The 72,089-nt window shown below is 42.6% G+C and overlaps 1 protein-coding gene across 3 annotated transcripts; it reads left to right on the plus strand.

Annotated features, from left to right (window-relative positions):
• The first annotated feature begins 23,780 nt into the window (after nt 1-23,780).
• Nucleotides 23,781-57,842, plus strand: SLCO4C1 (solute carrier organic anion transporter family member 4C1). 3 transcript variants are annotated; one of them, XM_079995508.1, is made up of 13 exons: nt 23,781-24,895; nt 31,113-31,376; nt 38,782-38,979; nt 39,984-40,080; nt 40,565-40,686; nt 42,884-42,993; nt 43,808-43,952; nt 45,769-45,964; nt 48,354-48,510; nt 50,433-50,614; nt 53,899-53,963; nt 55,695-55,832; nt 57,562-57,842. In XM_079995508.1, exons 1-13 carry the CDS (start codon nt 24,859-24,861, stop codon nt 57,684-57,686), a joined length of 1,836 nt encoding a protein of 611 aa, XP_079851634.1. In that variant the 5' UTR covers nt 23,781-24,858; the 3' UTR covers nt 57,687-57,842. The 3 variants fall into 3 exon arrangements, with proteins under 3 accessions (XP_079851634.1, XP_079851633.1, XP_079851632.1); XM_079995507.1 differs by lacking the exon at nt 23,781-24,895 and adding an exon at nt 24,962-25,088; XM_079995506.1 differs by lacking the exon at nt 23,781-24,895 and adding an exon at nt 25,111-25,680.
• The last annotated feature ends 14,247 nt before the right edge of the window (nt 57,843-72,089 follow it).

A 72,089-nucleotide genomic window follows, 5' to 3' on the forward strand; every position in this document is an offset into this window, starting at 1 on the left:
TCCCAGAGGAACGATGCAGGTGAAAGCTGCAGCATCATTAGTGGTTTTGCTGCCTAATGAGTAGCTGAATCACACGTCTGTATTTTAAATACCAGTGTTTGTCACAAATACAATATCTACTGCTCTGGTATTTTAGTGTGATGGAAAGTATTTTATTTATTATTGACAACCAACGACCCTTGCAGTACATGAGAACCTAGGTTTGCTTTTATTATTAGTCGCAGAGGAACAAACTACTGTAATTGAACTTGGTCATTCAAGAAATAGAAGTTATTGCTAATTTAAATGTAGTTTAGTTCCCCACACAATTTCTATCAGTTCTAAAGGATCATATTAACTACAACCTATTTTCCTAGAAAAAGAGGTGCTGGAACTCACTATGACCACCTCCCTTGTTCTCTTATAATGGCAATGGTGCCCACCTGAAAGAGGTCAGAACTGAGTTCCAGTGAGTTCCGGCTGAAAAAGGCCCTGGATGTGACTTCTATAATCCCATTTTAGAATCATAGAATAGAATCATAGAATCATAGAGTTGGAAGAGACCACAAGGGCCATCAAGTCCAACCCCCAGCAAATTCTTAAGGGTTATCTACTATTTTCCCATTCCACTTCAACTCTTCCACCAATTACTTATTTGTTCAACCCTGCGTCCTGCCTGCCTGCCTGCCTGCATTTAAATTACCAGCTAATAATAAACCTCCATTCACCCATTGGGAACTGTCCTGCTCTCTGAAAAGACCAAGGCCGACTGACTACTATGACCAGACCTGAACCCAGATTGGAATAGAGCTAAAGAATGTGTCATCCCAAAATACTTGCAGCTCCTCCACCGCAACCCTCTGCACCCACTTCCCCAACGATTTGCTAGGCAGAAGGAACAAATGAAACAGTACTGAAAGGATTTGTTGAGGTAAAGGCGAAGTTTTTAGATGTCAAGTTAAAGGTAAAGGTAAAGGTACCCCTGCCCGTACGGGCCAGTCTTGACAGACTCTGGGGTTGTGCGCCCATCTCACTTAAGAGGCCAGGGGCCAGCGCTGTCCGGAGACACTTCCGGGTCACGTGGCCAGCGTGACATCGCTGCTCTGGTGAGCCAGAGCCGCACACGGAAACGCCGTTTACCTTCCCGCTGGTAAGCGGTCCCTATTTATCTATTTGCACCCGGAGGTGCTTTCGAACTGCTAGGTTGGCAGGCGCTGGGACCGAGCAGCGGGAGCGCACCCCGCCGCAGGGATTCGAACCGCCGACCTTTCGATCGGCAAGTCCTAGGCGCTGAGGCTTTAACCCACAGCGCCACCTGCGTCCCGATGTCAAGTTAGAGATGTTCTAATGAACAGAGAACAGCATGCTTTAATAGATAGGGAAATAGACACCTTCATTGGAGAAAAAAGTTGGTATCTGCTAAATTCATTTTCTTTTGTATAAGCCAGTAGTGGACAGTGGTCAGTCACAAACGAGGCAGCAATGAGGTCAGTATGGTGCAAGCACACAGGCAGAGTCAATCTGCTGCTGTTGCTGCTGCATTTGCACCACACCAGCCTTGCAGCTGCCTTGCCTTTCCCCCTCTACCTGTTGGTAAGAAGCAGCAGTATGACTGACTGAAGGTCAGGTGAGTGGTGACCCCACCACACTGCTCCCTGCTAGTATGAAATAGGATTTATTCATTTTTTTATTTTACTGTGGTGATGAAAACTTATTAGCATAGTTACTGGAAATTCCATTGGGGGGAAAAATGAGACTTATTAGTCATCCATTTGCAGCAAACATAAAAATGCACTTCCTAATTTCAGTAATGATTTGAATGAGATACAGTAGATTTGCATAAATGAGAAAGGGTGGATAATTACAGGGGATTGCTTGATATGATTAAATCATTGGGCACTAGGGTGTGAGAGAGAGAGAGAGAGAGAGAGAGAGAGAGAGAGAAAGAGAAAGGTTTGATATACCGATTGTTTGGTATTCTTCATTTTAGACTTAATAAATATTCCCAGATATTGTAACTTCTGATCTTGTCGCCTCTCAATGACATGTTAAAATATTTGAATGACCATTCATGTTCTCTGCGCTTCAAATATAATATAAAATAATAATAAATTTTTAAAAAATCAGGAGAATTTCATGGCTTTATTTCTACATTAAATCCATCTGTGGAATAATGTTCTGTTTTCTCCTCTCCCCCTCTTTCAGCCCAGCAACTTGACAGAATTCTTTGTATTGGCAGATGTAATGATGTTTCAAAACATCCTCTAGTTAACTTTACTTTCAGTTTTCTAAGTTTTTACTCTGCCTGCACTGACTTGATTGGTACTGACTGGAATTTGCAGTTATATTCAGAGCTTTCCCCCCCCCCTCTTTTAAAAAAAATATTTAGGGGTACTCTCATTTTCCTATTCATATTGAAATACTGCTCCTCAACAAGGCCAAACTTAGATTCACAGAATGTTTAGGGGTATGTGTACCCCGCGTCCTCCCAGAAAAAAAGCACTGGTTATATTACATATTTGCCCAGAAAACCAGAAGAGTGATCCCATGGCAATGGGGGTAGGAGATTTTGCTGCAGCTGGTGGAGCAACTGCCATATCTGAAAGCCTGCCAGCTAACTGTGGCCAGGATGAGATGTGGGTGGTGTGTCCTTTTCTCTCCCCTTCATCTTCTTCCCCTCTTTTTTCTCCTATACCCACTAACTCTGAGATGCCCTTAGAAATAAATAAAGACGTACCAGATTTTAACACAGCTGTGATCAGTTTGCCCACCCCTCAAACAAAGACTGCCAAGATAGCTCAGTTGGTAGAGCATAAGACTATTAATCTCAGGGTCGTGGGTTCAAACCACAATATTCCTTCATTACAGGGGGTTGGACTAAATAACCCATGTGTGCTCCCTTCCAGCGTGGTGTAGTGGTTAAGAGCGGTAGACTCGTAATCTGGTGAATCGGGTTCGCTTCCCCGCTCCTCCACATGCAGCTGCTGGGTGACCTTGGGCCAGTCACACTTCTCTGAAATCTCTCAACTTCACTCACCTCACAGAGTGTTTGTTGTGGGGGAGGAAGGGAAAGGAGATTGTTAGCCGCTTTGAGACTCCTTCAGGTAGTGTTGAAGCGGGATATCAAATCCAAACTACTACTACTACTACTACTACTACTCTTCTTCTTCTCCTTCTTCTTCTTCTTCTTCTTCTTCTTCTTCCAACTCTACAGTTCTATGATTCTATGACTGTGGTCCTTGCTCTTTATAACTCCAGTTAACCCCTCCCCTCCCACCTGCCAAATAAATGTCACATATAAAGTAGGGAGGAGGAGGTATTTATTTGTAGAAAAAGTGATGCAGACAGTACTTGCGTGCTTCATATCCCTTGTACAGAGCAAAGCTTATCAGTTATTGATGAAGAGTTATGAGTTGCACTGTACAAACATTAACATAGACCTGTGCTTGGAAGAATGCCTAAAACTGTGGGGGGAATACCTTAAATACAACTTTAACTGCGTCACCTACTAGATCTTCTATACCCTGTGTGATGCGATTCCTATTGCATGTTTTCTCAGAAGTTAGTCCCACTGTATTCACTTGGGAGTTTACTCATCTATTAAGTGTGTGTAGGTTTGCAGCATCAGTGACTGGGGCTGCACTCCTAATATCCACCTCATTCAAACGAGCTTCTTGTATGAAGTGGCCATCAGATCAATGTTTCTGATTTGTTTTTGGCTTTTTGCCAGTAGGTTTACCTGTCAGTGCATGTTCTTTGAGGCGAAATCCCAGATTATTATTATTTTTTAAAAAGGCTATCAGACAACAAAGACACATGGCAATTAAAAAACTTAGTTGAGAACTGGCTATATAGTGTAAATTGGGGTGGGCCTCCCCCATTTGGTCCATGAGGACATTTTGCCAAGCTATCCCACCTGCCCTTATATCAGGTGTGGGTCAGGTAAGCGCAGGGCTTGACTGAAAGAGTAGTTGCAGGCATTGCTGACAAGCTGGTTGAAAGTGTTTGCAAAGGCCCTTTCAAAGTGCAGAGCAAGATAGCACTTTGAGAGGGTCTTCCAATCACCTGATGTCAGCTCACTTTTCAAACTTGGCCCAGGAGAAGTGGGGTGTGTGTGTGTGTGATAACAATCTGGATTGCTGGGCTAGAAAAGTTCTCCATCCCAGTGTAAATGTTAAACTCAGTTCAATCTCAGTTTTCAAACGATGCTCAAAACAGATGCTGCTAAAGGAAAATTGCATTCCCTTTTATATGATTCCTCTTTCTGCTGCTGTTTAAGTAGGCTTTTGCAAAGTAAGCTGGTACTTGCAACAGAGATATATTGCGGTCTGTGCAGCAGAAAGCCAGGAGCTATATTTGAGACTTTGTTTGGCATCTATTAGGAGGTCACTTCCCTGTAGCTAGAAGATCCTGACTGCACAAGATTCAGTTTAACAGGAAGAGAAAGACAAACCTGAGCATTGTGTGCCGTTAGGCAGGAAGACAGGTTAAGAATGAATGTTATCTGTTTTACTCATGTCATTCTAATCACTACTTATGACCTTTCTCTCAAATGGAAATAATTTATTAGAGATAAGAGTAGCTTAACGAAGTACAATCTTTTATATTTGAGTGTTTCAGGGAGCAACCCAAAGCCAAAGATCTTCCAGGGGTTGGCATAAGTGGATCTCTGGCTGGGTTAGGGCCACACCAGTGCCCTCATCCCAACTCAATGATATGCCAGCATAAATCCTCCATCCTAGCTCAGCCGAAGGAACCCTCACTGAGCTGAAGCTAGGGTAGCCAGGGTCCTAAAAGAGCAGGATGGGGCAACGGAAATTGCAGAACGCACAAAAAATATGTATATTTCCATGCTCCTATTCCAAACTATTTTCAGCTTGGTCACATGACCTAGCAACTCAGTGGAAGTTACACTGGCAAAACAGGTGGTGTAAATAAATTTTTAAGAGGAGTAGCTCCATTCCTGAACAGAGTTTGCAACTGAGGTAAAGTTACACATAGTTTAATTCAGTGTTAATTAAGTTGGCTTCCTATACAGTAGTTTGAGTTGTTGTTTGTTTGTTGCCAAAGTTTAGTCACCTGCCAGTGTGAGGGAGCCTTGAAGTATCCAGGAACTTCATTTTTTGACCCTGAAGGTACGTATGCAGAAAAAATAAGAAAGAACTTGTATCTAAGATGACAAAACTTACACAGTCAAAAAAGTATGTTAACTTTGTTAAGAAAATATCAACATGTTAATCTCTTCTTTTACAAATTAGCTTCTCATTATGCTGAACTGCCAGTACTATTTTATAAAGGGGATTACTAGAAGGCAAAGATTGCTTCATGTCTTTGAAAGATTCACTTTTCCTACTGGATACTTAGGTACAAAATTATATTGTACAGTCGAAGAGGGGAATGACTTTTGCCTAAATCTATATGAATGAACAGTTGCAAGAGCCTGGAGAGTGGATTGCACAAACATATTTACAGCAGCGCCATATCTTTCAACTTGTCAAACAGGGCAAGTTTGTCCTGGTATTGCTGCATGCCAGTTTGAAACCTCATTATAAACTTATTGCTAAACATTAGGTGTGTCAAGTTGTGCCAGTGGAGGCAACTCAACCTACTCATAGACTGCTTCACAAAAACAATCTCTTCATCACAGCTCTTGTCTCCCAAATGTCTTACGGCTCTGCATTCTCTATTGCATCATCCAGATGATGAATGCATTTATGCAATTCATTTGTCAATAGAACAGTGCATGTCAATGGGTGCCAGTTTTTCTTGCTTTTGAAGCAGCTACTCACAGTAAGCTTGTAGGTAGTTGAGGCACACATTTCTTCCCTCCTTGTAAATGTCTTTACCTTAACCACATCTGGCATTTAGTGACTCAATCGACAGCACAAATGGCCTGCTCATATATAAGCTGGTTAACTACAGTTGACTTACATTTAAAATCTTTTTACCTGCTTCCACACTGGGCATTTACTGTGGAATAGTCATGCTTTATTCATTCACTTTTACAGGACATCTGAACAACACGGTGAGCAAAACACAGCCCTCTCATTCCCCCCCCCTACTCAGCTTCCAATATTTTTTTCAGTTATCAGAAAATTCAGGTTTTAAGAAACTGAAAGGAATACTGTAGTTATGGAATTTCCTCGTGTGTAGATGGCTTAATGTGCTGCTATTCTGGTGGATTCTAGCCCTTTCTTTCTCTGTGGTCTGTCTCTCTTTTCTAGGAATCAACACCCATCTGGAAACAACTTCTATCAAGAACGGGTAGACTTTTACAAAAGTTATGTATATATATCTCAGTAGTTACAATTGTTGTGGCATGGATCTGCCTCAAGAGAGAATGGAGTGCGCCCTCAGGGATGAAGTCAAACTGCTGTGTTAACTGTCCTGAAGTGACCTCCCCAGGATGCAAGTCTGGGCAGTGTGTATGGAGGTCCTGGGCTGCCCAGACAAGACCCCCCCCTTTCAGTCTCACTGATGTTGTCTAAAGGAAAGCAGAGCAATAGGCTTGGAACCAGCTTGGCTGCAGAAGTTTCCAGAAGGAGGCATACAAGATGCCATCCAACTGCCTGAGGGACTCCACTCTGGATTTGTGTAGGGTTTATTCCTTAGCCTTTTCTTCCCCCAAAGATAACCCACAAGGCAGAGGAGGTTAAGGATCAGAGTTTTCCTTCTCCTAAATAGGCCACTTCCCAGTTTGCAAGCCCCATTTGTCACTCACTTCCCTCTACAGCACATGCAGAAACTACCTTCTTGACCACTGGTCCCACCATAGAGTCAATCCATCAAAGCCTGTCATTGCAAGGCTACCCTCACCTGGTTAAGCTGGTCAGTCAAAGCTGTTGCCAGGATGTGGCCACTGTTGCATGTTGACAATGTCTAGGAGTCACAGGTGAGAGCTGAGTGCAGGGAGGGAACCAAAGATAGACAAATTACCCCAGAAGGAGCACAACATTTCCCCCACCAGAGGTACTACTCCACAGTGCCGAATTTACATATAAGCTAAACAAGCTATAGTTTAGGGCCCCACTCTCTTCGGTGCTCCCAAAAACATTAAAGGGAAAAAAACCCTGGATATACATTTCCAAAATATAAGATAAAAAAACAAATAAAATAAAACCTACATACAGCAACAGTGTTTTGTGTTGTGTAGGCTTCTATGATGATGTAAGTAATGGGACCTGCCTGCTAGCCTGCTTCCTAAAATATCACTGGTTTGCTCATTTCTATTTATAGGGTGCCTACATTCTGCATGGACTGGTTGCATGGTGACATGTGCAAATGGCTTAAGATACCTGTTAGGTCCATAATTTACCATATACAGTGGTACCTCAGGTTACAGACACTTCAGGTTACAGACTCTTCAGGTTACAGACTCTGCTAACCCAGAAATAGTACTTCGGGTTAAGAACTTTGCTTTGATGAGAACAGAAATCGTGCTCCAGCGGCATGGCAGCAGCAGGAGGCCTCATTAGCTAAAGTGGTGCTTCAGGTTAAGAACAGTTTCAGATTAAGAACAGACCTCCAGAACGAATTAAGTTCTTAACCCGAGGTACCACTGTAGCGTATATGCAACACAAAAAACAGTGACAATTTGTTGTTGACAAAGGACAGGTGGACATATAAAGGGCCCCATTACCTTCAGTAGCTTAGGGCCTCATCAAACCTAAATCCAGCCCTGTTACCCCTCCTCTAATAACCCATACATACTATAATGTGTGCTTTATGACACAACTCTACAGGGGTTTTAAAATGAACCAAAGATTGAAAAGCAAAACGAAAAAAGGAGAGGCATGTCATCGAATACTTAAGCAACTTAAGCTACAATATACATAAAGACAGAATTTTCTTATAAGGGCAACAGCTATTTTGTCAGATGCATTCTAAACATGACCTTCTGCGCTTTTACCAGACTGTTCCGGAAAAGTGACATTTTCATGCTTACTGATATAGATCTAATTTATTGGCAGATGGGCAGGATTATAAGAGGTGACCTGCACCGCTTACTGATTTGCCCTTCTTACTATCTAAGTTATATTAGCTGGATGGTTATAACAGTGCCATTGATTTATGCAATGCAGGGTGCCAGCACATTATTCACATAAACGCATTGCTTGTAACTGGACATTCAGACACACTGAACATAAAAGCCACCCAACAAGTTTGCTCAATACCTCTTGTTCTTCCAATGAGAAAGTTGATTTCACCAGCCCTTTCTCTTGTCAATGCCAACGAGCAGGCCCGTCTTACCCATAGGTGCTAGGGGTGCGGGGCAGCCAGGCGCTGGGCTCTCAGGGGTGCCAGGCCGAGAGTCCGGGGCCCGAGAGTTGAGTCTGGGAAAGAGCCCGCCTGTTGGTCAGAGCGCCCAGTGGGCTCTTCTGCTGCAGGTGGCTCTGCGCCACGGGTTCAGGGGCAACCGAGACAGTGAGATGCTGAAGTGGCCGGCTGGCTCTGCCCTCCTGTGTGCCTGGGACTGGGCAACGTGGGGTGGGGGTGCTGGGTGGATCTTTGCACTCTGGTGCCGCATATGCTTAAGACAACCCTGCCAATGAGTACTTTAAATCTGCCAGAAAGGACAACATTGTGGTTTTATTCCTTTGCACCAGTGGATATTGAAGGCTCAGGGTGGGGGTAGCTCTCAGTGTGAATTAGTTGAAACCAAATACAAGTACAGTGGTGCCTTGCAAGACAAAAAGAATCCGTTCCGTGATTCTCTTCGTCTAGCGGTTTTTTCGTCTTGCGAAGCAAGCCCATTGACGGCTTAGCGGATTAGCACTATTAGCGGCTTAGCGGCTTTTAGCGGCTTTTAGTGGCTTAGCGGCTTAGCAGATAAGCGGATAAGCAGCTTAGCGGCTTAGAAAAAGGGGGGGGGAAGGGGGAAAAAACCCACAGGAACTCGCAAGACATTTTCGTCTTGCAAAGCAAGCCCATAGGAAATTCGTTTTGCGAAGCACCTCCAAAACGGAAAACTCTTTCGTCTAGCGAGTTTTCCGTCTTGCGAGGCATTCGTCTTGCGGGGCACCACTGTATTGCTTTTCAAACCCTTTTTGTATCTTCCCAATATTTAGCTATAATTCTTGCATCACAGGGGGTTGGACTAGATGGCGCTTGAATTTTGAAGGATCTGTAGGGTTGGTCAAAGACATTTTGTTGACTTGAGGTGAAGTTTAATCTTACTTCAATACTGGAAGCATCTTCCACATGTATAGGCCCCAATGCTCCTAGGGGCCAAGGCAGTTTCAGCTCCCCAATGTATTTTTCTGTGGGGTCTGAGCCCCCTCAATGATCAGAGGGTGTTCAGCTCCACCCCTTGGCTCCTCATAATGTTGCACATGCAATGTCACAACATCGCTTTAGAGCCCCTCAATCAACCAGATGGATATCAGATTAGTTTTCTGGGCTCAGGAGGGCATGGTACACACACCTCTCCTCTAATTCCTTGCTACTGTTCCTTCCCCTCCCCAAACATCTGGCTAATGGTGGAGTCTGCCTGGTCTCTTTGCCACCTACACTTGCAGTAGCTTTTTTATACGGTCCACAGTCCCCAAGATTATACTGGATGGATTCACTTCTACAAGTCTGACTGAAAATGAATGAATTTGCCCAAGAACAGATCCAAGCATGTGCAATTAGGACCAGTGTGTTTGTTCTGTACTTATAGAAGCAGTTTTGCCATACACAAATTGTTCTACAATTGTACTGATGCTCAGTGGATTACTGCAATCCTAGAAGGCAAAGCAATTTCAGTGCACTGAACTGGCAAAAATATGAGTGTTTTTCCATATTGGGGGGAAAGCAATGTTCAAATTGTTCACTCAACACCTAGATCTTTTTCCTACACTTTTTAAAAAAAATGAAAATGCCCTATTAAAGAAACTCATTTCCTTGAGTTTTAGGGCTCGGCTTAAAAGTTTCTATAAAATGCAGTATTTCAAAACAAGCTAAAACATTTCCCACCTTTCACCACACTGCACTTGTGAGGATGAATCATGTCTGTGTGCTATTTTCATGCATACCCCTCCTCTGTATTGCTTTAGCAATGTTCTCCAGCCTGTGTCTTGGACTGTGTGCAGATGTGACATTTTCCTTGTGATATGAATGTGTCATCATTGCCTGCAGCAGTTCCTATTTACATTTTTTAAAAATCATCTTGCTGTGGTGTTTCTAGCATGTTTCAAGCACTGCCTGCAGTATTCTGGTTCATTCGTCCGGAAGAAAGAGGAAGTTTGCAGGTGTCTCTTGGTTATTTCCTGTAACATCACTGCAGCTGAGAATAAGGAACATTGAAGGAGCAGTTTTACAACATTTTAAAATAATAAAATAAAACCCCGATTCTTTTTTTTTTAAGTTAGATGAATAAAAATTACATATGCATTATAAAAGCACTGGGTCTCCTTAAAAAATGGTACTAGTGCAAATCTACCCATTCCTCAGAATGCCCTGAAATTTTTTCTTTTAATTTCCTAAAAACTACAGTATATTAACTAAGCAGACTATGTTTCTCTTCTCTGAGACTAGAGCAGTTGTGGGGCTTGCTATAAGAAAGGAAGGAAGGAAGGAAGGAAGGAAGGAAGGAAGGAAGAAGTAAACTGGAAAATGAACAAATGAACAAACTTTACAGCAAGAATCTCCTGTATTATGTTTGCCTAATTACCCAGGTAGGGGTTATTAGTAACTAGGTATAAATTATTCTTATAAAGTTTCATCTGTATCACTCTGGTTTCCTTTGGAAAGCAGGCATAGACTGGAACTGTACTGTTTTCTGATAAATCTTTTTAAGTTGCCTGCCAAGGTTGTTCTTACTTATTTATAAGCTACAGCACACAATAGACCCAGAATTTCAGACTCTAGACCCGAGAAGAACCAGTGTGGTTGTTAAACAAGGACCTGGGAATGGGGGGTTAAAATTCGCACTTGGTCATAAAGCTGACTGGATGACGTTGGGCTAGTCACTGCCTCTCAGCCTAACCTACCTCACAGGGTTGCTGTGGGAATTAAACCAGGAGGGAGAGAACCATGTACGCCACCTTGAGCTTCTTGAAGAAAAATATGGGCTATAAATGCAATAAGCAAGAATTAGGATTCCCAGCCATTCAGGCCTTCTTCAAATGGCAATTATGTTTTAATAATAATAAAATTTTATTTATATCCCGCCCTCCCCAGTCAAAGCCAGGCTCAGTGGCTAACAACAGTAAAAATAGCACAATTTACATAAAATCACAGTCAATAAATAATTAAAAAACATTCTAAAATCAATTCAGAATCAAATTAATGGCAACCATTGGGCCATTAAGGATTACCGAAGGAGGGGGTCAGACTGTGCCTTGGCCAAAGGCCTGGTGGAACAGCTCTGTCTTGCAGGCCCTGTGGAAAGATGTCAAGTCCTGCAGGGCCCTAGTCTCTTGTGACAGAGCGTTCCACCAGTTCAAGGCCACGGCCAAAAAAGCCCTGGCTCTGGTCGAGGCCAGCCTAACCTCCCCGTGGCCTGGGATCTCCAAGATGTTTTTATTTGAAGACCATAAGGTCCTCCGTGGGACATGCCAGGAGAGGAGGTCCTGCCGGTAAGAGGGTCCTAGGCCATATAGGGCTTTAAAGGATAGAATTAAAAATTGCTGCCTCAGTTGAGGTGCTGCTTGACCTCTCACTTCCTTGAATGAAGCAAAAGGGAGGAGGCTGATACTGGGTGGTAAATCACATACATTTTCATATGAAACTCTCGGGCTCAGCCCCTGACTTCCTTGGGAAGGGCTGGGCTGCCTGAAACCCTGGAGAGACAGTGCCAAGTCAGTGTAGACAAAACTGAGCAAGATGGACCAGTGGTCTAAGGCAGCTCCCTGTGGTCCATTCCACCCCACTTGAAACCAGTTAGGACTACATGTTACTTCTTGACATGAGAGGACCTCGGGGTGCCTCTTCATTAACCACATTTCATTGTGTGGTTCTTCTTCATCTCATTAGGTGTTTCTGTTTCAGTGCTGCATATTCCTGTCCAGTGGAGTTGAGTGGGGCTGTACCTGGTCCTCTAGTGCAGTCTGTGCCACCCTGCTTTGAGGGACGGACTTATAGTATGCTGCGAGATCAGCGCCGCTTTGGGAAACTTGCAAAAGTGGCACAGGGCTGGCAGGGCACATGCCTGTTGCGTCCTTCTCGAGCTGCCCTCCAAGTGGAGAGAAGGATGCCACAAAGGAATGTGCCCCTCCAAAAAAAACCTGTGCCATGGGTGACATCCCCCTGTCCACACTATGCCTCTGTGTACATGGAAAAACCACATGGAGGCAGTTCTAGCTTGCAACACCTGTGCACCTGTGTGATAATGAAATCCCTAAGCTGACACATATTCTTCCAAGCTGAATTCTCAGCTCTAGCTTAATAGCTAATTAGTCAAGTTGCTGGATCTGCCCAGTTGAGGGAATCTCCCTCTCCATAACAAGTTGAACTAGTGCACGTGCAGTAACACTGACCCACCCCGAATGTGTGTCAGTGAAATGGCCCAGCAGCGCAGAGGCAAATTTCAATAACCTATTGCTACTCCCTTTTGATTATCCCCTTGTGACTCAGTTTTGGGTTTCAGTGTTTTCCTGCATCTTTCCATTTCACCCTTCTCTTCAGTACTGAGAAGGTGGGGATGGAGGAAAGAGAGTTTCTCAACCTCCTTTCCACAGATTATCAACACTGTGACTCAGCTAAAGAGTGTCTGTTCCAAGGCAGTGAGGGTGGAAGACTTGGGCAATTGTGGCACCTGCAACAAAATGCTTCCATTAGCCTTACTCACTAAGAGAATTCCAAGAAAACACTGATGAGCTAGCCAGCTAATCAAGCACTCCATTAATATATGACAAACTTTAAGGGAGTTGAGCCAGTGGTATAATGTGGGTTGCCAGAACCCAGGGCAACGCAAGTATTGTGCCCCCTAACCTGTGGGAGACAAGGCAGGTAGGGATAGAGGAGCGAGACTATCTAGGTGCCCATTGTTACATGGCAACGTTTCTTTGCCCCATCATGTTGAAAAACTGTATAGAATGTTCAAACATTTTCATCATGAATGGGAAGAAATGTGGAAGGGGAAGTGATGTAGTATGGAAAATGAAAACAGACTGCAGGTTTCTTAAGTGGGGAGGTGGGAGGGGCAGAATGACTAGGAACATGAGGTTTTATTTAATAGCAACATACTGTTTTTAGCTTTAGCTTAGGGTGCCATGTAATGATGATGTCTGGATGTAGAAATTAGGGAAGTAGAGAAGGAAAAGCTAGGGGTTTGGGAAACATAAGCCAGAAGTATTTTTTTTTTTATGTAGTTTGGCATGGGGGTGGGGGACTTGAGAGAAGCAAACATGTTAACTGAGGATACAACAGAATGGCACGATGGGATTTACTCATGAGAGCAAGAGGTGGGGAAAATCTAATAGAGATAGAAAGCAACTCGCTGTCCCCAAATGATACTAAGGGAAGTAATGTGAACAAAAGTATGTTCTAAGGTGGGAAATCTACTGGCTGCTTCATTGATATAGGATCTGTTCTTAAGTGACAAACAGAGAACAAACAGAGGCAAGAGGGAATTGGCTAATGTATAGCATACTTTACAGGCTGCCCATTTTCAACTCTTTTCAAGGCTCCACATCCTTGGAGGAAAGGGCAGGGGTCAGAAACTGACTATATCCACTGTTCCCTCCCCGCCATCTCCTATCTGCCACTTCTCTACTTTATTAGCTGTCTTCTTCTTTCTCTAACCACTTTTCTCCCACCTTGTCATAAACAGTGCTTCTGAGAAGTCTTCTCTGTCATATGCACAATATAATGAACGATACTAGCCCAATTCAAGTGTTCTTTGAAAGCATTATTATTTCATTGACTTCATCTATATTTTGGGTTTTTTAAAAAATAAGAACAACAATAATACTTTATTTCTACCCTGCCCATCTTGCTGGGTTTCCCCAGCCACTCTGGGTGGCTTCCAACAAAAGATTAAAAATACATTAAAACATAAGTCATTAAAAACTTCCCTAAACAGGGCTGCCTTCAGATGTCTTCTAAACGTCAGATAGTTGTTAATTTCTTTGACATCTGATGAGAGGGTGTTCCACAGGGCAGGCGCCACTACCAAGAAGGCCCTCTGCCTGGTTCCCTATAAATTTGCTTCTTGCAGGGAGGGAACCGCCAGAAGGCCCTCAGAGCTGAAACTCAGTGTCTGGGTTCTATGATGGGGGTGGAGACGCTCCTTCAGGTTACATAAATGTAACTTCATATATATATATATATTGTTATGAAAATTTTAGGGGGTTAGGCTGAATGCCTGGATCCCTTTCTAATTCTTGGAATAGACAGTCTAGTTTCCTGGGCAAGTGATAGCCTGGGCGATGGGCCATTAAGAGAACAAAGGCAGGGGCTCTGTGCAAGGTAGCAAGTAGTTGTGGGCCCCTCCCTCAACTCACATTGGTTAGAAGGATAAAGGCAGGGTTCAGATCAGAGAGTTTTGGAGTGATGTGAGCAAGATGCAATGCAGCAAGTTGGAAGGGGGCAGGTTGAGAGATAGAGTGCATTGATTAATTTCCATCTGAATCCAAGGCTGCAGCTATGGGGGAAACAATACTCTCTTGTGGTGTTGGTGCTGTGAACTCCTTTACCATAGGTTCAGGTTATATATATATGCGTAAGTAAACCATATGTCATATGGTGCATGGCATGCATCAATATATATTTGTAGACTATATTTGTAGATGTTTTTTATTGGTGCATTCAAAGTGTTAGTATGGTGTACTGTGGAAAATATGTATCTGTTAAAAATAACAGTGTTACCCCAATAACACACGACTAGAAAACATGTATTAATGTTATGTCCTCTCCAATTTGCTGTGAAATTTGTCAGCTTCAATAAAGTCCAAATGCAATTTATCCTTTGGACAGTGCTGGAAATTTCTGTCACTTCAAATATTGAAAAGAAGCTATTTGCTTTTTGTTTTTAAGATGCCCTAACCACCTCACCTGCCCGCTACAATGACAACTGATTCTGTTAGTGTTTGATTGCTGATCATGCCTCTGTTTAGCTGAACAATTTCTGCTTTAGCACATTAAAAGAAAAGAAAATAATTCATGTCCTAGTCACCCAGTCATGTGGTTCAGACATAAAGCCAGATGCTCACTATAGTTTAGAATTAGGTGCCTACAGAACACAAGCATAAATGCAACAGTTTGAAAAGTCTCCTTGCATGAAACACAGTACTGTATGATTATGATCATAGTCTTTCTCTTTTTGGAAGTAGGTTATTCTATTTAAAAATGTTGGGGTGCTTCTTTTTGAGCCTGTTTTTCTGATGACTGATTTTTGTTTCTCAGGTAGTTGAGCATATGACAAAAGAATTATACACAACCTGTTCATAACCAACCTATTTTTTGTTTTTGTTTTCTCAAGGTAGTTATATTTTGGAACCCATCCACAAGTTGGTTTTCAGTAGAAACATATTAACTTTCAATGTCCACATGTGTAGGTTTCCATCTTTCATTGTTTCCTAACCTGTCTTTCTTTCTTGATAAATATGGTATCCCTTCAAAAGCTTTGAGATTGGCAGAAGAGGCAGTGTGGCATGTTTCACAGGTACAGCTTTCCCCCTTTGCAATGCCTGATGAAATTCTATCTGTTATGCATCTGTTACACAGGAATAGCCAACAATGGCTACAGTGGTACCTCGGTTTTCGAACAGCTTAGTTCAAGAACAACTTGGAACCCACTGCAAAACCGGAAGTAGTTCTGGTTTTTGAACTTTTTTTTGGAGGCTGAATGTGCTTTGTTTTGAGTCCTCTGTGTTTCCTGTTCCACTGCTAATTTGCGCCCGCCCCCCTCCTTGCCATTCAAGCCTTCCATTTCCGATTTCAATGTTCTGAGGTGATATTTGGAGCTTATATTTGGTGCTTTTGTTTTTGCTATTTATTTTGCGTTTTTTGTTTTGAGGCTTTTTCAGCAAATTAGTTTTTGTGACTTGTGTGGATCCCATTTCATTGATTGATTGTTCATTGATTGATTGTGTGACTGCGGAAATGGATAAAAGCCCCCCATCCAAACAATGACTATCATCAGTACAGGTAAGAAAATTTTTTGATTTTCATTTTCATCATCTACAATACTGTTTTATTTATTTTATAGTACAGTACATTGATTATTGCTTTCATTTTATGGATCAATGGTCTCATTAGATAGTAAAATTCATGTTAAATTGCTGTTTTAGGGGTTGTTTTTAAAAGTCTGGAATGGATTAATCCATTTTGCATTACTTTCTATGGGAAAGCACGACTTGGTTTTGAAATGCTTTAGTTTTGGAATTCCAGAACAGATTAAGTTTGAGAAGCAAGGTACCACTGTACTTCTGTGTTAGAGGAACACCACTAAACCACTAAACAGATTGCAATTTACAAACCTATATAACCTACCCTTTTCTTCCACACCAATGGGCATGTTAAGTGAACAATCAGCATAAGACAGGGCTCATCCATAGCTCTTTTTGTGCTGTAATTTATTCCAAGTGTCCTGTAATTTCTAGGCATGGGTCCACGAGGTTTTTCTTTAGTCCTGCTGCTTTCCCTGAGAAAACCTGCTGCTTACTTCTTAATTGGAGCAAATGTCAATTGGGTTTTCCGTGGATTGATGCTTGTTCCAATTCAACAGTAAACAGTGAATTTTCCCGTACCTAGAAATCACAAGGCAAACAGAAGTGTGCATGAGCCCATACTGTCCACACAGAAAAGGATGGAATGTGCTATAAATCCACAGGCAACTCTTTAAAACTGAGAAGTTGGGGTCCATTTCGTGAAATGCATATACTGAGTCTGCAGAAGCAGCTATTAGGAAGTTGATTGCACAGAGAAAGAGACTTTTCTGAGCCAGCCACATCTGGATGTCGGCCAGCACCAGATGTTGAAACTGTGGCTACTGACCTTCATCTGAGCTGTTCAGTAACTCACCATTTGCTGGGAAAACACTCCCTGAGCTGTTTTTGGCCAGAAAATGCTGTAAAGTTGAGAGAGTAACACCTTTTAGTCACAAAATAAGCAATATGGGGGAAATCCCTCTAAAACACCCAGATGGTCCCAGCAGCATTGCTGTTAAAAAGTCATTGAACTACATTGACCTTATTAAACTTGTATTAGAGTTGCAGATGAATTTTTTTGATTGCTTGAACATACTAAGCAAAGAACCCTCTCATTTGTGAAAGAATGTTCAAGTAGAGTTGACTGAAGGGGAAACATATTTTCTTCAACTCTTTAAAGATAGCAGCAAATTTGTCGTGCTGTAATCCACCATGAAACTTATGTGTCCTTAAGCCCCACTGTTTTCAGCTGGGATTCATCGCCTTCCTAACTTTTGGCCTCCATTCTGATGCAGCAGATATCAATTGTCAAAACTAAGACATGCTGAATGGAATGGAACTTAAGGCTGCAATTGTAAGCATGCTTACTAGAAGAGGTCCCACTGAAAGCAGACATTTTGAGTAAATGTACCTATGCTTGCACTGCAAATTTGGTATACTATCTAGTTCCATTATATTGTTACACACAAGCCAATGTCTGAGTGGCAAGAGACTTCAGAGGTCCCAGCACTCACCCAGGGTTTGGTTTCCTTGGAATGAAAGTTACTAAAGACAGTGGTGTCTTTAACATATGTGATTTTATTTATGCATATATTTCTTTACACATATGTACAAGCACATATATATTGAACATAGGACTCACATAATTAACACTCCAACAGATTGTGCTTCCCCATTAAGTTTCCATGGGTGCTGCAGCTGTACAATATCTACTAGCCTTTGGACACGTGTGTGTGTGTGTGTGTGTGTGTGTGTGTGTGTGTGTGAAAACCAGACCTTGGAATCATAGAGAATGCTTCATTTCAGACCTAATAAATATTCCTAGATATTGTAACTTCTTGTCACCTCTTAGTGGCATGTTAAAACGTTTGAGTGACCATTAGTGCTGTCCTCTGTCCTTCTAAAATAATATAAATTCCAGGGAAATTCCCTGACTCTATTTCTGTATCAGACTGATCTGTGGAATAATTTTTCAGTTTTCTCCTCTCACCCTCTTTCAACACAGCAGCTTTGCAGAATTATTTGTACTGGCAGATGTAATGCTGTTTTAAAACATCCTCTAGCGAATTTTACTTTCAGTTTGCTAAGTTTTCCCCCTGCCTGCACTGACTTGCTTGGTACTGGTTGGAATTTGCACAGTTATATAACATCTTTGCCCCCCCAAAATGGCAAGAAGGATCTTATGGTAATGGTGGTGGGAGAGCTGATGGAGAAGCAATTTCCACGTCTGAAGCCCTGCCAGCTAGCTGTGGTCAGGATAGATGTGAGTGGTGTGTCCTTTTCTCTCCCCGTTTCGGCTGCTTCCCCTCTTTTTTCTCCCCTCCCCATTGACTCTGAGCTGCCCACCCAGGGTGTGTGTGTGTGTGTGTGTGTGTGTGAGAGAGAGAGAGAGAGATAAAGAAGATTTTTGAAACAGAAATTCAAGATATGTGTGCCTTTACTCTTTTTATCTCTCTTCTTAGATCTGTATGGGAAGTATGGAGATGATAGAAAATGCAGAGATGACGGTAAGAAGAAAGAGAATGCATGCAAGAGTGCTAAAAGGAGGAGAGAAGAAAGCAGGCGGAGAATGAGAAAAAGCAGGGAGGAGGAGGTATTCGTTTGCAGAAAAGCAGGTGCAGTCAGTATTATTGATGAAGAGTTATGAGTTGCACCATGCAAACATTGGCATAAGCCTGTGCTTGGAAAAATGCCTAAAAATGTGGGGAGGAATACCTTAAGGACAACTTTAACTGTTTCATTTACTGGATCTTATATACCCTGTGTAATGCAGTCCCATGGAAGTTGACTTAGAAGTAAGTCTCACTGTGTTCACTTGGGAGTTTACTCACCTAGTAAGTATGCTTAGGTTTTTAGCATCAGTGATTGAATCCGCACTCCTAATATTCACCTCATTCAATGGATCTTATTGTTTAAAGTGGCCATCACATGAACAACGGTGTCTTTAACACATATCGCTTTATTTACACAAATGTATAAGCGCATAGGTACTGAGCACAGGACTCACAGAATTAGCCCTCCAAAAGATCATGCTTCCCCATTAAGCTTCCAGGGTTGGGGCTGCTGTCCCCAAAGCCATAGCCTTGGACTCAGCACAGACAGCAGCTTACACCTCTCTGGGTCTTTCTAGCCTCCAACTCCAGACACCCTGGGAAACGGCCAACTCCTGACAGGACTAAAACAAAAGGCTAGTTCCTGGGCAATTGTTTTCCTACCTGCAAAACTATGTAGCTTCCAGCTGTGTGTGTGTGTGTGTGTGTTTCTGTTTGTGAGAAGCAGGCCTACTCCCTCCTGAAAGAGCCTAACCAGCCAGCTGTTACTATGGCAATGCATATGTACTTGAGCAGCTTTTTAGAAATAGAAATAAGTGCCTAACAGACTTGGCTAGGCCCATTACTGTAACAAAGAAACTGGTTTGACCACTTCAGCAGTTCCTTCCACTTGATGAATTCAGTGGGATTTACCTCTGAGAAAATGTTCTTTGGATTGCCTGAGTATTTTAGCTGGATGAAGGCCAACAGCTGGGGTCAATAGTTCAGTTTCTAACTGAATTTATTTATAATTTCTGGTATCAACTATTACATATGTTGGGTGCACAAAACTATGCAGCTGAGACGTATGAAATCTGCTAGCTTTCTTTTTCTTTTAAGGTATGCAGTACCTGTTTTTTGTAGCGTATTGCTATCAAAATGCTGGATTCTGGTTTCTAAGGGCTTATCCACACTTCCTCTTGCCCTGTTGCTTTCTCCCAGGGAAAACTGCTCTTTGGTGCTCAGTTGGCACAAGTGGCAATTCAGGTTTTCTCCAGATTGATAGTTGCTCTGATTTAGCATTAAAGAGCAGGTTTTCCCTGGGAAAGGAGTGGGTCAAATGGAAAACTGCTTGGACCCATGGTTTCTAGGCATGGGGCAAGCTGAAGTGCGGTTGAGCACTAACTGTTTATATACTTTTTTTGGTGGCACATAACATTATTTAGCAGGCATATTTATCACCATGGGTGTCTCATTGATTCTGAGCACCTGGAGGAGTCATGTACTGATCTGAGGATGAACCATAACAAAGTGCTTTTAAGATTAGGAGCAGAGATAATAAAGCAAAGTTCAAAACATGCATGCACTGAACTGCTCCTTACAACATTCCTGACTGGTAGATTAAAAAAACACAAAAACAGAAATAAGGTTAAATGTTTACTCTCATCCATTAGAGTAGGGCATTCACCTTGTCTTCTGTGCATGTATTGTTGTGGTTGTTATTTATTAAATTTGCATATCAACCTTCCTCTGTAGATCTCAGGGTACTTTACAGCATAAAAATACAAGATAAAAACACAAAATACATAATAAGAACAAAAGCAAACCAGGCAGAAACAATATAGGATGTTAGTCAGCCAGAAGCCTGGCTGAAGGGGTAAGCTTCCCTGGAGAGAGCATTCCTCAAACAGGGAGCCACTGCAGAAAAGGCCCAGCCCTCTCATGGAGGTGGCACATGAAGATGGTGATCACAGGGTCTGGGTAAGTTATGCACATCCAGGGGTTTTTTCCCCCAGCCAGAGCTCACAGAAGCTCAGCTGAGTGCCCTTGCCATTCTAAGAGAACAAGAGAGAAGTTCGTGGTGAGTTCTGGCACCTCTTTTTCTGGAAAATAGCACTGTGCACACCTCAATTCTCTTAACAGTGCTTACCTGGATTTGGTTTCCATTGGAAAAGGTCACAGGAGCCATATTGGCATTTTGCAAAAGTGATGTTTATTTACAGCATTAAACACCCCCCCCCACACGCGCACACAGAGAAAAGCCCTGCTGCTCCAACATCAGACCTTCAGGGAAGCAGCTGGCACCAGGTTCTTGCAGAAATGAACTGAGTTCTCTGTGTCTCTCTTGAGCCTCTCCCCGGATTGCAGGCATTTGAATCACAACATTCCTTAACGGGGAGGGAGGCACCTTACTGGAACATTCAAACCACCAGCCAACATTCGGTTTCATTGGCAGCCCTTGCTTGGCCAAACATTTGGCAAACAATGTGCCTCGAACAAATGATGTACCTGGGCCAGACTTGCATGGCTAATTTCAGGCTCAATAACTCTCAGAATCAAGAATTGGAAGGGATCCTGAGAGATCATCCAAGCAAGCAAAACAAAACAAAACACCAAATACACCCCTCCTGATGCTGCTTTTCCCTGACAGAAATGAAATGTCAGGTGTTCGTCACACATATTTCCATGTGATGCATTCTTCAATCCTGAGATCACTTTTATAAAAGATTGGACAAATCCATAATCATGGAGGACAGGTGTGATATTCCTAAGCAGCAGAGGGAAGCCTTCAACCTGCAGGACAAATTAGGCCCACTAAGCCACACAAATCTGGCTTTTGGGGAAGGGCTAGGCATGGCTACTTTCCCTCCCTTTGTTGCCTCAGGGTGCAGGACAGGTAAAGCCACAGCTGCAGAGGAAAAACTTGGAGCATACAAACCTGGCTTATCACATGACACTTCAGGAGCCATGGAGGCCAAGTGGGGAAGAAGTTAACACTGTCCTAACCAACCCATTCTCTTCCTTCCCAGCCTCCCTCTCTCTTTCTCCAGGCTCTGGAGTGGGACTGGGCAGCAGAGGAACTAATCCTACTTTATGCAGATGGGGATGGATGAGCAAGAGACAGCTGAAGAAGGCTGGACAGAGAAGGGAAAACAACCCTCATCTACCTACTACCTTTCCCAGCCCTTCCTAGATATATGTGTATGTGTTTGCAGGTGCAAAAACCAAACATATATTATACAGTGCAGGATTTACGTATAAGCTAAACAAGCTATAGCTTAGGGCCCCACTCTCTTCCCCCCCCCAATTTCTTCACTATTAATATACTTCTTCTTAATTGTATTTCAGTTCAACAATTACTTTGATAAAATACATATTTTGTTATGTGCAAATGGCTTTAGATACCTATTAGGTCCATAAATTACCCTATAGCATATATTCAACACAAAAAACAGTGACAATTTGTTGTTGACAAAGGATAGCTGGACATATAAAGGGCCCCATTACCTTCTGTAGTTTAGGGCCTCATCAAACCTAAATCTGCCCCTGCATATATATATTCAGTTCCCATGCTTCAAATTAATAAAAGGTTATATGTGTAGTTTGCATGCAAGCCTGCAGTTCTCATATGTAACCGTATGACACCCATCTTAGGATCTTATGACACAGGGCATGTCCAGAAACAGAAAGTTTAAAGATTTATGAAGTCAAAGAATACCACCAATTAATAATTCAAGCAATTTACTGTAATAAAAGTGAATCAGCATATTTATTTAAATGATGTAAGACAGAATCAGTTAACACAGACATTCATAACAAGTAGCTCAGTTGGGAGAGCATGAGACGCTTAATCTCAGGATTGTAAATTCAAGCCCCACATTGGGCAAAAGGACCCTGCATTGCAGGGGGTTGGACTAGATGACCCTTGGCGTCCCTTCCAACTGTACAATTCCATGTTTCTTTGATTCTACGATAAGTGATACATGACCAAACAGGCTACGTTTCAAAGGAGTGAAGCTATCAGCATCCACGGAGAAAGGAGGATGCTGTGAAATTGCCCAGGGAAAGATTGGGGAAGCGACAGAGATGTTGACAGGAAGGAGAAGGGGGCCTGTGGCTGAATGGGTAAAGGTGTTCTCAGAAAGAAAATGGACATTGACTTGAACCACTTGCTTTAGGAAAAGAAAGGGAGATTGAGAACAGGAGAAAGAGAGTAGATCACCCGGAGAAAGGGGCTTGTGATTAGGCTTGAAAGAAGAATATAGGAGAAGAGGAAAGAGAGTGGGGTGTTGACCTGTCAGTGAGAGTGCGTGCAATATTTGTTTATATTTCTGTGAGTTTTGCATTTGATGTGGTAGGTGGGTTCCTCTTCAGCGACAGAGAGTGACAGAGAAGAGGAGAAGGATGAAGGTCCTGAGGAGAGTTCTTGTATTGGAAAGAAAGTCTGTTTTCAGATTGAAAACATTCCTAGATGTTATGGCAGAAAGCAACCAATTTTATGAGTGTTTAATGATTAAAATGAAAGCAAAGACTAAAAAAAAGTTGGTTTCCTGTCTTATCAAACTCAGGGTGTCTATATAACTGGGTTGAGAGGTGATAACCTATCTGAAGAGCTTGTCCCTTCCTGATCTAACAATAGGAAGCTAAACATTAACTGTGATCATACCTGTCTGTCATTTCTAAGTGGAGGACTTAATTTTCCAGTTTAACAAGCAACCCAAGAAGGGTCACAGCGGGCCACAAATTAACAGCTGCCAATCAACAATTATCCCCTGGGAGGCTTACAAGCACAACACCATTAAAAATACAATGTGTATATAATATTTAAAGTCAACAACCAACAGCAAAAGACAGAAAAGAAAAATCCACAGGAAAAAAGCCCTCACAAGAGACTTTGCTAGCGTACACCAGTGATACAAGCAATTATGCCTATTTTCCATGTTTAGAAACATAGAATTATAGAGTTGGAAGGGACCAAGAGGGTAATCTAGTCCAACCCCCTGCACTGGAGGAGTCTTTTGCTCAAAGTGGGGCTCGAACCCACCTGAGATTAAGTCTCATGCTAATAACTGAGCTGAGCTGAGCTAGTAACTTGAAGGATCAGATACAATTTGTTTAAAAATTGAGTCTTGCCAACACTTAGATCAAAGTGGATATCCAACACATCTGATAACAAGGGGGGCGGGGGGGAGAAACACATACCAGTACATTTATTAAAGCATAGCAAGCTTTAGTATTCCTTGCTTCTGTCAGTAATTCCACATGAAATCAGTGGAAGTAGCCATATTTTAAACCTGGACTCCCTTTCTTCCCAAAGGTTAGAGGTGATATAGCATTGATATCTCATGATCATATTCAGAAGGAATGTGGATTGCAGCAGTCAAGAACCTCCAACCCTCCAGATATTTCTGAACTACAGCTCCTGTCAGCCCTAGCAAACATGGCCAATGCCAGGGGATGATGGCACTTGCAGTTCAGCAACACCTGAGCGCCAAAGACTCTCCATATGTCATGCCTTGGGCTGTGTGCACATTACTGTTTACTCTGGCTCCATTGTGCTCCCACCTCTGGTGTCTGCAGCTGTATGCACATGGCGTTAGCCACAATCCATCTATATCCTGTGGCTTCTTGAGAAATACTCAGGTACTTTCCCTCAAAGAAGCTGTTGAGCTGAGGTGCGTACAGGCAGCTGTTGCGCATGTGCAGATGACAACATGTGCACAAATGGCAAGAGAAAACAAATCAAGTATTGGGCAACCAGGTGAAGACACCCCCTCCGTCTCTCTGGTGCGTTGAACATGGTAAGAAAGTGACTTGAAACCAGCAGGGGCAGGGAAACAACCTCACTGTGTTTCAAGCATCAAATGTGCCCTCAGCCTCACTCCTGGTCCAAATCAGCCTGGTTGCCATGGCGTCCCTGACCAACTGCCACTCTTAACTGCCACCAAGCAGGCTGCCTGCAACATTCCAGAAGGGCTCCTCCTCCTGCAATAGTTAATTTCTTCTTTTTTTAACCCATTCTGCTTGCCATTTGTGGCAGCTTTATTTATTCATTTAAAAAGCTGGATTACGTTTTCCCCTGGCCCATTGATCCCATAGACGCTAAATAAATATTTCTTAGGCATGCCTATACTCGCATACCCGTTTGCAACATTTTCACATGCGCTTCACCTGCTTAGGGATGTGGCAACATGGCAAGGGCTGTGAGTTTCATGAGGAAAGAAATATGGGGAGCTGAGTGGCAGTTCTAAACAAAAAAAACACCTTAGGAGATGCAACATTTAGCGTGGACGTTGGTGACACCTACAGGTTCCCTGTTCTTTATTTCTTTTATTCCTTGAAGAATCTGAAACTATTGGAAAGCAGTGTGTGTGTGTGAATGAGAGAGAGAGAGAGAGAGAGAGAGGGATGTCCATCAGGAAGAAAGTGGTTCTGTTGTTGTTCTTATTTGTGGCCTTTTGCCCCTCCGGCTGCGCCCTGCGCGCCTTTTCTTTACGCGTAGGTGAGCCGAACGAGGACAACCGTCGCCTTGGCCATGTGAGCGGGCGAAACGCGCGCACACACAAAACTGGTCATTCCAGCAGAGCCACGCTCGCTCGCCATCTCTCCCCAAGAGGTCCCCACCTCCCGGGGAGTTTCATCCTCGGGTTTCTGCAGCTCCTCCCGGTTCCTTAAACCGGGACGGTCTCCTTGCCACACCGCCTGCCGTTCTCTTTCCATTTCTCTCCGCGCGCGCTCTGATCTTGGAGCCGCCGAGGCTGCTGCTGCTGGGACCCGGCGGCCTCGAGTCTCCGGAGACGGTGGTGGGTGGGCAAGTCGGGGGCAGGTGCTTCAGGTCCTTGCTGGGCTGCGCGCCATGAACGAAGATGGCGTGGACAACCCGGCTTTCGAGCCTTCCAGCCCGGAGGGCGCCGAGCACAAGCGGGCGGCGCTCTCCCCAGGCCGCCTCGGCCATCCGGCGTTGGGCGCGTCCTGCAGTTTGGACCCGGAGGAGCACCTCTGCGGCATCGGCAGGTTCGCGCCCGCCGCGCTGCAGGTCTGCAACAACCCCAAGGGCTACTTGCTCTTCTACAGTCTCCTCTCCATCTTCCAAGGTGAGGAGAAAAGAAGGCAGAGGGGTTTTCTCCCCCCCCCCCCACTCTCAGGAGACGGAGATTTCCCCCCGCAAGGCTTCCAAGGCGTGCGTGGTCAAGTGCGCCCTTGTGGCGCATGGGTTGCGATGGTGTGGAGGAAGGCAGATGGAAAAAAAAGTGAAAGTAGAGGGTTAGTGGGCGCGGGGGGGGGGGAGAGGATTCAGATCAAACGCCTGGGATAGCTCAGCTGGTAGAGAATGAAACTCTATATCTCAGGGTTCGAGCCCCATGGTCTCTTCCAACTGTACAATTCGATGGTTTGATTAAACTATGTTCCTCTTCCACCTGCACCCTGGCCACCTCCCCAAACGTAGGAGCCAACTCCTTGGGGGACCCAGACCCCTCAAATATTTATTGATGGGCATTGCCATTCAAATGGTATGTGTGCACCATGTCTTGTGATCTATGATGTGGGGTGGGGTTTACCTGCCCTCCATATTTAAGTTGGGACCCCTGCCCCCAAATCACGGGTGTCCTTCAAGGTTATTCATTGAAGGGATCTCTCATATTTCACTGTGGGCAAGATTTTGGCAATGCACGTGATTGGACTAAAATTCATTAGATGACTTTTGGGGTCCCTTCCAACTCGATGATTCTATAATTATATGCACATCACTGGTTCAGGGTTTTGGGGCACCACAAGCTGAATCCGGCCACTGGTCCTTCTAGTAGACTTAGTGTGACCTACACCAGGAGTGGCCAACCTAGATTTGTAGAGTTGGAAGAGACGCCAAGGATCATCTAACCCAAACCTCTTCAATGCAGGAATATGCAGCCGTCCCACATTGGAAATGAACCTTCAACTTTGGCTTTATTGCCACCACAATCTAATCAACTGAACAACCCAGATGTTGCTGGGTTCTCAGCTCCTACCAACCCTGACATCACAGACTATTTATTTTATTATTTTTATTTATTTCATTGCATTTATACCTTACCTTTTTTTCTGCAAGGAGCCAGAGGTGGCAAATGGGATTCTCCCTCCCATCACATTTAAGCAGCAAAACAGCACTGTGGGGTGGGTTAGGCGGAGAGGCAGAGAGTGGCTCAAGTGAGGTATGTGGCTGAGTGAAGATTTCATCTCGCAGCCTGTGGTCTGACACTCTAACCAATACTCCACACTGGCTTTTGTCAGGGATGATGAGAGCTGTGGTCCAACCATATCTGGAGGGCAGTGGGTTAGCCCCCTGCCCCAGCCTACACTAACTCTAATGTTTCAGAGTGAGTTCTTTCTTTCCATATGTGGAGATTGAAACTGGGATCTTTTGTGTTCTCCCACTAAGCTAAGTTGGCTCCAATTTGTCCCTGCTGCAGCAGCAATGTGAGTGAGCAAACTCAGCCACATGCTCTCTGCCATGCTATTCAGAGGAAGGGGGCAGGTGAGGGGTGGCTGCAACTGCTCCTTGTGGCTGTGGTCTCTGCTTGCTCACCCCCCAGTGGTGGAGCTCTCTGTTACCCTCATCCTGGATAGCTCGGTTGGTTAGAGCAAGGGGCTGAAAATGCCAAGATGCAAGTTTGATCCCCACATGGGACGGCTACATATTCCTGCACTGCAGAGGGTTGGACTTGGTGAACCTCAGAGGCCCTTCCAAACTCTACAATTCTATGATTGTGTGAAATGTATGGATGGACAACGTGTGCATTATCTTTATGTATTTCTTTCATTTCTGTCCCACCTTTCCTCCAATGAACTCATGGCACTGTACATCGTTCTCTCCCCTCACCATTTGTCCTCACAGAACCCCTGCAAGGTAGTTTACGCCGAGAGATTGTGACTGGTGAAAAATTACCCCGTTCGGTTAATGGCTAAGAGGGGATTTGAACCTGGGTCTCCCAGGTCCTGGTTCAACACTCTAACCAGCAATCCATCCAGGTTATAACATCTGTAAAATAAAATGAGGCTGCAGTCCTATTTAAAACCAACAAAATGGGGGGGGAGGCCTTTATTTGAGAATATACCTCTTTATATGAAATATACTAGAAATCTGTAGGACAAAGCTCTTAGTGAGAAGGCCATAACTTCTCCTTACCGCCACCACCACCTACTTCCCTACCTGCCAGAGAACCAACTATCTCTTAATCCTTTACTGACACCCTGTGGGAGGCTGGGCAGAGGGCCAATACTTTCAACTTCCACTCGCTTGCCTAGTTTAAGTGTGAAGGAGAAAAAACAAGGCAGCTCCCACTGCCTGGGGCAAAGACACAAACACAACACAGTGGAAGAAGCAACCCACACATTCAATGGTGGCACCAAGAAATATTTTTTTTTTGGGGGGGGAAGGGGGCACAGAAATGGCAAAGCATATTTCTAGGTGGGCAAGTTGTGTCCCAGAAGTTAACATAAAGTAAAACAACAGTATATTTTAATGGAGGTCCAGCAATGGGAGGGCAAGTGTGGGGGTGAGCTGCTTGTCCGCTGTCCCCCCTTCTGGCATCACCCATACACCCACTGGAGGGAGATTCTTCCAGAAGCAGTGGGAGTCACTCAGGTGTTGGTGCCACCATGTCTTCCTGAAGCCCATGCCAAGCCTGCTGATGGTGCCAGCCTGTTACCACCCTCCTGTGCTATGTGTTAATTTGGCTAACAGTTCAGGAAGTGCTCTGGTGTCCTTTGACAGTTGTGGAGATGAAGGTACTTTTCGCAGGCACAACTTTACCCTGCCAAGTCCTGGAATGACCTGCTGAAAACAATGGTTCAAGGTGTAGGAGGACAATTGACTCTCTGAGCTCAGGGACACTCAAAGCTATTGGGTTCAGCAGAACCACCTCCCCAGTTTTATAGCCACAACCTTGGATTTGAATCCTCACTATGTTTACAGATATGACTGGCCATTTTTATTAGTCTTCCAAGGTGGTAGTAATGTGATATTGAGTATACACCAGCAACTGACTGTCTCTTGCTAAGAGATCAAATTTCACAAGGACAGTTCTTACGTTACAATGGCAGCTTTGTTGCACTTCCTTGTGGCTCAGTCCCATATTGCTCTGGTAACATATGTACGCAGAAAATCACATGAGGTGGATTGATTGAAGATAAAGTTCCTTCCATCAGTCTGTTACACACATTTCCTATATGCAAGACATGGCAGAAACAGTCTGGGATGGAGCCATAAGGAAGTGTCACCCACACCAGAGATGATGGGACCTTGTGTTACTTGAAGTAGAAGCGAATTGGAGTCTCCCATCCTTCTCTCATATTGAGTTGAGGTTGTGCTGAGGGATGGGTTCGTTTCTTAACCCTGTCGCTCCCACCTTCTTTCCTGCTTTTAAGGGCGCTGAACCCAAGTCTTGCCTCTCTTGGTTGTGGGTGTGGATGAGCTTTGTCCCACACATTAAATTAAATGTTACGAAAGCAAACAACACATAGGCATGTTTTTGTTCCTTCAGGAATCATACATAGCCAAAGACTTTCTACAAGGCATGATGTGTCACATCAGTGGGTAGAGGGCCTGAAAAACAAGTTCTGCCTATTGGCCTAAGCAGTTTTTAGAGATTGCAATTTATTTACAATTCTACATCTGTAACTTCAAAAGAGACAATTTAGAACTGGGCAGCTGCATGACCAGAATGAGTCTGACCTGAAAAGCTGCAATACTAGAGCTGCTTAACTGAGTTGTATTACAGACCAGTCTTTGGGATCTTTTGGGCTCAAAGTTAGATGGTTATATTCATATATCTTAAAAAATCATTTAAAACTAATATAATTAATTAGGAGCTCAATTGGACTTTTGAGAAAACTTCCATGTTATTGGACTGACATTGCAGTACAATGGTACCTCGGGTTACGAACTTAATTCGTTCCCGAGGTCCGTTCTTGACCCGAAACCATTCTTAACCTGAGGCACTCTTTCGCTAATGGGCCCTCCTGCTGCCGCCATGCTGCTGGCACGCGATTTCTGTTCTCATCCTGGGGCAAAGTTCGCAACTACTTCCGGGTTAGCGGAGTTTGTAACCCGAGGTACCACTGTACTGCATTCCAGAACAGATGGCATGAAAGCAAGTTGGTCTTATGGGGCTTTGGAGGGAATAAAACTTGCTAATTTTTAAGGTTATTAATTATTCTTTAGTGGGAACCCTGATTATACAAAATAATAGAGTAGTTGCCCATGAAGAGCTAATTGCACAAGTAGTTTGTTTAACAAATGAAGAATGCAATTTGAGAATTCCTGCTTGCAAGCTTTGAAGTCATAGTCCAAACTTCCTTTTAATCCACCAAGGTGTTGGACAGTTCAGAGCAGCGTTTTTGAAGACAGCTCTGTGTACATACCATACACTTAAATATTAAAGAATCTCGGGAGCTATAGTTTACCCGTCACAGAGTTATAGGTCCCAGGACTCTTTAAGAAATCACAGCTCCAAATATTGTTTTCTTGGTGTGTGTTTGTGATGTGCTTTAAGTATATGGGGTGTACGCAACTCTTAAAGTGACAGGACAACCACAGCAAATGGCAAAATTGACAATAGGCAGCTTTCATAGGAAATTGACTCAGACCATTGGGCTGAATAACTGTCTGCAGTGACCAGCAGCAGCGGCGATAGGCAAAGGTGTAGCGCAGAGGAGGGAAGAGGTGGTGGTACCGGCATGTGCCGCTTCGAAAATGCATTGGTGGCAACTAATATGGGTGAATGTGCCCTATTGTAGTGAATGGCAGTACTTAAAAAAAACAATTTCTCTTGATTCCCCCCCTGGCATTTATATACTGCTTAATCATTTGCATTTCTAAGCAGTGTCTGAAATGGTGAATCGATAAAAAATAAACACGCATACCCCAGCTCCCACTACTTCACTGTGTATATTTTGGCTCAAATCATTGTACCAATTTCACAATAATAAAATACTTTGGGGGAACAGTAAAGGTAAAGGTAAAGGTACCCCTGCCCGTACGGGCCAGTCTTGACAGACTCTGGGGTTGTGCGCCCATCTCACTTAAGAGGCCAGGGGCCAGCGCTGTCCGGAGACACTTCCGGGTCATGTGGCCAGCGTGACATCGCTGCTCTGGCGAGCCAGAGTCGCACACGGAAACGCCGTTTACCTTCCCGTTGGTAAGCGGTCCCTATTTATCTACTTGCACCCGGAGGTGCTTTCGAACTGTTAGGTTGGCAGGCGCTGGGACCGAGCAGCGGGAGCGCACCCCGCCGCAGGGATTCGAACCGCCGACCTTTCGATCGGCAAGCCCTAGGCGCTGAGGCTTTAACCCACAGTGCCACCTGCGTCCCTGGGGGAACAGTACTGATGTATAAAGAGCAGAACGTTTCCCAGCCCATGTTGTTGTTGTTGTTGGCATCTGTCTGTCTTGCGAGACAAGGGAGCCCGTGTAGAAAGGTGCTATCATTATAAAAAAAAATATCGATGTATCCTTCGATTATCTGATTTTATTTCTCTTTTCTTTTAGGCATTGTGGTAAACGGACTGGTAAACGTGAGCATTTCCACCATTGAGAAGCGTTATGATTTGAACAGCTCCCTCACTGGTATAATCTCCTCCGGCTATGACATTTCCTTCTGTTTGCTCTGCCTTTTTATATCCTTCTACGGAGAAAGAGGGCACAAACCAAGATGGCTGGCCTTTGCATCTTTCTTGATAGCACTAGGAGCACTTGTTTTTTGCTTGCCACATTTTACTGCCGGACCATATATATATGGGGATAAAGCAGAAGGTAAGTTCTTATGCTTTAAATGTTTCTTTCATTGTCATTTTGAAGTTATGGTTACTGGATATACAGTGTGTGTGTGTGTGTGTGTGTGTGTGTGTGTGTGTCTATGTCATCTATCATCTAAACCAGGGGTCAGCAACCTTTTCCAGCTGTGGGCCGGTCCACCGTCCCTCAGACCATGTGGTGGGCCAGACTATTTTTTTTCCGGGGGGGGGGAATGAACGAATTCCTATGCCCCACAAATAACTCAGAGATGCATTTTAAATAAAAGCACACATTCTATGCAGGTCCCACAAATAACCCAGTGATGCATTTTAAATAAAAGGACACATTCTACTCATGTAAAAACACGCTGATTCCTGGACCATCCGCTGGCCAGATTGAGGTGGTGATTGGGCCGCATCTAGCCCACGGGCCTTAGGTTGCCTACTCCTGATCTAAACACAAGTTGAATTTATACATTTCGTATATAGACATACCTTGGATCTCAAAAGCATTGGCTTGCGAATAAATCGGCTCCTGAATGATCGAAACTCGGAAGTGAGTGTTCCAGTTTTCGAACAATTTTCAGAAGCTGTCCCTCGGCTTTCGAACGGTTTCCCCCCTCCTCCTTATTATACCTGAGATTGACAACATTTATCTATGGGGTTTTCTTGTTTTGCTTAGTGTGCAATTTACCTTTATGTAAAAGCCAATAGATGGATTCCACCATGCTCATAAAATAAGACCAATTGAATGCTCTGTCAGTAGAGATTCAGCAGGTGCCTTCTGTTTCAACCTTTAAATGCCTGCTGATAATTTTTCTATGCTGCCTAGCTTTATGCAGGCAATTTAGATCAGTATCATAGTCAGGAACTGCTTTGTTGTTGTTGTTGTTTTTAGGATATAGCAGTATTTGAATAGATTGATACATAAATAAATAGCATGGCACTACCATAATCAATAATGTGAACCTAGGGTGGGGCTATGCAAAGGTAGGGGTGAGGTCTGGAGATTTGGACTGCTTTCTACTCTGAGTTATTCATGATGAAGTAAACCGATTATAATTTGGCACGCGGTGGGACTGGTGAGGGCATGACAGCAGGGTTGAGAGCACACATGACACCCACTCCACTGTTTCCTGCTCTCACACAGCAGTATTTATTAACCACAGGCTCTCCTGGCAGGGAGTCTGCATCCCAGGACTTTGTAACCAGAGACAGGCCTGAGAGACTCTGAATGTGCACCTTTGTCTAACTCCAGTGAACTCTATCTGCTCCTATTACTTAGAGTTCCCTTGAATTGTCTACCTGCCTGGTTTTGTCTTAGTGGCTTTCTCCCTTCTTTTCCTTGTTTCTCTTAAATTTCTCTCTCTCTCTCTCTCTCTCTCTCTCTCTCTCTCTCTCTCTCTCTCTATGGCCTGTTGGCTTTTGTAATTCCTTTCATCAAACCCACTTTTAAAACTAAAAGCAGTTTGCAGCCCAGACTAGGGAGAGCTGCTGGGAGGGAAAAATGCCAGAAATGGGTGCAGATTTGTTTTTTAAGTGTGTCGCCTGCAGTGTTTAAACTTGCTGAATTATTTTTTTAATTAGAAGTTTGATAACCTTCTATGTATCTCTGATTCATCAGGGTGTATGTAATGTATGCATTATCACCTAAATATATAGCATGGTGGTCCTTTAAGAGACCACTTTTCTTTTCTTTTTAACCTTTAAGAGAAACAGCTATGACCCAGAAGGCCAGCTCAGAGAGGTAATGCCTGGGTGAAGAAGTTAAATACCTAGTCTGTGAGGGCTTCCAAGCCTCATCAAAAATAGAAATGGTCTTCTGCCATTAGCTGACTTGTAGTGAGTTTCTACATGAAGAGCAGAAGACAACACAAAGCAGGGATGGCCCACCCATTGCCTCAAGTGGCACATCCCTCCACTGGTGGTGGATCCACTCATCCTCTGCCCACCCACCCACCTGAATGCCACCACTGCCACCCACCTCCTTTTACTCGCCAGGCCACCTCAGGTGGTGTGAATGCGTGCGGCAGCATTCTCAATTTTGCCTAAGGCGGCAAAACATCCTGGGCTAGCCCTGACACAAAAGGTGTCTCAGTTAATTCTTAATGTTATGTTTTAAGATGCCCCCAGTGTTATAACATATAAATGGCATAATTGTACTATTGCATTGTATTACACTGATACCTCGGGTTAAGTACTTAATTCGTTCCGGAGGTCCGTTCTTAACCTGAAACTGTTCTTAACCTGAAGCACCACTATAGCTAATGGGGCCTCCCACTGCCACCACGCTGCTGGAGCATGATTTCTGTTCTCATCCTGAAGCAAAGTTCTTAACCCGAGGTAATATTTCTGGGTTAGCGGAGTCTGTAACCAGAAGCGTATGTAACCTGAAGCGTATGTAACCTGAGGTACCACTGTATTAGCACCACCATTTTAACCAAGGTTATGGAGCCTCTCTATCCCATAGCAGAGGGAAGAAAGGGAAGCCAAACGGTTGGAAAAGGCCACTTCAATCTAAGCATCTCACTTCTTGCAGTTTAGAGACCATTTACATCTTCGGCTACCTACCAGCAAACCAAAGCTGTTGATGTAAATGAAAGTTAACCTCCCACAGTTGCAATGAAATATTGTTTGTGAAAGAAGTGGTCTCCATAAGGGTGTTTCCCGCTGCTCCTCTTTATCTCCCCTTTATTTTCTTGTTGGTTCTTTTTACAAGTGGATTGTCGTGAAATTCTGTAATCTTCTTATTCTGTGAGAATCTGGCGGAAGCAAACATAATCCCATTACTCTTTATCATAAGTGGAGTTAATGAGTGCTGGAAAAGGTTGCCTAGTAGGGAAGGCTCCAACGTCTTTGAATAGGTGTCTGACAGAGAGCGTTGCAAACACAGCTCTGCAGTCCACCGGCTGCTTGGAAGGAGGCCACGTTGAGTTTCAGAACAGGTTACCCCACTGAGAGGCTCGTTGGCTGAAGAGTGCGGGGAAAAATACTTGAACTGAACTAAAAGAAATTATAAATACTACATCTAATGGCTGGCATTCAAGATTCTGGTCTGTAGGCTGTGTACACACCATACCTTTAAATCATATTCAAAACACACTCTTTCCCTCAAAGAGTTAGGCTAAGTGCAGTTTACTCCTCGCAGAGTTGCAATTCCCAACAACCCTTAACAAACCACAGTGCCCACAATTCTTCAAGGGAAAGAATGTGCTTCAAATGTGCTTTAAAGGTGTAGTGTGTACACAGTGTAAGTTTGTTATAGCTCCTTAGCTAGTGCTAGGCAGTTGGAATGGTAGATATCAATAGGGTTTCATTCATTTCAGTCACTGAGGAAAACCTGCCGCCCCAAACAAATGAAGTGCAGTAGAACGGGGCTTTAGTAGACTTTCAGATGGGGAAGAGTCAAATTAATATGTCTATTTGAGGCACCATCTTTTAGCCCAGTGGTCAAGCACGTTTCATCTTCGTTCATATGGGATGACACAGACTCGCTTTCTCCCATTATACATTCAAATTGGCAAGGTTTTTAGGAGGATAAATTGCCACATAATTGAGGTTAGCCGAGCCGGGTTAGAGTTCAGGCACTCTTCAAGACAACCTCACTAAGGACCTAAGGAGAGCTCTGCTGGATCAGACTAAGGCTGATCTCATCCAGCATTCTGCTCTCATCATGGCCAAGCAGATGCCAACCAGAAGCCTGCAAGCAGGACCTGAACGCCACAGGTGGGATTCTCAGTCACTCAGAGGCAGATGACTCTGCTCTGTCAACTAAATATCTAGCAGCGGAGGTAGACCACAGCCATTGTGGTCAGCAGCCACTGATAGCCTTATCCTCCATGAATTTGTCTGTTCCTTTTTAAAAGCCTTCCAAGTTGGTGCCCATCACTGCCTCTTGGGGAGACTGCTGTTGCACTCATAACCCCTTTGTGGGCTTCCCCTAGGCATCTTTGTCCAGATTCTGAATTTTCCAGCATCCAACTTCATTGGACGGCCATGACTCCTAGTATCATGAGAGACGGAGAAAAACTTGCTTTACGCTTTCTCCATACCATGCAAAATTATATGCATCGTTATCATTTTCCCACTTATATTTTCTCCAAACTAACCCCCCCCCCCCCAAGAACAGTGTAACCTTTCCTCATAGGGGACTTTCTCTTGCACCTTGTTTCAGCACCATCGTATAATTCTTGAGATGCAGTGGCTGGAACTATGCACAGTATTCCAAGTGTGGTTGCACTCTAGATTTGTGTTATGTCATTACAATTTTGGCAGTTTTATTGTCAGTCTTTACCCTCATGATCCTTAGGATGAAATTCACCCTTTTCACAGCTGCTGCACACTGGGTCAACATCTTCAAGCTGTCCGCTGTGGCCCCAAGGTATTTTCCCAGTTCAGACCTGATAAACATACATGAGAAATTAGGATTTTTTATTATTTTATTTTTACCCCAGTGTGCATCTCTTGCTTACATTGAATTGCGCTTGCCATTTTACTTCCCATTCAGTTTAGAGGGATCCTTTTGGAGTTCCTTACAACCCCATGTGGTTTTAGCCACCCTAATTTATTTATTTTTGTATCATCAACAAACTTGACTGCCAAAGCCGCATCCCTCTAAAGCTGTAAAACAAAATGAATTGGTAATCAAAGCGGACATTATGGATTCAGTACTGAACCAGGTTTGTTTTTCTCATCTCCCTCCCCTTTGCTTAACATATCCATCTTGATGAAGAGTTTTGGTGGACTCAAAAGTTTGCCCAATATTTTGTGACAATTTGATTGATCATAATAAGGCACTTGGGATTTTTTCAAAATAAAAATGATAGTTTAACCTTTAACTATGCAAGTTCACACAGCCCACCCTTTTCTCCACATGGCTTATTTGGTGGGTTTCTTTCCCAGAAAAGTTAGTTACGGTAGTTAGTTAGTTAGTTACCGTAGTTATTTGGTGGCGGGGACATGCAGACGATTGGCAAATACTGTTTCGCATCTTTGACACAGGCTGGTCTGCTTTAGATTTACAATGAGAGCTGTTTCCCCCTGCCTTTCCACTCTGGAACCCTTAAAATATGAGGCCTTTCTTTCTATCTCTTATTTGCTCTGATGATAGGCATCCATTCTTAGCAATGTAAACACTTCAGTGACTCACAAAATCGCCCTTTTTTCCCTTGGCAGCCAAAAAAGATCAGAAAAAAGACCCTGGACAATATAGCAGTGAACTGTAAGGGAGATGCAGAAATCTAAGTAGAGACCATTATTTGTGGTGTGACACCCCTTTTTGCTTGTACTTATTTTTGATTCAGATTTGTCATGGCCAATGGCTAGTACAATAAAGTTATTTGGATTGCAATAAACATAATGAATGATACCAGTAGTTTGTGACTTCATTTGGAAAAAAAATGTCTAAAGCAATTATGTATTCTCCCTCTCTCTTGTTAAAAAGCCTGCATTTCTTCAGGTGAACACTATTTTGATAGAAGATGATTCTCATACGGTACTTCAGATTTATTAAATGGGAGCTCCCTCTAGTGGCATTTATTATTATACCTACTTTTGCTAGGGAACGCGAATGGCAAACACCACCAGGACTGTAGTCAAAATGGGCCATTATGAAACAAGAGGGAAGCAGCAGCAGGCTTGAGGGATTCTGAAAGAATGCAGAGAAAGAATGCAGAGAATAAGTTCCCCTCCCTCAAAAAAACAGCAGCAGCTCAATAAAAACTGAGCAAGATCAATAGCCATAGAATGACATGACAAAATGGGATGCCCTGCTTAGAGGGAATAGCTGGACTGAAAAATACTATTTTAGATAGGAGGATACACAGCAAAATTTTGTTGCAGATTCCACTTGCTATGCTACTAATGTGCACCCATAATAATTCTTAGGAAAACTTAGGAACATTGGAAGCTTCCTTATGCTGAGTGCTGGTCCGGCTAGTTCAGTATTGTCCACAATGACTGGCAATGGCTCTCCGTGATTCTGAGCAGGAAAACTGAAACCTGGGACATTCTGCATGCAAAGCAGATGTCCTACCACTGCACAATGACCCTTCTCCAAGGAATAACTTTGTACCATCTGAAAGCTTGCCTTCCATATTTCCATACACATTGGGTCACTAAAAATGTAGTCTTACCTGCACTGGTTATGTGATATGAATATCCAAGCTATATCAATACAGTACTCTTTCAATTGAGCGAAGTTAAAATATCCCCACAAGAAAAGTCAGTGATCTTCATGGAGCAGTGCTGACATTATGCACGGTGAATATTTTGCAGCTCTGTAAAAGGTATTTCATACATGTATGTCGTGCTATTTATGATGATGGGTAAAAATGCACTATATAATTGTATATAATAATAACAACAGCAACATCTATCCGTATAGCACTTTTGTGTGTGTGAGAAGGTGTTCAAAGTACATAAGATATTATTATTTTAGTAATACTTACCCACCACTCTGCAATGGTGATATTATCTCTAATGGCGATATTATATAAATTGCAGGTGGGCGAAGCACAGAAGTTGGAAGGTAGCTTCATTTTAACTTTTCATTGTTGTGATTCATTCTCACTCGCTTCCAGTGTCACCCTCTGTTCCAGGGCTATCCAACACGATGGTCTCCAGATGTTGCTGGCCTACAACTCCCATCAGCCCCAGCCAGCATAGCCAATCATCAAGGTTGATGGGAGTTGTAGTCCTCACATGAGCTACCCAAGATTATTTTTTTTTGAACAACCATTGAATGTTGTTATCCTGAACAGCCTGCATCTTCTCCCCATGGCAGTTTAAAAGCTGCTTTGTTACTTCTTCTCAGGGGCTGGGCAGAGGAGGAATGGTGGAGACCGGCTCCCACTCCTGACCCTTCCAGGGAGGGGGAAGAGGAAGACAATATAGATTTACAACAGGGATTGGAGGGAGGTAGCAGCTCAGAGGCAGATGAGAGGGTAAGCTGGTAATTCATGGGAGAGCTGGAACAACACTCAGCTGATACGTTGTCATTAGAAAGCATTCCAGAGCCTCCATCTCCCAGAACCCAGCGAGCCTTAACAGAAGGAGAGCAAAGAGCTCAAAGACAGAGGGCACGTAGCAGCACCCATAGAAGAGACAATGAGAATGACAAATGAGGAAGTGGGAGAGAAGGGGGGGGGAGTGTCGAGATTCACTTGGGACAACGCCGTTATCCGAGAGGCCGGGTTCTATAGCCTCTCTCTGTAAAGATTGAAATAAAAAAGGACGGTAAGAAACTTTCCCTTGTCTTTATACTTTCCTGGGCAACCAGCCGGGAGCCACTGACAGCATCCTGACATTTCTTCAGCATTGTGCACCAATTGTTGGGTTCAGTGGGACCGTGGACAACCAAAGAACTATGATAATTCCACTGAAAGCAAATAAATTTTACTGATGTCATAAACGTTCACTTCCAGATACCTGTCCAGTAAACCTGGCTGCAATTAAAAATGCTACATGCAAGCCTGGCTTAAAAAAGACTGAACTCTCCAACTACTTTTATGTTTTCCTGCTGGGACAGCTGATAATGGGAGCAGGTGGGACTCCTCTTTACACGCTGGGAACAGCTTTCATTGACGACAGTGTCCCCAAGCACAAGTCTTCAGTCTACATAGGTAAGCTTAGCTGAAATTTATTTCAAGAAATGTCCATTTACGGTATATTGATTATCCATCCATATTTGGAAGAATGTCCATAGTACCTCTTGTGCCTTCTGTTTGTTTACTTACAATTGTATACATGCCTACAAGAGACGTAAGCCCTGCTGAGTCCAGTGGGAGTCCAGTGTGTGCAGAACTGCAAGAGGTTGAACATACGCTAAAAAAACAAAATGGCATAGTGGTTAGAAAGCTGGACTAGGACCTGGATTCAAATCCCCACTTGGCCATGAAGCTCATTTTACCTATGGGACCGCCTCTCCCGGTATGCCCCACGGAGAGCCTCAAGGTCCATAAATAGCAACACCCTAGTGGTCCTGGGCCCTAAGGAAGTTAGATTAGCTTCAACCAGAGCCAGGGCCTTTTCAACACTGGCTCCTGCCTGGTGGAATGGTCTGCCTCATGAGACCAGGGCCCTGCAGGATCTGATTTCTTTCTGCAGGGCCTGTAAGACAGAGTTGTTCCGCCTGGCCTTTGGCTTGGAGCCAGTTTGATTCCCTCCGCCTCTTTCTTTTTCCTTTTTCCTTTCTCCTCCTGTGATGAGGCTGCATTTTAATATTTTAATGTTTCAATATTTTAATGTTGTATTTTAATCTTGTTTTTAAGTTTTTGTTAGCCGCCCTGAGCCCGGCCTTGGCTGGGGAGGGCGGGGTATTAATAATAATAATAATAATAATAATAATAATAATAATTTAGATGCCTTTTTGTGAGGATAAAATGGGGAGGAGGGAGAACCAGGTATACCACCTTGAGCTCCTTGGAGGAAAGATGGCATGTAAATGTCATAATGGATAAAAATAATTAAGTTGAATATATGTGGGGTTCGTCCCTGGGATCAGCTCCAGCCTCCTGCATATTTACTCTGCATGCTTTCAGTGGGCTTCTGTGGAATCTAAAAGTGATCAACCTGTTTTGGCATCTAGGCTAAATGCATACTATTATCTTACATTTCTACTCTGCAGGAATTGGTTATGCCATGTCATTGATGGGTCCAGCTATCGGTTATGTATTAGGAGGACAGCTGCTTAACATTTATGTTGATTTCCATCGTCACCCAAGGCAAGGAGGTTTCTTCTTCTTCTTCTTTCCTTTTACTTCCATAGTGTTACCCTAGAATTCCATTAACCCCCCCCCCGACAACGTTACTAAACTTTGCATGTTAGCCTTATGCCAAACAGATAAAAAATATACCCACTGGATGTGGAACTGGGCTTGCGTCAGGATGTCAGAACAACCACAGAGTTAAGAGGCATTTTATTTAGTTAACTTACTGTTTATTTGCTTTTGATCAATGAAGTAGAAAAATAAAACTTAGTTAGTGAACCAGAACTGTAAAAGACAGTAATTTCCCCAGCTGGTAAGGCAGCAGTACCATTGTTTATATAATTGTTATTGCGTTGGATCATAAAGGGCTCAGTATGTGATGAATAAGCCAGAGGTGTATAATTTATCTTGCAGAATAGCCTGGCAGAATGTACTGTAAAGTGACTCAGCTAATCATGTCTGTATTAAAACTGTGTTTGCTATATTACTATCTTTCTAGACATGACATCACTCCAGAAGATCCACGTTGGGTTGGAGCTTGGTGGGTAGCGTTTGTTGCATGCAGTTTCTCTACGTGCCTTTTGGTAGCACCGTTTTCATATTTCCCAAAGCAATTGCCAGGTAAACACATTTTCTGAAGCAGGAGAGAAGTGCCATCCCGAGTGGTTAGGGCCTCGAATATCTAGTTGGAAGCTCTAAGGTTCTAGTATGAAAGGGGTTTGGAATATATAATCTGCCTTGGCCTAAACATGGCTCCAGTGTTCCTGTTTTATGGTAACCTAGATTTTGTGAGGTGCTTGAGAATCATTTGTGTTAGTTGTTTTAGCCCTTGTAGCCATCAACGGAGAGATCACAGTTATGTCTGCCCACTTGCACATGAGAAATTCCACTAGTGCAAAGGGTTTTTCTTTCTGCCTTCCAATGCCTTGCCCCCTCAAATCTGCTCCAGAATATTCCCTTATCCTCCAGAGTAGATGTGGCAGCTCTTTGTGGGCTGAAGGTGGAGAGGAGGACCAAGAAGTCCTATTGTGCTAGCTCATGCTATGTTGCTTTCCCCTAGGCTTATCTGACAAGTAATATTACTGAAGTATTGAAAGCAGCATGCACACGCACTCACATATGAAAGCAGGGATTCTAACAGAATCATGAAGCCACCATTTTTCATTTTTTGATAGAGACAGGTATAAATCTGAGATTTCTATGTCGTTTACCTGCACTGCTCTACTTTAATCATCTCTTGGGGATTTGGATTCATTCATATATTTGTATGCGTGTGTAAAACAAACAAGAACGGCCACAATCTAGCATTTTTAGTTACTGGTAGCTAGAATGCCCAATATTTAGAAATCACTTGGATGTCTTATAATTTTAAAAACCCATAATTATGAGAGAAACATAGCTCTTCCTTGCACATTGCCTAAGAAGGTGTCGAGGCCAGGTGCAGATGAACTATAAAACTGAATCTGTTTTAGGGATCAGATTTTACCTTTAGAAAGGTAAAAAGGTATAAAGGAAGAAACTTTTCTCGAAGACCTGGGCTATAATGATTTTGGCCAGGTGGACCCCAAGACCTTGTTTGCAGGAAAACTGTCATCTTACTCTAACTTATCTCAGAAAATGGTCACAAGCTTATGTCTTTCAGACAAAATACCAAGTCCCCTCGTGAATCCCTGCAGTTATGCTGACAGGGTGGGACTTTGGGGCAGAAGTCCAGGGCACCACTTAGCAGAACGAGGCAGTGGTCCCCCAATGCAGCATGGAACTGGCTTTTCCTATTTTGATCCAAGGTTGTAATCCTTTGCCTAGTTTCCTGACTAGGCCACTGTGGAAGTTCCCTCTGACGCATAAAGAGATTTTCTTTTTTCTTTTTTCAAGCATGGGTAGAATCCTTGTCCTCAAACTTGGGTGAAGTGATGCATTACCCAGTTCTGATGCAGTGGCAAATTCAGGGTAGAAGGGCTTGGTGGAAGTCTCTGTCCAGAAGCCAAGTGTGGGGCAGATGGGCCATAGAGCTTCCAGCAGCGGCCTTAGGATGACCACCTCTGTAGATTGGCATCTTGGGGAGGCCATAACCTTCAAACAACCCTGCAGCGGTTTCAGCCCTCCCGCAGGAGGCTGAAATGGATATACAGCCAATGCCTGAGCCAATGATCCACCTACACCTGTAATCAGTAAAGTTGTGGCCATTTTCAACCCAATTAGTTGTCTGCCCGAGCCTGTTCTGCCACAGGTTATCTCGTTGCCGACAGGCGGGGAGTGGGGATGGCTTTGTGACTTGGCCCACAAGAGATTTTCTTCTTTTCTTCTTTTAAAAAGCAGAGCTGTCTTTTAAATGTCCTGGCTGTGCTTTTTAAATAGACAAACCAGACCGAATATAAGCAAATCCCTATCAGCCACAGTTGTCAGGAAGGAAGGCTTGTGTGAGTCAATTAGAGATGTTGAAAAAGAAATTAAATGTGCTGAGTTTTTCACACCGGAGATGGATAAGAGTGTCAGACTCCTTGTAACTGTTTATACTTAACAGCACATGTTCAACAGCATGGGGGACGAGGGAAACAGACTCCAGTTCACAAAGGAATCACATACACACATGCGCCCATCCAAGCAAATTGGCTGACTCCAAATGGCCCCAGATATGGAGCTTTGTGAAGTTAATTTGTCAAACATTAAAAACAGCAGCTTATTTCCTTGTGATTTCTGTTCTCTAGTGCCAGGTACAGCTGTTAATCATGCCTTTCTGTTACCATATATATATATATATATATATATATATATATATATATATATGCTTGATGAATTTTCTCCCCCACCGCCTCAGGTACGCACAAAATACGAGCTGAAAAGATTTCTGAAGCACATCATGGTGGAGCTGACGTTCAGTCTGAATATGGTGGGAGGAGTCTCAGAGACTTTCTGCTGACACTCTGGGTAATTATAAGCAAGGAATCTAGAACAGTTTCCTCAGATTCATGTCATTGCCTATCTGTGTGCTTGAAGTGCTAATAACACTTCCATAGACAACATGACCCTGTTCTCATGTTTCATTTCTGGTTGGGTGCTAGGTAAGATTGGCTGCCTGATCACGTTATTTAATTCATAACTTTTGGTAAATGGGACAAAGTAAAAAACAGAATTATAACCCCAAAGCAAAGGACAAATGCTTCAACTAGGAATAATACAGTTTATCAACACATACTTTTTTTTAAAGCAACAACACCCACAAGTAAATCTGCTTGTCAATGCACAGTCACTGATTATTATCTCTCGGAATTGTTTTGTGTCCACCTCTTCCCCTAAGCCCAGGTTACACACAACATGAATGCAATTAATATGCACAGTTTGAAAAATGTAAATAGTAGCTTCAGGGGGGTTGCAAGCTGAGAGTTTAACCATTCTCTCCCTGCCATGGTCCGAACAGAAATCCCTGCTTGGAAACTGCCATTTGCAACAGAAGGGAAGCCTGCGTTTAGGCCAGTGGCATCCCAGGCTTAGACCATCTCAAAGTGACACTATTTTTAATCCCTCCCCAAATAATGTAAGAAGGAGACAGAACTGACTTTAAAAAATGAACACGTTACAAAAGTGCTGCAAACCAGAATTAGACTTACCCATCCATTCCTAATAATAGTTTTGTGACAAAAATCCATATCAGTTCCAATATTTGCAGCATCAAACTTGTTAATTACAAAAATATAAGAAAATGTCAGAAGTCACAAAATAATTCCTCCCCTTTTTTTCCTAGTTGCTTCTGAGGAACCCAGTGCTGATGTGTCTTGTATTCGCCGCCTCAATGGAAGCCTGTGTTGCCACTGGCTTTGCAACTTTCTTGCCCAAATTTATAGAAAACCAGTTTGGATATACATCTAGCTATTCAGCCACCTTAGGGGGTAATGTATTTCTCTTATCTATTTTACAGAATGTGCTCTTAACCTGTTTACTGCTTGAATTTAATAACAAGAGCAGAGTAAAACTGGATTAGTAATACAAAGTCTGCAGTTCTAAACAGGTTTACTGGGGAATATGGTCCACTGAACCCTGTGAGGCTTATTTCTGTGCAAATATGTTTTCCTAGTGCATGGCTAAGAACATACCCTCCAAGTGTCCCTATTTTCTAGGAACAGTCCTGGAATTACAGAAGCCATCCCAGTTTCTGATTTGACCCCAAAAGGTCCTGCTTTTCCTGCATAGGATGTCCCTATTTTCATTGGAGAAATGTTGGAGGGGGGTGTAAGAATCAGCTAGGAACTGAGCTGATGTCTCTTGGCCTGCACACTGATCCCTTTGAGAGGAATCAGGGAAACTAGCCACAATGACTGTTTATACCTCTATGTCAGATACAGTATTTCTGAATGTTGATTGCTGGGAATCACTATTGGGAAGAATGCTTACAGGATCTCCTGGGCATGGCCACCTGGAAAACAAGATGCTAGACTTTGACAGCCTTTGGCCTGATCAGGGAAGAATGTTCTTATATTCTTAAGCAGTATGAAACTCCTGTTGAGTAGATCTTTATTTAATTGCTTCTGCATTAGCCCTGGGTATGTCAGACACTGGTCTTGACTAGGTGGTTATTTCAGATATTTCTAAACTGAGGAAAAAATGTCCTCCTCAGATTTGCTTCCCCACACAGAAACAGTGAATTGGAAAGGGGGCATACCATCTTTCTGTGCTGGTGTGGGAAAGTTTTTCTGAACATTTTAGGGTGGTAACAAATTGGTAGTAGCAGCAGCTTTTAAGAAGTCATCTTTTTTTCCACTTTCCATGTGTGTGGCCACAATTCTATCCACTGCCCCAAATGTGAAAACACATTTCCAGAATATGTCTGTGTGGCTCTTAGGATGAGGCTGTACCATAAAGAGGCTTTACTGGGAACACAGCTTGAGTTGGCATGTTTTTTAAAAAGGGAGTCTACTTAGCGTAACATGTAGTTTGACACTAAGAGAGCATGCTAGCCAGAAGAGAAAGTGCAGTTGAGATCAAAGATATATAACCTTTGGCTCTTTGTGTGTAGCATTAGATTCATGCATAACAGTGCAGTTAGGTTCACTGGCCCTGTGATGTGCAGCAAAAGTTGACTGGCAAACCACATGGGTACAAAATCAAAACGATTTGAAGCATGTGGTAAGATGGATTTTGGAGTGGCAAGCTAGGGTGGTGCAGTGGTTAGAGTGCTGAACTAGGACCTAGGAGAGACACAGGCTCAAATCCCCACTCAACTGTGAAACTCATTTGGTGACCTTCTGCCTCTCAGTCTAACCCCACAGGGTTGCTGTGACAATATGGGGAGGAGGGAAGATCATGCACCCAACTTGAGTTCCTTGAAGGAAAAGGTGGAATATAAATATTATAATAAATAAACTGATTTAACTGTTGTTTAGATATTATTTAACATTCAAGATATTCTTAAGCCCTTTTTGTGTGTGATAGTCATGTAGGTCTTTCATGGGTAGAAAGGGAAATGGGGCCTAGCCTTGCCTCAACATGATGCACTTCATGAGTCCTGCCTCCTTGATGTTGGTAGCTGTGCGCCATGTTGGGGTAGGATTAGCATTATAACCCACTTTTACTTCTATCTGTGAAAGTTTTATGTGCATGTACAATTTCTATATGTTCACTGTTTTATATTTTCTGAAACTATTGATGACTGCTATTATTAACAATAAATGTTAATTCAATCTCTGTTGTCACCTTGTTTTCCCGCAGGACTTGTGTTGGTCCCAGGAGCAGCAATAGGTCAAATCATAAGTGGTATCTTAGTTTCCAAGCTCAAACTAAATTGCAAAAGCATACTCAAGTTCATCGTCCTTACTTGTTCAGTGGCACTTGGATTCAATATGGTCTTTTTAATTGCTATATGTGGGAATACGCCATTTGCGGGTGTCTCAGAAGATTATAATGGGTAAGTATTTGTTCAAAAGAATAACAATGAGATGGGCCTGACTGTGTGTATACTGCTATGAGTGTATACTACTGATGACAATGCTCAGAGGATGACCTCCAAACCATCTTAAATATATTTACAGAAGCTTACAAAAAGTTTGGCCTATCGCTCAACATCCAAACAACCAAAGTGCTGCACCAACAAGTACAAAATAACCCCTCTGCAGCATCACAAATCCAACTAAATGGTGTAATGTTAGAAAATGTCCATCACTTCTAATTGGGCAGTTATCTTTACACAAGGGCCGACATTGGTGCCGAAATCCAGCATTGCCTGAGCTCTGTGAGTGTGGCTTTCTTCCGATTGAAGTGCAGAGTGTTTGTGGACCAGGACATTTGAAGGGAAACCAAAATGCTTGTTGTACTACCAACCTAACTGTATGCTTGTGAAACATAGACCACTTATAAATGCCTTCTCCAGCTCCTTGAGAGATTCCGTCAATGGTGTCTCTGAAATATTTTACACATCACTTGGGAAGACAGGCGAACTAATACCAGTGTACTGGAAGAAGCAAAGATCGCCAGTGTTGAAGCAATGATTCTTTAACATCAACTTCGTTGGACTGGTCATATTGTGTGGGTGCCTGATTATCGTCTTCCAAAGCAACTACTCTATTCTGAACTTAAAAATGCAAAGCGTAGTGCTGGTGGTCAACAAAAGAGGTTTAAAGACTGTCTCAAGGCAAATCTTAAAAAATGTAGTATGAACACCAACAATTGGGAAACACTTGCCTACAAGCACTCCAGTTGAAGAACAGCCTTTACCAAAGGTGTCATGGGCTTTGAAGACACTTGAACTCAGAACGCATGGGAGAAACATGCTAAGAGGAAGGCACACTTGGCAAATCCACACCGTGATCAACTCCCACCCGGAAGCCAATGTCCCCACTGTGGAAGGACATGTGGGATCCAGAATTGGCCTCCACAGTCACTTACAGACTCATTGTTAAAACCGTGTTTATGGAAGACAATCTTACTTGGCTACGAGTGATCGCCAAAGAAGAAGACGACTGCTATGAGAACAAAAATTCAATGCAGCTAGTTCTTGAGGGTTAGGTGTTCTGAGCCTAATTATGCATGTATCACTTGATAGCTAATCGGGGCTGTCACAACACACAGTGGGATTCATGAGCAGTTCATTAGTCCTGTCACATTTGACGGAGCTTATCATCTATTAGTCAGTACATATTGGGGACTTATCCAATATAGCAACACAAAGGCAGCTTTCTTTTCATGTTCTCTAGACTGGAGCAATGGATTTTGATATGATTCTGGCTTCTAGACTGAAGATTGTGATAACTATTAACTATTGACAAATATCTCCTTTCGGGACAAGGAATACTAGAAAGTGGTGGTAGTCTTACTCCAAGTGTGATCGGATGAAATGGACTTTCTGGACCCATTTCAGTCAATACCATGGTCTAGCGTTGAAACAGCCTTGGTTCTGATGGATGACTTTGTTAGAAGAGAGGCGGAAGGAAGGTGACCCTACTGATTTCCCTTCTCGGTGGCTTTTGAAACTGTCAACCATGGTATCTTACTGGACCAGTGCTGTGCGTTGGGAACCCTCCTACCTGGAGGGTTGGTTCACTGCACTGTTTAGACACCTACTGAAAACCTCTCTCCCCAGGCAGATGATTTAGTTAGCATTTGTTTTAATTATATTAATTATTTTATCTTTGTTCTTAATGATGGTTTTATGTATATTTATTTTTAACTGGTTTGTGTCTTTTAGCCATGTTTTATATATAATTTGACCTGTGCACCATTTGGAGATTTTTTTCTTCTTTTTTTGAGCAAGCAGCTTATAAATTTCCTAGATAACATTGTAAATAAATAAGTATCATGGGGGGGGGGGACTTCATCTCCATAATATGTGCTGTGTAATCCCACAAGGTCCCACCTTGTCCTCTATGCTCTTTAATAATCTATTTGAAGTCCTCAGAGGGTTTGGAGTCAAAGGTCCATCGTGTTGTTTGGAGAACATGCCAGGTTCATTCTCTGGTATATCTAATTTTAAAAGAACTTACACCTTTCCTTTATTTCAGATTTTAAAACTGTTTGCATGGTTTTTGTTGTATGATTTTAGGTTTAACTTTCGGAAACCGCTATGATATTTGTTTGAAACCAGGCATATAAATATTTTGATAAATATCATGTCTGCGTGCAGGATTCCTGACAGCACTTGGCTGGCCACAGTGGGAAACACAAGGCAAGACTAGATTAGATTTTGGTCTGATCCTGTAGAGATCTTATGTTCTTACTCTTTAATTGTTCAGAATATGTTCTTAGGAGATACCAAAAGCTGCATATGCTTAGCTCATTTGACTTTTATCTCTCTGTTTCAGGACAGGCACATTATCAAACTTAACTGCGCCTTGCAACTCCCACTGTAGATGCTTGCGTTCAAACTATTTACCAGTCTGTGGCACAGATGGAGTCCAGTATTTTTCTGCATGTTATGCAGGATGTACCTCTGCTGTTACTATTCAAGACGGTTCAAAGGTATTGCTATTTTATATCGTGGGTTGACAATGCAGAATTTACCTTAGGTCTAAAGGGTGGCAAAATTAATTTGGCTGGCAGGCAGGATCCTAATTTTACCCATCCCCTGCAGGACAGACCTGTCAATCACCTGATGCCACCTGCCAATCACCTGACAAATCTGCCAGTCACCTGATAACACCCGACAGCTTCAAAGGGGCTTGCTCTGATAGGGAACTAAGAATGAGCCCTTTTGAAGGTGCACTGTCAGCTGATTGGCAATGAAGACACATATTCAAAGGGACTCGTAGCTGCTGATCAGCTGATAACATTGGTTAAAGTCTATTTGGAGGCATTGCATTCAAACCACATTTGCAAGTGAAAAACTTCAGTGGGGCTCACTGTCACTGCAGATCAGCTGATTGGATGCTGCACTGAACCACTTTGAATGTGCACTGTCAACACCAGTCAGCTGACTGGTGCTGCTAAGCAAGCCCTGCTTTCTAAGGTACAGTCAGGAGCATACTTTAAGTTTCCAGTTGTTCCACTGCAGCTATGCCTTTGCCTACCCCGCACCTCAAGCCACATATGACATTTGTGTGGTGCAGGTGAGTGTGGTTTGTTGAAAACAGCTTCTCAGGCCAGATTTGGCCCACTGGTCTGCCTCTGAGTTCTGGGTGCTAAAAGTGTTTACAGTGGTACCTCTGGTTACGAACTTAATTCGTTCCGGAGGTCTGTTCTTAACCTGAAACTGTTCTTAACCTGAGGTACCACTTTAGCTAATGGGGCCTCCCACTGCTGCCGCCGTGCGATTTCTGTTCTCATCCTGAGGTAAAGTTCTTAACCCAAGGTACTGCTTCTGTGTTAGCAGAGTCTGTAACCCAAAGTGTTTATAACCTGACGTAGCACTGTATTTAGCAAACGTGTCCTTTTCAAATGTATATTAATTCATGAATTTACTTAATTATTATTAGCATTTGTACAACACTTGTATGAATAGCATACAAGAGAAGTTATTTTCTCAACACAAATTTATTAAAGCATGTTTTGGGGGTTGGTCTGGTAATCTGAACTCTTCAGTTCAGATAGATCTTGATTCTTCCATGCTCATCACTACATAAAATATTTTCATATGATGGCATGGCAGGATGGGATGTGGGGCTAGTCCACTCATGCATGCTTCTCTATGCCTCATGTTTGTCACTATGGTGATAGTTTTCAACTAAAGCAGGGATCTGCTCCTCCACACAGCAAGATAGTTCTCATTACAGTGGTACCTCCGGTTACAAACTTAATTCATTCCAGAAGTCCGTTCTTAACCGAAAGCGTTCTTAACCCGAGGCGTGCATTCCCTACATAGACCTCCCATGGCTCAGGAAGCAGATTGCGTTTGTATCCTGGGGTAAAGTTCGCAACCCGGGAGACCTACTTCTTGGTTTGTGGAGTTCGTAACTCAAAGCGTTCGTAAGCAGGACTGTTCGTAACCCGAGGTACCACTGTATTACTTGTATCATAAGGCAAGTTAACTTAAGGAAGTTCCTAGAAGGAAAGTTTGCCATCCTCCTCATATCTCCTACCTATGTCCCCACCCCCTAAAGAGTGAGAAGCCATCTTGAACAATGTTGGGTTGGGCATGGGGGGATGCTGGGGACCAGGGAACGTTCCTTCCTGTGAGCTTCCTTACATGGACATTCTTAGGTTCTAAGCCTGATTTCCTCCTCCAGCAGCCCTATGTCCAGGGTAGTGCTCCAGGTGCATTGTAGAAGGTGTGGGTCGACTTCATGGTCCTCCCTTTCCTGTTGAAATGAAGGCAGTTCCATAGAAACATCTTCTCTGTTTCTGCTGTAATTGGTTAAGCACTTTGTTATTCAATATTGCTAATATTGGAAATAGTGATTACTTCGTTTGGTGTGCTCATATTTGTATATATGTACTGTTTATAGGTCTTCACCAACTGTGACTGTGTTGTGAATCCCAAATCTTCCATTGAGAATATCATCTATGGGGCTACCCCTGGGAAATGTGCATCAAACTGTTCATCCCTGCCTCTCTTCCTTGGCTTCTTCTTCTTCACTATTGTTTTTACGTTCATGGCAGTGACACCAACAACAGTGGCCATTCTAAGGTAAATTTTGTTTCTATCCTACTTACTGATCACTGCAAAATGCTATAAATTTCCTCCCTATTTTTAAATAAATAAATAAATAAATAAATAAATAAATAAATAAATACCACTCATTCTTTTTACCCCTCTCTGTCCTCCTTCTCTAGCACAATTCAGAAAGGAACAGAGGGTTACATCCAACTAAGTTATACTCAGAGTAGACACATTGGAATCAACACAGCTAAGTTAGACATGCCCATTCATTTCAGTGGGCAGTGTTTAGCTGAATAAATGTGTGAACAGAATGACTTCTGCTTGTCCAATGGGACTTTCCCTGCTCTCCTCCTCATGTGTGCTTCCTATTCTCCACAAACCCATTCTGAAACATTGGGGAAACCCCCCAGAACATTGTGTGTGTGTGGGGGGGGGGTTATCCTGCTGTGTAAGTGGAATTACTTCCATTTGCACAAAGTTCTACTCAGTGCTAATAAGTCTACTCTGAGCATGACTAACTTTGGATACAATCCAGAGATATTCTGGGTAGAGGTGAAGGATATTGACTATGTTGTAACTTTATTTAACTTTCTTTTAAATGATGTTAAGAGGGAGGAAGTGTCATACATTACATGACTAATGTGTGTTTTAGTGGAGTGGTCATCTGTAAAATTGTTTATGAATATAACTAGCAGTATGGTTGATGTCTATAGATGATGAAGTACAGGTAACACACAACTTATGTGGATTTAGATTTATGAATATATATATATATATATATATATATATATATATGGTAAAAGGGACACGGGTGGCGCTGTGGTCTAAGCCTCTTGGGGTTGCTGATCAGAAGGTTAGCGGTTCGAATCCCCACAATGGAGTGAGCTCCCGTTGCTCTTTGCCAGCTCCTGCCAACTTAGCCGTTCGAAAGCGTGCCAAGTGCAAATAGATAAATAGGTACCACTGTGGCGGGAAGGTAAACGGTGTTTCCGTGCGCTCTGTTTTCCGTCACTGTCGGCCTGAAAGTGAGATGAGCACCACAACCCCATAGTCGCCATGGGGTCCTTTACCTTTTATCTTGGTAAATGGGGTGGAAATGGAGTGGGTGTCTGGAAAAAAAAGACTTTTGCTATTCTACCTGCCATTAAACCTGATGGGTTCTGATTATATTTGATTTTGACTTTAGGCGTTATCTCTGGAACATAACCCCTATTCAAGTTGAAAGTTGCCTGTAAGTTAAATAACACAAGCAAGCTGAATATGGGTGGGGGAAATCTTATAGGGCAGAAATCTGATTCAGTTTGCATTTAAAATCAAACTTACCAAACCCATACTTTCTGAAACAAGGTGTGAACTGAAATACAGCCATCCCCTGAAATACACAATTTTCTAAACTTTGCAATGCAGTTCTCTAGTCAAGCTAGCCAAAAATACACATACAGTCGTACCTTGGTTTGTGAATGCCTTGGTAAGTTTTGGCTCCCAAATGCCACAAACCCAGAAGTGAGTGGCTGTGGCTTCCGATTGATGAAGCTCCTGCCACCAATCGGAAGCCGTGCCTTGATTTTCAAACATTTTCAGAAGTTGAATGGACTCCCAGGACAGATTATATCCGAGAACCAAGGTACGGCTGTATTAGGGTGAAGGGCGTATATAAATGCATATATTAGTGGACATAGCATGTGAAATGCATTTACTCAGGAAAATTGCTTGCAAACATGCATATATTTTCAAAACTGTATATTACATATTAAAAGAAACTTGCACTAAAAGGCTGACACATTTTTGTAAGGGTTTTCCAATGCAAATTGCTGTTAAATTTAAGATAGGAAAAATTAGAATCTGAGATAACAGAAAGTTGACTGATTTGTCCATCTGTGCTTGAATGTATAGAGGGATGGAGAGGCTGACTATTCCTAATCATCATCATCATCATCATCATCATCATCATCTATAATAACCTGAATGTAAAATGTACAGTGGTGCCTCGCAAGACGAAATTAATCTGTTCCGTGAGGCTCTTCGTATAGCGGTTTTTTCGTCTTGCGAAGCAAGCCCATTGACAGCTTAGTGGATTAGCGCTATTAGCGGTTTAGCGGCTTTTAGCGGCTCAGTTGATAAGCGGTTTAGCGGCTTAGGAAAAGGGGGAAAAAAGGGGGGGAAATCCGCAGGAACTCGCAAGACATTTCATCTTGCGAAGCAAGCCCATAGGGAAATTCATTTTGCGAAGCGCCTCCAAAACGGAAAACCCTTTCGTCTAGCGGGTTTTCCGTCTTGCGAGGCGTTCGTCTTGCGGGGCACCACTGTATACTTAAGCAGGGCTTTTTTCCAGGTTTGAGGGGCCATTGGCAAATAGGTGGATCCTTGCCTAAACTAGGACTCCCCCACAGTTTATTCATTTATTCATCCATGGGCAGCAACAGGACTCAAGTTTGAAGACATTTGGTCTCTACTGGAAGCTAACATTTTAATTTCCTGCACTATAGCCCAGCACTGGGAAAAGGACATTTATTCAACAGGAACCCAAATTAGGCACCAGTGGTAGGCACTGTGGGTTTTCCAGAGCCCTGGCAGCTGTGCAATGATTCTGGGTGCTGATATCAGGCCGGACACTAATCAGTATTGGTTGGAGCTTATGGTGTCTATTTTTTTTGCCTATTCCACAATTCACACCAGCAGCCTGGATAGCTAAAACAGTTAAGATATTTTGTAGGCAATGTATTGCATAACAACATCTTCTTTGTGGATAACAGTATCCCTTGCTGTATGTGTGTTTTGGAACTCTCATATGATGCAAAAACTGTTCTTTGATGCTGTAGAATCACATAATAATTTTGCCTTTCCTTTCCTTAAAAACTAGACGCCGGCATGGAACAATTTACAGATATATTGTTGAATTTGATTTTCTTGTTTATCATGTTTTTTATTGTGTCTCTTGTTTATTCGTAAAGACTGCATTTTTCTTAAGTAGGCATTGTATCTACAAAATTACAGAATGAAAACAAAAACTGTTTTCATACTTCCAAATGAGAAGTAACAAATGGAAGCATGATTTGAAAATATAGATGAACAGAAGAAGCAGTAGATTTGAAAGTTACATTGCTGCCATTTCCTTAAACTTCAAATCTTAATGTATTTTAAAATTGGATGAGGTTTTCATACCAATTTTGGTGCTCTCCCTCACTGCTGTTTTAACATTTGTATTTTTTTAAGATAGCTATGCATGTTTTATACTGTCAACCATCCTCATAATTTCTGCTGAAGGATTGTATAAATCACTATTAAACAATAAATCAAACTTTGGTTTACAGGTGTGTACCAGAAAGGCACCGATCTTTTGCTATGGGGGTTCACATGCTCTTTCTACGAATTTTGGGTATGTTTTCTAAAACCTCTATACTTAAGTAGGAACTAGGAACAATGGTCACAGTTCTAAGAATCACAAGTGATAGTTACCGTATTTTTCGCTCTATAAGATGCACCAGACCACAAGATGCACCTAGTTTTTGGAGGAGGAAAACAAGAAAAAAAATATTCTGAATCTCAGAAGCCAGAACAGCAAGAGGGATCGCTGCGCAGTGAAAGCAGCAATCCCTCTTGCTGTTCTGGCTTCTGGGATAGCTGCGCAGCCTGCATTCGCTCCATAAGACGCACACACATTTCCCCTTACTTTTTAGGAGGGAAAAAGTGAGTCCTATAGAGCAAAAAATACGGTATCTATGGAAAAGGAAGGATCAGGATGTTACCTGTACAAATGCAGGTAACAGGTGACTGGATCATGGCTGATGTACACTATCATTAGCTCTATTCAGGCTGAAGTTTAAAACATATCTTTCTTAAGTTGATATTGACTCTGGAGGAGATACCACTGATAATTTATTGCTGCTGATTTGTGTTTATTTTTTATTTAAAATACACATGAAAGGCTCGTTTCATTGAATATTTTTAGATTTCATTAAATTCTATGTTGCTAGCCATCGTCTCTTTTGAGCAAAACTTAGTAATAAATAACTTGTAAATGAATAGGCTTCTGGAATATTGTTGATTTCTAAATAAGCAATATTCTTCTACATCCCATAACTCGTTTATATAAACTGCCACATATAGTGCTCCAAGCAGTACAATCTTGCCATATTTCCCTGATTCCTTATAATAACTCATGGAGTTTTGCTCTGCAGCACACTTTGTTACTCTGTTGTAGCTCTGGAGCAGGGTTGGAGACATGGAACAGACTAGTGGGACAGATCCTTATTTCCCATATAGAGATGGGAAGGCCTGGAAAAAACCTGGAAACCTCCCCCCCCCCCCCCGTTTTATTTCCAAAGGCGTTTTTTTCTGGAAAAAAATGAAAAAACAGTTTGCTATAGTTTGAATATTCCACACACTCCCCCCCATTTTTTTCTGCGGGAAAACAGCTTTGCAAAACAACAACAACAACCCGGGGGGGGGGAAAGTGCCCCCCCATTTTTTCTTGTTTTTCCCAGGGCTTTCCATCTGTACTCCACTACTGCTTATCAGCCAAATCTGATCAGTGGATTGGGTCCCTCAGAGTGTCTCCCATCACTGAAAATTGGTGTGTGGGGGGATTTGCCCTCCCTTGCTTCAACAGTTCCGAATTTGTCTGATAGTTCTGTGTTAAGAACTTTGCCAGGCTCTACGTTTCATTTCCATTTTGATGATTTATCAAGTGAAAACTTATTAAAGATGGAGGAAAAGCAACAATATGGTGGCAGTGGCTAGTCTGTACATTCAGAGGGCATGATCTGGAGGCATGAATGCACAGAGAAATGTTCTTGTTTGAGAGAGCACATTGCAGAGGTAACTGAGAACAGGAGGACCTGGATCATAATTTGAGTCTTAAAATATGAAATATTTTAACGTTTTCCATTTTCCATAGTTTTAGACATATAAACTATGTCTTCAAGTCTTGCAATCTTGCATTTTGTTAAAGGCAAAAATATATTTATATTATTCTGGAATGCTTGAAGAGCCTTCTTTACTGGTTATAGAAGTCCACTATTGGTACACCACCTCCATTTTACAGCATGGTTTCGGCATCTGAGTTTGCATTTTCAGTTGTTGTTTTTCACCATTCCATTTTCTACAGGCAGCATACCTGGGCCAATCCTCTTTGGTGTTTCAATAGACAGTACCTGTACGCTATGGGATATAGATAAGTGTGGACGTAAAGGATCATGTTGGACCTATAACAACCACAGAATGGCCTATATGCTAGTGGGCATAAGTAAGTATCTCTCCAAAGCCTTGTGCTCCAAATAGTCTGAGTCTGAACAATTCCAGTGAGGATATAGGATGGGGGAGGCACCTTGTAGTTAGAACTAACTGTTTTGTTTCTCATTTGTCTGGTATGCTAAGCAGACTGAATACAGTGGTACCTCTGGTTATGTACTTAATTCGTTCTGGAGGTCCGTGCTTAACCTGAAACTGTTCTTAACCTGAAGCCCCACTTTAGCTAATGGGGCCTCCCGCTGCCACCACGCTGCTGGAGCACGATTTCTGTTCTCATCCTGAAGCAAAGTTCTTAACCTGAGGTACTATTTCTGGGTTAGTGGAGTCTGTAACCTGAAGCGTATGTAACCCGAGGTACCACTGTACATGGTCTGAGGATCAGCAGTTTCTGATTTTTATCGCTCGCGAGGGGCGACCTAACGTGCCCTGATGCTTGCTGGAAGTTATTGTGACAGACATGGACAGATGTCGGTTTCATACAAATGCATAAATGGCTGACAACAGACATGAAAGAGGAAACTGGAAGTCATCCCTTGTCAGGACGGACTCACCTCGTCGGGTGGAGCTGCAGCAATAGCCTCCCAGCAGAGGTGTCACTGCTGCTTACCAAGATGGGGGCGGGTGGCTACCCAATGGTGAGACTCACACTTCGTGGGCACACTGTTGGAATCAATCAGCTGCCTTGGTTGGTATGGTCACACAGCCTCAGCCTTGCACATTGGCGGAGGAAGGTGGGTGCAGGGAGCCGCTCTGGGTGTCATTCCTAAGCAGGGGTGACATTCGGCGCTCCACCCAACCACGACTTGGACTCCCACCCCTACCGTGAGCTATTGGAGGAAGGGGCAGGGGGAGCTGCTGCGCTGCTTTGCTGGTTCCTTCCTCTCCCCTTCCAGCTCGCCTGCCTCTTTCCCACCCTCTCCTCCAGCCAGGAGTCACGGGCAGGTGGTGAGCAGTTGCCCCATGCTCCCGGCTGGAGGAGACAGGCAGGCAGGGGAGAGGATGGGAAGGAGGCAGGCAAGCAGGAAGGAGAGAGGAAGGAAGCGGAATTGGTGGGTGCGCGTCTGCCTATCCCACGCCTTGGAGGGCACCCTCTATGCCCCTCGGGAACATGCCCCTGTGCCCCTCAGGAATGTGCCCGCCCTGGGCAGCGCGGGCATATGATGTGCCACTGGCCTTGCAGTCTTCCACATGGCAGTCTGGCAGGCCTCCCTCTACACAGAGCGCTATTTCTGCCTCTTTCTTGAGAGCCAATGTGGTGTAGTGGTTAAGAGCGGTAGACTCCTAATCTGGTGAACCGGATTCAAGTCTCCGCTCCTCCACATGCAGCTGCTGGGTGACCTTGGGCTAGTCACACTTCTTTGAAGTCTCTCAGCCTCACTCACCTCACAGGGTGTTTGTTGTGGGGGATGAAGGGAAAGGAGAATGTTAGCTGCTTTGAGACTCCTTCGGGTAGTGATAAAGCGGGATATCAAATCCAAACTCTCTTTCTTTTTATAGCTGGCCCAATGCCAATTGTAGACACCATCTTAATTGGCTGCCTTTTAATTTATCAATAAATCAATGTGTGGAATATCAAAGCTTCAATATAGGTTATGTTGCTGATATCTCCAAAGAGGTGTGAAATAAATCTACAACACAATAAGCCGAAAGCTATCACTAATTGCTAAATTAGCAAAAGGGAAATTGTTAAAATGCTGCAAATCTTCCTTCTTTCCCTTTCACAGGCGTCATTGCCAAAGTCATCTCCATCATTTTTACTGTTACAGCAGTTTTCATATATAACCCTCCACCAGAGCAACTGGAGTCTTCAGAGAAGAAAGAAGAAGCAGTGACTTCTGTACAACTTTAACACGGCAAACCCCTAAATTTTTCATAGAAACTCTCACGCAAAAACTAAGACTGAAGCGATGGCTTTCTAAGAATGTGTCATAGCAGCTGGCTCTGCTAAATATGAATCATGCCAGCACCGGAGCACATCTTGAGCAACTGTTTCAAGTTTTTTTTTTTTTTAAAAAAATAAAAATAAAATAAACACAGCCTGTCAGGTTTATTTCAGTCACCTCAAACAATGTTTCATTCAGGAAAATACCATGAGGTTGGATCCAGACTTTCCAGAAATGCAATTCCATTAAGAGTATTCTTCCACTAGGTGAGAAGATGGGGAGAAGAGGAAATATGTACTGATTTCCCAATTCCTTCCTCAACCTCCTCTGACAACCTCCCAAATTTGCACCAGCCTGGGAGGAAGAGGGGTTGGGGGTTGCAGAGGAAAGAGGAAACCGTCAAAAATTGCCTCCAGAAATAAACCCCAGTGGGAGGTACCATTGGATTGGAATCTCTTCTGCAAACAGAAAAGGCAAATCTGGATCCAATCTCCTAGAATGTTGCAGAATATAAAACAGCACTTTGTTTTAATCTTATGTCAAAGAGATCAGAGGCATATTTAAATTTTATGTTGTTTCTTTCCAGTCATCAGCAGCTATGTGCAATTGGCTTTAGGAGCTTGTGTGGCACCAGCAGATTTATGACACTGCTGAACCCCACAGAAGCACTTTCTGTATGAAATAGCGGATACATGTAACTACTGTTGTTTTGCAAATAATGACAGCCACATGCATAGACCCCACTTATTCATGCAGTTGGTATCTCCACAAGCCCAGCAGCTGCCCCTATACTCCTGAGCGTCTGACATGACCTGTCAGTGAACTGTGATGCACTACAGAAAATTAGCCACCTAAGAGCTAAGTTTACTTGTTTAAAGCTCTTGTAATGTTTTCTACAAACCAGGCACACTATGCAACAATACTGTTGGCTAGTTGACCATAGATGCAAAGTGTTTTAAATTCATTTGCACCTCTGTCTCTCAAAGGATAAATGTGGATTGTTTACATAGCTTGCCAGGTTGACAAAACCGAGTGCCTGTTTTGTAGGCTTTCTTTGACTTGTAGGCTTTGACTTGACAGAAATGGTACAATTGCAAGATGTGAAAATCTTTCTAGCGATTTCCTTGAATTCTTTTGTTGAGCCACATAAAGAAAAAATGCTCTGGCAAATGCCTCTGTTGTTCATATATATATGAAATTATATATATGCTTTTATATATATGAAAGCATATAGAATGTTATACAACAGAGGCATTTTGTCTTTGTGTGGCTCAACAAAATAATTCAAGAAAATTGCTAGAAAGATTTTCACATGCAGGACCCAGTACCATTGTTTAAGAGAGAGAGAGAGAGAGAGAGAGAGAGAGAGAGAGAGAGAGAGAGTGTGTGTGTGTGTGTAACCATAGGAGTACTAACTCAAAAAACCCCTCAATTCAAGAAGGTTATTTTAAGCTCTTTATGTTCAAGAAAAATGGTTGCTGCCATGTCTCCAAACCCATTTGATGTAACTACTTGAACCTTTGGCCTATGCATGTTTATAAACAGACTAATTTTAGTCAGGAGAATCATATATATTTTATCTACTATTTAAACCTGAAAACTAGTTAAACCAATAACCTTACACATTTTTATGTACCTTACAGTGCCATTAGGTGTATGTCACCATTCATATATGAATAGTGGCAATCGCAGATGAATTATTATTTTTTGTATGTCTGAACACTCAGATACACAACTTTCACTGAAGTGTATCTGAGAAGTGCAGAAAGAATATGTCTATATTTAGACATTCATAACATTAATTTGTGATTCTTGTCATTCCAATGTCAAGTTAAACATTCTCATGCGTTCTCAATATTAGTGCCATGAAATGGAGTGCGTTGAATCTTAAACGTCTTTATAAATGCTAGGATACATGGGGATGTTATCATTTCCCACCTTATTTTCTATCACATGTTTTTCCATTAATTCCAAAATAATGGTGAGGAGGGGTAATTTAGGATGCATTTACAGCATCTTATGCCCCCAGCAGCCATAAAAATATTGCCATTTGAAAGTATGGAGCAGAGAGAATGGTGCAGCTTCAGTCATTCACAACATGACATGTCTGTTTTCATAAGGGTATCAGAAAAGTGGTCCTTGGGATCATTGGCAGTAAAAGGGTTCTGTAACAGATCACCAAAAAAAAGAAGCCTGCACAAGTTAGGATCTCTGCAGCACAAGCAAGTAATATGCTTTACTCTTCCTGTTTTTTCAGTTCTACATTTTAAAAAAGTTTTGTCTCAGTATTTTGTTTCACAAGCAATGTGAATCATAGTCTCTTCTTGCAGTGACCTGGACAAAGTTATCAACCGTACTGTTTGTGTCTTTTTTTTATAATGCAAATACATCCATAGGGTTAGAAAACACCTTTGGTTTTATATGTATGTTGGATTATTATGTTAAAGGGCTGATCATTTTAGAAGCGTTAAAATGCATTTCGAAAGAAATAGTTGGGGGGAACCAATTAACTTTCTGCCATTTTAAGCTAGCCTTATTATGACTGCCAGAACTTTTCTTGAACCAAATGCCTTAAAGAGTTCAGCCACAATCCAAAATGTGGGTGATCAAGACAATGGAAAGATTTTATTTTATTTTCCTCCATAGCAATCTGGTTCTGTCAGATTGCTTTTTGCAGCTTCCCCTTGTGAATTGTGGGGAGTACTTTATTGCATTTAGACAAAATGAAGTTGCTTGCACAGAGCTACTTACATAACATTGGCAAACATATTTCTCTAAATTTTGGTGAGTGGGCTATGGTCCTGGACCCATTTATGTGTAATTTTCCTGCAGAAATCACTGTGCTCTCTTTCAGATACCTTTCTATACATACGACTATTTGGGTGCAGGATTGTATATAAATCCTCTTTCAATTACAGTGCGAAGAACTTATCAAGATTTGTTTTTTTTTGGGTTTTAGTGTCAAATAGTATTTTCCAATGGAAACCATCTAACAGAGTTAGGTATGCTCAGGCTCTGTGGACATTATGATTTTGCTCTTTGCAAGCTAACAGAATGCTCTTTTATATTGCCACTGAGTGCCAGATAATTGCACTATTTTGTTGTATCAATAAATGTATTTGTGTGTACATATATGCACATCACACAACTCTATGCAAAGATCCTGAACAGACTGTACTCCTGTTGTGTTGAACAGTTTCACATAATATTTTGAATGATAGAGTATTTATTTTAGAGCATCACACCAAGAGGTAAATGCCTTACAATTTTTATTTTGTTCAAACAGATTATTTTTAAATATTTGACTTGAAATAAAGTTTTATTTCAAATGTATTAATGTTGTGGACTCTGCTTTCTTTCTGAATGATATAATAATGTTGTTGCATTTGCTTATTAGCTTAAAAGTTTTAAACCAAATGTTGCATTCCAAATACAAGGCAAGACTTATGCAAAACCTGTAATCCAGAAGAATTTAAAGCTGCTGTCAGGGCTATTTCCCAGCTTCTAGGTTCACTTACCTGTTTTGAGTCATGTTGCTGGAACAACCACACTAGTGCCACTTCCACAGTTTTATGAGTGCATATAACATCTTTTTGCTTACATCTATGAAAAGCATGTGTTGTGTGAAGAAGTGGCTCATATTGGGCCATGAGAAAAGAGGACGAAACTTTTTAGCGTTATTCCGCCAACAGATGGTGCTGTTGTTTCTTGTAACACCACCTCTCTCGGAAGCTGAATAAGGTTTTTAGGCTTTGCTTGGTTTTTAAAAGATCAGAGTAAAGAAGCTGCAACAGATTCAATCCTTTATCACGTGAAATGCAACCACCATTTAAAAGGGTGGAGCAGTTATTATTATCATTATTATTATTATTATTATTGACTTCTAATGGGGGAAATGACAAGTCAAACTTGGAGGGTGGACTGGAGACATTGACTCTTCCTGTACATCTTCCTGTACATGCAATAGGGAAGAGATAATATGCATTGTCTTTAAAATATTTATATACTGTAATATTTACTGAAAATTTGACAGCACATAATACAAGCAAAGAATCAAACCTAAGGTATTTTGACTTCACAGTTAAAGTAAACTAAACTATGGAGCTATGAGTATTGACAGCTCATGTAGTAACTCATATTGGACAGAAAATGATTTCTCTCTCCATATAAAAGCACATAGAATATTTCTGTCTGAAAAAACTAATGGTTTTACCTTTCTCTTCCAGCAGGCACAATCAAATAATGCTGGATTTGTAAGTTTATGCTGTAGTTAGATCACTGCATTTTCTTAACTCGTTTTTTTAGTCTGACTTTTTTTGGTTAAGGTATCTTTCTAATAATGACTTCCCTCCTAAACAGAAAGAACAGCAGAGAAGTAACAATGCCTTACGATTAGGGTGTCCAAAGGTTTATATATAATGGTATTGGTCACCCTTGTTTCTTATTATTTTTGTGCATGATAAAATTAAACACCCATATTTTGACCTGTTTACTTTGTCCACACCTGTCTGTGCCACCTAGCTGCACAGACTTCCCCTAGTGTTTTACATGGCAGAGCTATTGCTACTTGTGCTGCCACTGAAAAGTGGCTGATCAGTCCTCTGCTCTATGGACCTTCATTGCCCACATCAAACAATGTCCATAATGTTACATCAAACAGTAGCATAACTATGGTTTGCTTTGTAATGGCTTCCACTTCTAACAAGATCACAGTCCAAAAAGTTTCCACCTTTGGAGGACACCACATACGGTGATAAGAACACATATTGGGGCAGCTCCTCTAACAGATTGTTGTGGATTCACTGGAAATGAGTGGCAATCTTCTCGGAATTAAACCCCACTTGTGTATGCGTTTGAACTTTGACCCTCTAATTTGAGTTTAAGTAGTCAGCAGGGACGTCTGTAGCAGATGTGGCGCCGGGGTGCAAATATCTGCCCAGCGCCCCCAAATTACTATGGATGGGGGGGGGGGGGGCGAAGCTGCATACTGCCATCCATGGGGGGGGGGGTGCACAACTCTCCCCTATGCCACTGCAGGAGAGCAATCCCCGCGGAGGCTTGGGAAGGAAGCTGTACGCCTTCCAGCCATATAGTTGGTGGGGTGCAGCTTCCATCCTAAACCTCTGCAGGGATTGCTCTCCTCCCGCAGAAGCTTGGGAGGCAAGCTGCACACCCGCCAGCCATATGGTTGATAGGGTACAGCTGGCAGGTGTGCTGGGAAAGGGGAGGCCGCTGGCAAAGCCACGCAGCTCCCCCACTCACTGGGGCGCCCCTGAGAGGCTCGCGCCCTGGCGCAACGCACCACTAAGCCCGATGCGAAAGATGGCTCTGGCAGTCTGCATTGTACAAATTGGTAATCCCAGTGGGTATGAACACTCCTCTGCAGTATCTTCTGTGTACGATTTGTTTCTCATTATACCTTCAGTGACCATGACTTTACATATTTTATGCTATTCCTCTTGAGATTGTAGTATGCTTTGTCAAAAGCAATGTCCTTTTCTGTAAAGTAAAAAAGTAAAAAAGGCCCACACAAATTCCATTTATAGAACATCTTTTATTTCAAGGGCCTTTAGTTTCATAAAGACACCCACACATATCAACATATCACAAATCGACTCTAGGTAGTCATCTTGAATGGAGGAGCTGGCGGATGGGATTTCCAGCCCTGTGGGTGCTTTTTTCAGCTCAGAAACTACAGAAGGTAAAGAAGGAATAGTGAGGCTGATTCTGTCAGGAGGCAAGGAAGAAGCCAACTAGATAGCAGGCAATGGAAGTTATAAATATGGATGATGGATGGTTGAAGAGTAGATGTGAGACATTGGTGAGTAAGACTATACTGTGTGTCAGGAGATGAAATATGGACCTTAGCATTGGATGGACCTTTGCAAGCAGGAGAAGAAGGCTCCATGGGACTTGAAAAGGAATGGCTACACATGGTTTGCATTCTAGGCTGAAATCCTAGAGGGCCACTGTCAGTTAGCATAGTGATATTGATCTAAATGGACCAGTGGTCTCACTTGGTTTGAGATAGGACCAGGTACAATAAAGGAAGACTGGACGATGTCTGCTCCCATATACACATCCAAACAATTTTCAACCTGTTCTGTGCTACTGAACCCACTGATTCTCCGCACTTAAATATACTAACTAGCCTAGATTAAAATCTCCACTTCGCCTACAGGCAGGGGTGCCAACTTGAATAAAAATATTGGGGACAGGACATAATCTATCATAAGATATGGCACACACAAACCATTTGAATGACAATGCCCATCAACTTTTGGGGGGTCTAGCCCCCTGAAATATTTTATTAGGGGAGCCGAAGGGACCTTGGTCCCTAGGAGTTGGCTCCCATGCCTATAGGCATACAACAAACACAAGAAAAGAAGACATAGTCTTAAGTCTGAACAGGAACTGACAAAAAGATCAGGCCACATAATCCCATTACTCTATCCAGAGTCTCTTTTTGTTTCTAACCAAGGAGGATTTTTTTAAAAAAATTCAGCAAGCTAGAGCAGCCCGCAGTGCAGATGACAGGGGCTCAGGAACTCCGAGCTAATTACCTACAGTAAGTGAATTGGAGCTGTTCAAGTGAGATATTGGCGAATAAGCATATTAAAGCAGCCATAAGAGGAGACATGAAATGAGACAAAAGAAATGAGGGATGAAACTGTAATGCTTGGAAGGAAAGGCTTCAAGAAGATTAAGAAAAGGACATTACTATTGTGTTTCGGTCTAGTCAAAGTGGGTGACCTTCATCTGAAATGTTTTGTAAGTCAGTTCTTTATGCTCTAAGAGCATGGGCACATATCAAAGTTGGTTGCACACAGATTCAACTCCATTGCTGGGGAAGTGTTTAAAAGTTGGGAGGAATTGCAGCAGAAATCAACCACCTCAGCAGATCACAACCTTTCAGAGACATCCCCGAAGAAACAGAACTAATATTCAGATGAGTTCACATTGTAAGTTTGTGTTATGTGAATTTATGTTAATATCATGTATTTTGCCTTATTATTGCTCATGTCTCATTTTCCTGCCATGCCCCTAATTTGTTAGTGATATTTCCTTGCTGTCATTCTGAGACACTGCTTATAGACAACCACAGTACTCCAAATTGTTCTTTGTCACTCTTAATTTTCTCCCACCTTCCAGGCTTTACTGGATCCCAACTGAATGCCTGCTCCATTCAGCTTACACAAAAATTAGCCAATTACGTTCTTAGAGTTGTGTATATTCTCTTAGCATTGCTCACCATTTCGATGCATGCAACATCACTGTGATTCTACGGGTGTTGTGTAGACATGGTAGGTTGTATTCAACGTAGTGTGAATTCAAGGTCTTGTTAGTACAAGGATTACTGCAAATGCAATGGGACTTTACATCCTGTCCTCCTTTCACACACACTCAAATCTGTTTCAGGGGTTCTAGGGGATGTGGTCCTGCTTAAAGCCCTAGAGATCCATGAGGAATTGAATAAAGATTGGACCAGTGGCTAACCAGTGGCTAACCAGATGCCTATGGGAAGCCCAAACGCAGGGCCTGAGCGCATCAGTACTCTGCCCACCTGTGATTCCAAGAAAACTGGAAGAAGGACATATCTCTTGTGGCTATTAGCCATTGGTAGCCTTGTCTTCTATGAGTTTGTATTACCTTCTTTAAAAGCCACCCAAGTTGGTGGCTAGCAGAAAGTCCTCAAGGGAAGACATTTTGCCAAGGGCTGACCCAAACTAGGAGCTGGCCCTTGGTTGGGCTGCTCTACCATATGCTCTACCTTCCCATATTCTTCAGTCCCAAAGTACAAGTAGCCAAGATCCTGTGACACCAAGCATGCAGTTTCCTTTACCATATCTCCAGGATTCCTTTTCATAATTCTGCCTGATCGTGTTTTGTATTCTGTACTTAGGAGTTTTCTCCATGTATAGCATGAGGAGTGCTGAGCTCAACTCACAGTTGCCATCACTTCTGCTGATAATGCACAATGATCGCGTAGCTCATGAGATTGTATTGTTTGACTGACCTTTTGGGACAATTGATCAAAACATTTGCTTCAGATATATTCCAGAGGAAGCAAAAGAAGAGCCTCAGAACAGGTATTGAAAAAGAAATGAGATGTTCCTTTGATAGAAGAACCTTCATCTTGCATCCCTGAGGAAGGTTGTCATCAGCTGAAAAGTGCTGGGAATTTTATGGTTTCACAAGGGCTGTTATTATTTGATAAAGACTTGCTTTTCAGTACCATTTAGCAGCTTTGCCTGTTCTTTTGATTGCATTTGTTTATTTGTTTGGTGCTTTCCCTGCTTTTTCCTTCAGCATTGATTTCAGAGCACAATCAGCTTTGCTTTTTTCTAGCTCACCTCCACCCCACTGATTTTGGCAGGAAACAGGAAAAGGAAACCAATTTCTAAAAGCAGACACACCACAGCAGTGGCGTAGCGTGGGTTGTCAGCACCCGGGGCAAGGCAAGTAATTTGCGCCCCCTAACCCGTGGATTTGCGCCCCCTAACCCTAAGCCCCAGATGTTGCGCTTGGTGCGGCCGGGGCCCCCTGCACCCCCCACCCTACGCCACTGCACCACAGTGTGTTTTGGAGAGGTTTGAACCTTGCCAAGCCCCATGGTCCTACTAGAGATGCCAATCTCTCTACCCCCATGTCATAAAAGCAAACACTGAGCGAATGCTGTTAGTGTGATACACTCTTCCTTAGCTGATCTGCAGAGATGAGAAGCAGCGGGCTGTGTGTCTGTGTGGTGCAACCCTTCTGCTTGAAGTTTGGGTGGCAACACCCACTTCTGGCGACACCTATTTCTGCATGTGGCCCCCAGAGGGTTGGTGAATGGTGAAAGTGGCCCTTAGGCCCAAAAATGTTACCCACCCCGCTTGTACAGGAATTCCAGGGAATTTTGAGTTTGTAAACAGCTTTGTATTTTTGATGGGCAGAGAGGTGTGGATTATTCATCCTATGTGGAACATATTCTTATGTTAATTTATTATTGCCAGTGTGGTGGTTGATTTCAGGATACATACCCAATACCTACCACAAAACCTGCCAACATCTGTAATCAATAAAGCTGTGGCCTGGATAATCCCATTCTGCTGTCATGGCAGGATCTCCAAGGATGTGCTGTATGTGGTTTTAGGCACCAGGCCTGTTGGTGGATCAACTCTGCATTATAAAGATGCCTGCAAATATGTCATGAAGGCTGGCAACATTAATCCCACTGTGTGGGAATCCCTTGCAGACGACCACAGTGCCTAGACAGACAGGTTGTGTATCCACAGCAGTGACCAGAGAAGAAATGATCACTGGGAGGAGCACAGAGAGAAGAAATGCCATGGCGCAAACTAGACATCTTCATTTGCCCCAGCTGTAACGAAACATTGGTCTGTACAGCCACAGCAGGTGCTGTAACTTTTCAGTGGCTTCACTTTATCACTGATGGCACACTCCTCCATCCATTGGATGCCAACGCTGTCATGTGTCTTATAATAATAAATGAATAATAAATGAACAAAACCCACCTGTGTTGTTTTCAGCTTCCTTCTGCCCTTGGCTCTACTGTACCTGGGCCCACAATCAGTGGTGCAGCATGGAGAGAGCCCACAGGGGCAGTTGCCCCGGGCACAACAATTTTAGGGCACAAAATTTCAACACCTGGTGCTGCCTCAATACAGCTGTGGGCTTCCATCGCTGGGCTCCATTGAAAATGGCTTCTCCATGCAAACCAGGAAGCGGCCTTTCCAGACAATGGAAGACTCTTCTTTTCTTAGCTCTGCAGCTGCAATCTCCTGGGTGATACGGATGCCGTTAGGCAGTTGAATGTGCATGTGTACTCTATCCATTTCCCTCCCTTTCACCCCATGCCCTCTGCACAGCCCCGGGCACTGGAAACCCACGCTATGCCACTGCCCACAATAGACAACATCTACATATTTAGTGGGGGATTCCTGTTCTTTAATTATATTGTAACAGACAATGAGAAGACTTTTCTTTCAACTTTCTTTTACACCTCAGAAACATGAGTGTAGAAAACATGAAAGTGCTTTATGAATATGGAATTGTTTATAGCATCAAACCAACTTTATTTAAGTTTTGCAGGGCTCAGTCCATGATCTCTTCCTCTCGCCTCAAGGCAGGGGAAGTGAGTGTTGCTCTTAATTAGTTCTTGGTTCATTCCAGGAAGCTCAACACACCCAGGTTGCATCTTGTGGCTCTTTGATATTGTTGCAACAAGCAACTGCTGCGCTCGCGGTTTGAAACATTTCTGGCAGTGTCACAGTTGGGTTGCAAATAGTGCATCATATAAAAAGATGATCTGATGTGCCCACAGAAACCCCCCAAGCTATTGTGCAACACTTTGTTGATATTAGAGGATGGTAGGAATTACAAATGCCTGGAAGATCAGTTCTGAATTCTGTACCATCTTGGGATCAGAGAAAAATGAGAAGTGGAGCAGGATCTCATATGCAATAGTGTCTCATACAGTTGGGTATCCTAATGAAGATTGTTTTCTAATCATGCTGTGGGTTCACATCAAGTGAAAATGAGTAACGGCCTGTGCAGATCTTCTGCATTCAACATGAGGAAGTTCTGGGACTGTGCACAAAGAGCTTGCATTTGTGCCCCCTGCCCCTGTCCTTGGACACAGTAAGAGCTCACATGTTCAGGCAAATACATGAACAGGCTTAACTTTTGCTGTTTTTTTGGTCTTAGGGCAGACAAATTGGAAGGTCATTTTGCACAGTGAGGATTCAATACAATAGAATACAATAGATACAATAGAAAAGGATATATGGCAACTCTCGTTTGTAGTCTCCATTCAGTCTTGTTGCAATTATAAAATGAGATAACCCTATAACTATCCCACCTTGAACATATTGACGGAAGGGCAGGATACAAATGTATTAATTTGCTTCATATCTCACCAGAAATCTGCTGCATTTCAGCATCTGTGACCTGCTTTTTTTTGCTAGAAAGGATAACCCCTCTTACAGTTTCTTGCAAACCTGGACACGCATCAGGAAAAGAAAACAACCTATATACTCTTTAGGTGTGAGAATTCAACCCGATTATCTGCAGGGTCTTTTTCTGCATTCTGCAAGATATGGTCAAGATGGTGCTTGCGTAAGTTCTTCACTGTCTAATAAGAAATTTGGTAGTTGTATAAAATCTTCCCCTGGAAACTGAGATGTCATTTCAAGATTTATTCCACATGGATGAGAATGTATTCTTCGCAGTATATATTATTTGTCACCACTGTCAAGCTGGCAAGACTAGAAGGTAGTACGGTTTCACCAAAGAACAAGAATATTCTGAGCTTGGGAGAAAAGTGGAGTGATTCTGGATAGGTTACAGAGTACCCAAGAGATGGATATTTATTATACTATTTTAAATATATAAATTTATGTCCCAAGTTTATTTTTCAACGTTGAAAAAAAATCCAGGCTTCATGCATAGAATACAAATTGCTAAAAGTTGGCCAATGGAAGGGTCCTTTGATGTTTCTCTTCCTTTCTCCTGCAAGGTAACTTACGAGAGGTGGAGACCCCCCATTGCAATTTATATCATCTCTTCCCAATACAAAAGAAACAGAAGATAGAAGCCTTCAGATCAAGAAGAAAGAGCTTAGCTGTTTTTGCATTCAGCAGGACTGAAGGTTTCATATTGTGGTTCCAAATAAAGATATCCAGTTGGAAATCCATGACTAGCTTTTCTGCTTTCATTCACTTAGGGGGAAGAAACCTTAGGCCTGGGGGTCAAAAGTGGCTTCCAAACCTTTCTATCTGGTCCTCAGTACACTCCCCAGACTTGGGGGTATTGTTACTATTTGTTACTGTTATGCATTTTTGGGTTTTTTAAAATTGCAAACTGCCCTGTGATCCTCAGATGAAAAGAGGCATAGAAATTTAATAAATAAAATAATAAATGAACAAACCCTATTCCAGACCTCCAAGTGTCCCTATTTTCTAGGGACAGACAGAAGCTGTCCCAGTTTCTGATTTGATCCCAGAATGTCCTGCTTTTCTTTAGGATGTCTCTATTTTCATTGGAGAAATGGTATCTTTCTCAAGGACTAAAGTTACTCAAGGATATTGTGGATAATCACTCAAGGCTAATGTGAACAAACGTAATCTGTTCTGACTAAATGTGCGTGGATAGCTAGCACAAGATAAATTGTATGTAGTGTAGAATATGTATAGAATAGAAGCATACAAATGTTAATGTCCTAAGCCTTTAAGATAGCAGATAAAGTGCAATCCATGCACTAATCAAATTAAGATGAGATTTTGCTCTTTCAAAACAAAGAAACATTACACTGCAGAGAGGTACAAACTGTATGCATAATTTATGTAAATTGTGGATTCAAATTAATTCAATTGTTTTGTTCTTTTTGAGAAAGCCTTATTCTATCTTTTTTTTTTTTTAAAAAAAGTGGATTTCTTTTATTCTGTAGCACAAAAACAGGGGTGGAGAACCTGTGTCTCGCCAGATGTTGATGAGTGACAACTTCCATCAACCCCCGCCCATTGGCCATGCTGACAGGGATGGATGGGAGGTGGAATCGAACAACATCTGCTAACTCCAGTGAGAGAACAAAAGTGAAATCTCATTACTAATTCATTCTAGGAAAATGAGATAGAACTGTTTTAGGAAGCAATCTGTGGAATCTAGGAGTACAGTGGTTTGAATTGTTGATATACTGTGCAATACATTTCAGTTTATATGCATAACGGGTGCAATTATGAAACTCACACTTTATTTTTTTTCTGCAGTGTTTCAGGGAATATTGAGTTTTATTCATTGCCTTATGGCATGGTTGCACTCAGTAATGAAATTGCTACTAGTCACTATGAAATGTCCTTTTTATACAAGGATTGCAACATTACATTTGGTATACGCAAGTCCCCACCCCTCATTCCTCACACTGTTTAAAGACTAAAGAACCCAAAAACTAGATGGACAAGGCCAACTTAATGAACTTTTTCTTCCATTTAATGAGTTGTATACATATATATTTTCCCAGGTGTGAGTCCTGATTGCAATACCAATGCATTTGAAACCTTCAGTGGTGTATACAGACTCCTGAAATTCGGCTTTGGCATTAGCTATAAAGGAAGAGGCATTTAACACAAAAGAAAGTCTTTGGTAGATAATTTTCTAAGTCACTTATTCCTTGTGTTATTTTAGTTGGTCCCTGATGATATGTTAACGACATTTATTGGAGTATAAGCAAAAGCTGCTGTACTCAGCACCAGACTAACCATCTGACTGGTTCAATATTGCCCACCCCAGGGGTATGGGACTTCCAGCCAAGGGGTCCAATTTGGCCAATTAGGCAATTTCCCCAAGGCCACACCCACCTGTCAATCAGCTGACACCATTGGGGTCCTGCTAGGAACTGGTACAATGACAAAGGAGTAGGATTTCACTCCCTTCTCATCAGCTGATGAGTAGAGAGTTCAGTCCTTCTGGGTACTGCTTTGACAACACATATGCTGCAGGGAAAATGCTGTAGAACCAGAGAGCAGGAATGAAGTCTCCACTTATCAGCTGATGAGTGGTCTTAGACCAGGGAACACTGTGGATCAGATACTGGCTTCCTTGGCTATTGTGACTGTTGCTCAAAGGAGGCAATTACATATAATTTCAGCTGCACATCACAGCCCATATCCTTCTGGCTTGGGAAATAAGAGGACCAATCTGGTGGCCTGGCTAGCTGCTATAAGACTCCCAGATTTGCTCCCTTCCTCCTACACTGGGAAACTTGTAGCTGAAAGAGTCTACCGAGTCCTCCCGCCATTTCACCAGACCACTGGGCTCCATCCTTTTTGATTTCTGCCTGCAGCCTGCCTACATACATCCTACCCAAGGTAATTGCTCACATTTGTCCCGAGTGTCTGGCAATATTATATTTTTGATTCAGATTTGCAGCTAGGTGCATAGAGAATTTGGGGAGCTTTGGTAACCATAAAAATCCAGCCAACATTAAACTCAGCTCTAGAAGTGATACATTTCCACAAGAGAAAATATATCTGAAACTGAATCACCACAGCAAGGCCATGAGGTTCAAGTGTTGTTGTTTTTAGCAGCATATAATTACTTGTAGAATGAGCTGCGCTCTCTATTTTTTCCTGTTTTCTGCCAGTGTGCCATTGCTAACTGGAACTGGTATAGTATGATCGGCTGATGTTTTAAAATACATATCATGATTGCATACGCAATAACCAGTTGTGACTTGCAATACAATTTACACAGTTCGGTTGTTCACCTTTATGTGTGAGAGAAGCTTCCCACAAACAGCTCCCGATATATTTAATGGAGCCTTTCAAATTCTTGCTTTGCATCTTCTCCTTTTTTACTGTGATGCCTCT

This window comes from Podarcis cretensis (assembly GCF_951804945.1).
Source record: "Podarcis cretensis genome assembly, chromosome: 11".
In the NCBI taxonomy this organism is placed as follows: Eukaryota; Metazoa; Chordata; class Lepidosauria; order Squamata; family Lacertidae; genus Podarcis; species Podarcis cretensis.

Excerpts from the sequence above, each read along its gene's own strand:
- SLCO4C1 (XM_079995506.1), top strand. The coding sequence starts at position 25,443 with ATGAACGAAGATGGCGTGGACAACCCGGCTTTCGAGCCTTCCAGCCCG. Across the intron at positions 43,953-45,768 it reads CTATTCAGCCACCTTAGGGG|GACTTGTGTTGGTCCCAGGA; the intron begins GTAATGTATTTC and ends GTTTTCCCGCAG. Across the intron at positions 53,964-55,694 it reads GCTCTTTCTACGAATTTTGG|GCAGCATACCTGGGCCAATC; the intron begins GTATGTTTTCTA and ends CATTTTCTACAG.